Source organism: Hyperoodon ampullatus (assembly GCF_949752795.1).
Source record: "Hyperoodon ampullatus genome assembly, chromosome: 3".
Lineage (NCBI taxonomy): Eukaryota > Metazoa > Chordata > Mammalia > Artiodactyla > Ziphiidae > Hyperoodon > Hyperoodon ampullatus.
The window spans coordinates 8,872,503-8,929,898 of NC_136916.1; the positions used below are offsets into that span (position 1 = coordinate 8,872,503).

The 57,396-nt window shown below is 43.8% G+C and overlaps 2 protein-coding genes across 2 annotated transcripts; one reads left to right on the plus strand and one right to left on the minus strand.

The window, feature by feature from the left end:
* Positions 1-5,601: 5,601 nt before the first annotated feature.
* Positions 5,602-14,342, plus strand: UCMA (upper zone of growth plate and cartilage matrix associated; the record flags this gene model as incomplete). Its single annotated transcript, XM_079699410.1, has 5 exons — positions 5,602-5,659; positions 5,966-6,031; positions 6,116-6,211; positions 9,556-9,654; positions 14,245-14,342. The coding sequence occupies 5 exons, from the start codon at positions 5,602-5,604 to the stop codon at positions 14,340-14,342; spliced, it is 417 nt and encodes a 138-aa protein (XP_079555536.1).
* A 7,298-nt stretch (positions 14,343-21,640) lies between these two features.
* Positions 21,641-56,954, minus strand: MCM10 (minichromosome maintenance 10 replication initiation factor; the record flags this gene model as incomplete). The annotated part of the gene is made up of 20 exons (XM_079699046.1): positions 21,641-22,106; positions 26,584-26,683; positions 26,770-26,812; positions 30,490-30,635; positions 32,535-32,648; positions 33,700-33,818; positions 34,444-34,585; positions 35,733-35,961; positions 37,889-38,006; positions 38,094-38,204; positions 39,167-39,267; positions 40,696-40,895; positions 43,505-43,621; positions 45,077-45,244; positions 46,930-47,095; positions 49,116-49,287; positions 50,973-51,110; positions 51,255-51,359; positions 52,397-52,738; positions 56,888-56,954. The coding sequence occupies 19 exons, from the start codon at positions 56,952-56,954 to the stop codon at positions 26,600-26,602; spliced, it is 2,682 nt and encodes an 893-aa protein (XP_079555172.1). The 3' UTR covers positions 21,641-22,106; positions 26,584-26,599.
* Positions 56,955-57,396: the final 442 nt, after the last annotated feature.

The window sequence follows — 57,396 nt, forward strand, 5'->3', positions numbered from 1 at the left end:
TCCCTGGTGGATCAAATGAGATGTTGAGTCAGTGCCCTTGTCAAAGTTAAAACTGCACCAGACAAAGCAAGGGAGAATTTATCCAAGACTACTGCAATAGGGATTTCCCTGGTGGTCCAGTGGTTAAGAATCTGCCTTCCAATGCAGGGTGACGCGGGTTCGATCCCCGGTCGGGGAACTAAGATCCCACATGCTGAGGGGCAACTAAGCCTGCATGCCACAGCTACTGAGCCCACATGCTTGGGGGCGCCCTGTCCCCATGCCACAACTAGAGAGAAGCCTGCGTGCCGCAATGAAGAGCTCGCACACTGCAACGAAAGATCCCGCGTGCCGCAACAAAGATCCCATGTGCCGCAACTAAGACCCGACACAGCCAAATAAATTAAAAAATAAAACATAAAGAGACTATTGCAATAGAGGAGAGAGACTGATCTCAACTCTACTGAAACAAAGGGCTGGAGATTTTTTTTTCCAATTGAAGTATAGTTGACTTAGAATATTATATTAGTTTCAGGTGTACCACATAGTAATTTGATACTTTTATAGAATATACTCCATACAAAGTTATTATAAAATATTGACTATATTCCCTGCACTGTACATTACAGCCTTATACCTAGTAGTTTGTACCTCTTAATTTCCTTCCCCTATCTTGTTCCTCCCCCTATACCTCTCCCCTCTGGAAACCACTAGTTTGTTCTCCATATCAGTAAGTCCGTTTCTGTTTTGTTATATTTGTTCATTTGTTTTACTTTTCAGATTCTACATATTAGTGAAAACATACAGTATTTGTCTTTCTCTGCCTGACTTATTTCACTAAGCAGAATACCCTCCAGGTTCACCCATGTTGCTACCAATGGCAAAATTTCGTTCTTTTTTATGGCTAAGTAATATCCCATTATGTGTATATACCCCATCTTGTTTACCCATTCATCTGCTGATGGGCATTTCGGTTGTTTCCATATCTTGGCTATTGTAAATCATGCTGCTATGAACACTGGGGTGCATGTATCTTTTCGAATTAGTGTTTTTGTTTTCTTTGGATAAATAACCAGGAGCGGAATTGCTGGATGGTATGGTAATGTGGAGAGGTCTTAAGAGCTAGGGTAGAGGGAATCACAGGCCACCTGTGTTTGCTAATTGGCCGTCACAATTGGAATAAAGTGCCCATCAAAGTCAGGTGCCTACCCTCCTATAGAGGGCAAAAATGCTATTTCCTTTGGTGTGAGATAGAAGTGCTATCTCCTTTGGTGTTTTCATTTCAAAAACATGATTCACAGGTCCTTAAGAAAGACACTTCCTGGCTTGAATGTCTGGCAAGAGGTTAGAAGACTTGCATACATTTCATAGATGTAGGGTAAGAATTTACAAGCGCACGTTTTCTAAATTAAATGTTCTTACAAAAGGGAGGTCAGGGGCTTACAGTCAGAAAGAAACTTGTCTAAAGTTCAGTCAAACTGAGGGGAACATGAAGGCCATCCTGGTTGCCCTCTAAGACAATCCACAAATGAACCACAGAATTCATGTCTGCTGCTTGAGAAGGACCGTGAACCCAGTGATACATAAACTTGGAAGTTTCAGGTCCCTGTGTAGGTACCTTCTTATGAATAACCCATTGAAGTGAGCTCATAAATGTTTCCTTTTAATGTCCTCACCCCAGAGTATTTTCCTTGATTAATGTTTATTGAAACATTTATGCATCAGTTCGGTGCCAGAGACCATCTCAGGTATGAACAAGGTGGAAACTCCTCCCCAAAGAGACCTCACAGCATTGAAGGAGACAGGCAAGTAAATGAACATTTTAGTTATAATGTGAGAGTTCCTCAGAAGTTAAACATGGAGTTACCATATGTTCCAACAATTCTACACCCAGGTATCCACCCAACAGAAATGAAAACATATGCCCACACAAAAACATGCACAAGAATGTTCATAGCAGCATTATTTATAATAGCCAAAAGGTAGAAACAACCCAAATGTCCATCAACCAATGAATGGATAAATAAAATATGGTATATCTGTACATGACATTATTTAGCAATAAGAAGGAATGAAGTATGCATGCATGCTACAACATGGATGACCCTTGAACACTGTATTGGAAGTGAAAGAAGTCAGTCACAAAAGCCACATAGAGTATGATTCCATTTAGGTGAAATACCCAGAATAGGCAAATCCATAGAGACAGAAAGCAGATTAGTGGTGGCCCAGGGCTTTGAGGGTTGGGGAAAATGAGGAGTGACTGCTAATGCGTATGGAATTTCTTTTTGGGGGTGACGAAAGTGTTCTAAAATTGACTGTGGGGATGAGATAGTATATTCACAAAATTACGGTTGTGGGAAAATGGGAAGAACACTGGATTTGACATCAGAAGACCTGGTTTGTATCCACAGATCACTGGACTTGATTTGTCCAATGACACACCCCTTGAACGTTCTCTGTTTTCTCCACCTCACAGAATGATCTTACCATCCATGCACACAGTTATCCAAACTAAAAACTCAGGAGCCACCTGAAATGCACACCTCCCAATCTGTCACTCCCTTGAGCTAATTAGTCATCAAGTCTCACTGATTCTATTTCTTCAATCTTTTTAAATATCTGTCCTCTCCTTTCCTGAGCTTCCTGCCCGCTGCCGACATCATCCTTCACCTGGACGAATGCAAGAACCTTCTCTAAGTGTCTCCACTTTAGTCTAATCCCTCTCACCCTCCACATCACGGGTGTGGTGTTCCTAAAAAAAACCCTCATGTCACTTCCCTGCTCAAATCATTCAATGGTTCATTATTGTGTCATGAGATCAAACACATATACAATGGTCTGTGCATGCCAGGCACTGTTGTAAGAACCATGGATGCATTGTCTCCAAACCTCATACCAATCTGTGTGATAGAGGAGGGAATTGGGTGCAGAGAGATAAAATGACTTGCCCAAGGCCATGCAGCTGGTTCAGTCCAGAGCTGGGGCTGAACTGGGGGACTGGCCCCGGGATATGTGCTTACAGCTGTCGTACTAGTCTCACAAGGATGGAGGACAGACCCCTTACACCGTGACCTAGGCCGTGGCTACCTCCAGCCCCTCCGTGTGCTCCCGTGCTCTGCTGTTGCTCATTGCCTGCAATTTCTCAAAAGGGCTTCATTTCTCTGGGCCCTTTGACGATGCCTTCCGTCTAACCGGGTTCTGGAAACCCTCATCTTTCAAGCTTCATCTCAGCCATCAGTGCTTCTTTAGTCTTCCTGACCCTCCCCCAACCCCCATGACCCCTATAGATGAGTATCCTGAAACTGTTTCCATATTGTGTAATATATGTGTATATACACGTTTTTGATGTTGTTGTTTTTTAATATTTATTTATTTGGTTGCACTGGGTCTTAGTTACGGCAGGCGGGCTCCTTAGTAGTGGCATGCAAACTTGTAGTTGTGGCATGCGTGTAGGATCTAGTTCCCTGACCAGGGATCGAACCCGGGCCTCCTGCATTGGGAGCGCGGGGTCTCAACCACTGTGTCACCAGGGAAGTACCCTATGCACGTGTTTTTGTAATAGCTTTTTTGAGATGTTGATCACATACCATGCAATTCACCCACGTAAAGTGTACAATTCAATGGGTTTTAGTATATTCATAAAATTAGAGTTGCATTAGAATTATGCTTTTGCCTTGAGGTGGGTGGCTTGTTATACTCTGGGGGATGATGTCAAGATGAGGCCACCTCTGCAGCACAGCCAGGTGCAGTGATCAGCCCCAGAGGTGGGCGAGCTGAAGGTGGAAAATGAAAGAGGGTGGGAAGTGTAGACACCAAAGGGTCTAGAGGGAGAGAAATCTCTGGAAGAACTGAGAGATTATACTTGAGACCAGCCATGGCCAGACCATTCCTTGGAGCACATCAGTGTAGCTGATAGAAATCTCAGGCCACCAGCCTTGGTATGTAAGAAATGTAAGCTTGTTTTTCCAGAACAAAGCTTACATCCGATTGCAAGCCTCCATCCTCCATTCAGTGAATTCTGGAGCTCCTGCCCTTTTCTTCCGGGCTGGGTCCGAGAGAACTTCCTAGGGCTTGAGATTCTTCCCTAAGCCTTTCTGCATGGACAGTGGATGCACAGTGTCCGACCTGAGGCGTAAGGTACTTTGGAAACGTTGGGCAGATTTACTAAAAGCTGGTGAGCGTGTGACTAGCACAGGTGCCTGGCTTAGAGCAGGTATTCGATAAATATTCATGGTTGAAATGAACGGAACTAAAAAAGGCAGCAAGAAGAATTAGTGTATCAAGGATGTCACAGGTATTTCACACACCCACTTTCTCACCCACAAGTCCCATCCACATCGATCTGTCTCGTGGCCCTTCCCTCTTTCAAGTGACAGCTAGTCAACCTGACAGATGAATCCTTGCTGATGTGTCCTCATGGGTATTGCCCCTCCTGGGTTGATCACGCAGCAGCCACCCGCGCCTGGTTAAGTGAGGTCAGCCAGTGTTGAAGTGGAGCCCTCTGTGTGCTCACAGCCACCGAGTGCTGGCAGAGGTGCCAGCCGCACTTCCCTCCACTGGAAAACAACCCATTTATTTTGTTTGCTGTGCCTTGCTTATTTTTCTGCTATTAACATTCTTTTCCTGCCAATGGTCCAAGTACATGTGGGATGTTACTACATGTGTCTAATGAAAGGGGAGCTTCATGCAGGTGGCTCTAGGGATGGTCACTATTAGGACGATTCTAAACAATGCCCAAAGGCAACTCTCTGGGTGGTTCAAAATACATGACAGTGTCAAGAACAAAGCTCCTGAGGGACTGGGCTCTGACGGCCCCGTAGGGCTCGGATTCCACCAGCATTCCCATTTCTGGGAATGCATTTCCTCCCCTACGCGGGGTGTGCCGTGAGAAGCGTGCCCAGAGGAGGGGCTCTTTACACACTGTGCTCCGCTTCTCTCCCGTGGAAGGCTGACTGCCTCTCTTTCTCGATGTCTTGAAAGGGCTGTGGGGCCCCAGGCCAAGGGGTCTGTGCTTTGCTTGACAGTGAGCATCAGCTGGGGACATGTCAAGTCGGGGGCTACTGTCAGAATGGCCCACGTGTCCATGCCAGAGTCACACTAAGGGGGGCTCTTCCAGCCTTTACGGTCCCTCCTGGCCTGACAGCTGAGTCAAAGTCCCCCATTGAGCCCCCCACCGCCCCGACCCCGCATGCTTCAGCTTCCAGGACTAGAGTCCCCACCTCCCCTGAAGCAGATGCCAGGGGCTCTTTGAAATTTGCCCTTGGTCTTTGGAATCCTGACTCTGAGGCTGGGCATTCCAACAGCGACTCCTTGGGTGCGGATCTTGGAAAGGCCACTTCAGAACTGTCCTGGCTGAGGCTCCGATGACAGACTCTGCTTCTGTGTGGTTTGCAAGGTGCCGAAAACATCTCTGGTGCTCTGGCAGGCGCGGCCAATGGAAGTCACGGCCGGGACCCCTCCCACTCCCTCCCGCCCCGCCCCCCTCTGTGGCATCCCAGCCTCCTGCCTCTCTCTCTCTCTCCCTCCTGATCTGCCTGACACAGAAGTGAGGACCTGGCAGCCTCAGGCTCTGTAGAACCCTCTGTGTCTGTAGTTCCCAGAGGCTTGGTCTTTCCAAAGATGGCCTGGAGACAGCTGTTCCTCATCTCCTGTCTCTCGGCCGTTGTGCTCCTGTCCAGTGAGTATGCGGAGGCCCCAGGAGGGCCTTGGTGTTAGGTGAGGCTGCTCAGGTGGCCCAGGTAGAGGGGGTACCTACTGTTAAGAAGGCTGTACCTGGGTGTGCGTGTTTGTGTGTGTCTGTGTGTATAACACAACGCAGTACAGAGAAACCAGCATGCCTGGTGGTTTCTTGGGGAAGTTGGCTGTGTGGCTGGTATTTGAGGCATCCAGCCTCCAGGGCAAGTCAGGGCTGTCCTGGCCTGGCTCAGGGTGAGGGCTCCTGCTGCGGTGCGGCAGCCCTTCACGCTGTGCTCTCGTCCCACAGTCCTGCGGGAGGGGACTGCTGTGGCGGTGGACACCAGGCGGTTGGCAGGACAAGAGGTGCAGGAAGGTGAGTGCTGGGGCCACCCAGGGGGCTCTCGAGGTAGCCCTGGTGGGCATGTGCCAGTTGTGACCGGCTTCTCTCGGGTTTCAGGCGTGGAAGGGAAGATTTTCATGCAGGAATCAGATGCCTTGAATTTCCTCAAGAAGCGAGGCAAGCGGTCCCCCACAGCCCGAGAAGAGGTCAATGGTAAGGATGCTGGTGGCTCGCGTTCCTTCTCTCTCCCACAGTCAGCCGGGCTGCGGGGACCGCCCGGGACCAAGGGCTCAACCTAGGCCCTCGGGTCTCAGTGGCTGCAGCTCTGAATTGGAAGTTACATCACGTTCCCTCGACTGTAGGTCAGTCTTTGATTGGCTATGCTGTAGGGGTAAGAAACAAAGAGGATAGGGCCACACTGAATGCACTTAAGTGTGGAATTGCATCTCAATTTCTGAAAGTTAAAAATGTTAAGGTCGGAGACGGGCGGCACTTCCCTGGCGGTCCAGTGGTTAAGACTCCCTGCTTCCACTGCAGGGGGCACAGGTTCCATCCCTGGTCGGGGGACTAAGATCCTGCATGCCACGTAGCGAGGCCAAAAAAAAAAAAAAAAAAAATGTTAAGGGGAAAATCTATGTTCGGTGGAGAGGGGACACGATAGCTCAGTGTGTGCTTTCCGGGTAATTCATGGTGTACCCTACAGGCAGGAGAGCTGCACTCTCTGTAATCAGGGAAGAGGGCACGTGGGACCGGGAACTGGAAATGTGGGTTTGGTGAGAGCTTTGCTGCTAAGTGGCCTTGACCACTTCTCCCTGGGCCCATTTCCTTATTTATAAGCCCCTGAAAGAGTGGTGTTCAGCCAGCAGTTTTTTGGTTTTTTTTCCCCTAGGTTCTTTTTTTAAACATCTTTATTGGAGTATAATTGCTTTACAATGGTGTGTTAGTTTCTGCTTTAGAACAAAGTGAATCAGCTATACATATAAATATATCCCCATAACCCCTCCCTCTTGAGCCTCCCTCCCACCCTCCCTATCCCACCCCTCTAGGTGGTCACAAAGCACCAAGCAGGTCTCCCTGTGCTATGCGGCTGCTTCCCACTCGCTATCTGTTTTACGTTTGGTAGTGTATATATGTCCATGCCACTCTCTCACTTCGTCCCAGCTTACCCTTCCCCCTCCCCATGTCCTCAAGTCCATTCTCTACATCTGCCAGCAGTGTTTTTAAAAGTCTTCACTTCCAATGCATTTGGGAGGCTTTTGAGCTCAGAAGTGTCTCCTTCTCAGCCTGAAGTAGGCCCTGGTATCCCCTGCTTGGCAGACTCTCATTTCCATGACCTGCCGACCCTTGAAGGGATTTGAGCTCTCTGTCCTTAAACTAGATTCTTCCAAGGACTCAGCTCTGACAGACTCTGAGTCCAAGGCTCGATTCGTTACTTATGTGTCTGTCTGAATAAACTCTTTGTGCCTCTCAGCACACTCAGCAAGGTAACTTGCTCAGTGAAAATAACAGGACTGTTTGCAAATGATGGGCAAGAAGTGAGATGAAAATGCTTGGAGATGAAATCCCCTTTTTTTGTTTAAGTGGAGAAGTACAACCACACTGGGAAAATCTCCAGGCCTCACACAATTTGGGATTTAAAGGTTAGCAAATGTCAAGAAACACTGAAAAGACTGATGGAGTTTGGGCAGTTCTTGAGGGAAATGAGAGAAGCAACCTTCTGGCAGACTCCCAGCGGGGAACGTGCATGAATTTCAGAGGCAAATAGTTTCCATTCTCTAAGTGGATTCAGAACAATGAGATGCATGACTAAGCCAGAGGTCTGTCACCCGAGCTGGAAGCTCGGGGTTTCAGTCCTGGGAACCCAGGACAGCCCGGTGAACACCTAGGATGCACCTGAGTTAATCTGCTGTTACCTGGTCAACTCCGGTGATGGGTAGGACAATGCCCAATTATGTCTGAGGTTCAGTAAAGGCAGGCAACACTTTGATAAACTTGAATCTGGAACCAGAAAACAGGCAATTCCTATCTCTAAGCTTCTGCCAGACTAAAGATGTAAAGGTGTGAGGGCAGAAATGGATGAACCTAGAAACTTATTTTACGTTGGAAAATCTAAACTCTAGACAGGTTTTTTGAGGGGGCTACATTAGAGCAGATGAGGGACAGCTGCACCTGCTGGTGAGATGTGACCTGGTAGCTCAGGTAAGGTTCCCTCTGGTAAGCTTCATGTTCAACAGCCAAGGAATGTTTACGTGTTCTTAGTGACAGTTTTCAGTTATCACTGGGGGTATTTCTCCAACCAGAAGTGTACCTTCAGCTTTATAATGTGAAACTGGGACTCCTCATAAAAAAGTTTACAGCCAACTTTATTGGAATGCATTGCCTCACAAACTAAGGGATACCTGAGGTTGGTATTTTCATCATCAGGGAGTTTACCTGATCACCCCATATCCTGTACTAGTTATCTACTGCTGTGTAACAAATGAGCCCCAAATTTAGCAGCTTAAAACCACAAACATTTATTGTCTCAGTTTCTGGGATCTAGGCCCAGCTTAGCTGGTGGCCTCAGGCTCAGGGTCTCTATGGGCTGTAGTCAAGGTATTGGCTGGGGCTGCATTCATTTCAAGGCCTGATTGAGAGACGATTCGCTTTCAAGCTCATGCACATGGCTGTTGGCAAACCTCAAGTCCTGCAGACTACTGGTCAAGGACACCAGTTCCTGCCATGAGTGGGCCTCTACACAGGACAGCTTACAACATGGCAGCTGGCTTCCCTCCGAGCAAGAGCAAAAGTGAGAGATAGATAGACAGACCGTCGAACCCAAGACGGAAGCCAGTCTTGTTTGTAACCTAATCTCAGAAGTCATATCCCATCACTTCTGTCATATTTTGCCCATTAGAAGTGAGCCACTAGGCCAATCCACACAAGGGGAGAGAATCACCTAAGGGCATGAATATCAGGATCTTAGATTCCCTCGACCACAGCCATCATTATGCCCTGTGGCAATTTCTATCACAGCAGCCATAATGCTGGGTGTAATTTATTTTCATATCTTTCTCCTTAAGTGGATCACAGGCCTCTTAGGCAGAGGGACAGAATCTTTCTTACTCGACTTTTTAATCCCAGCGCTTAGCCTACATTCTGGCCATGATAGGAGCGCAAAGATGCTGAATGGACTTGCAGGTAAATTAATGTGAAATTAAGTTGGATTATTCCCTCATAGAATTCATTTCTATCATCAAATTCCTAGCTTCTAAGAGGCCCAGCATGCTTGGATACACCAATTCATTTTACACCTGGAGCTAAATGGCTTCACCTTTTGGGGGTCTGTCCTCTCACTCACAAAACGAGGCCGTTGGATGGGACGCTCCCCCAGGTCCCTCAGGTTTTAAAGTCTGTGTCAGGAGTGAACCATTTCAGTGAAGCCCTACTCTTAGCCCCTCACAAACAGCCCCTTTTGCACCTGATTAAGTTTCTCAGGCAGAATGATTAGTGTCCCCCTAAATGCGTGCGGCTGCCCCTATTCTTGGGGGCAACTCTCGCCTCTTCCTCTCCCCCAGCGGAGAACAGGCAGAAGCTGCAGGCGGATGAGCTACGGAGAGAACATTACGAGGAACAAAGGAACGAGTTTGAGAACTTCGTGGAGGAGCAAAACGATGGTAAGAGCTCGTCAGCCAGTGACTTCGGGGAAGTGGGGCTTTGCAGGAGAACCATGTGATTTGCCTGTACTTATCCCTAAATTTTAACTAGAGGAGGGAGGTAAGAGGAGGTCTACTTTCAACTCATATCTATGGGAGTCTCGGAAAAACAGGGAGAAAGTCACAAAAGTGGCTACAGAATTTGAGAAGAAATGGAAGAGGACACACCACCACTGGCTTGGAGACTGTGGGGCTGGGGGAGTTTTTGGTTGATCGTGTTTTCCTCTCCTACTTGGGTGTGTTCTGTCTTAGCACCTGCCCTCGTGGCTTAGTTCCGGTTAGAGGTGAGTTGGGAGGATTTCAAACTCACTTTCAAGGGCCTTGGATTTCCATCGGTGTCATGGCTCTAGGAACGGCCCATCCTGGAAAACCTAGGCCTTCGTTTACCTGGCTGTTATCATCAGCACCGGGTGACCGTGGAAGCAGACCAGGACACGTGAGCTCAGAGGGCTCTGGTCACGGGGTCCTGCTCTGTACCCTGCCCACGTCCAGCGTCAACATCTACAGCCCACGGGGCGGCTCCCCTCATCCAGGGGCCTCGAGAGAGTCTTGTTTGCAAAGCCTTGACCTTTGCCTCTGCGTCTCTCACCGGACAGTCAGCATAGCTCATCCCCACCCTCTGGCCTTGGGAGACAGGGCTCCAGCCTCCGCCCAGGAATGCTGGTTTCAACCAGGCCTCTGGGCGTGGGGGAGTGTGGAGGGGGAGGGAGGCTCTGCCTTTGAACCCCAGCCTCCCATGGGGGATGGGATTCGACTTGGTATCTATTAAGTGCCCTCAAGGGTCACCTATAGCAAAACATCCATAGAACAGGTAATTGGGATGAGACCAGGCAGGCCAATGTGTGTTTTTATTCCTTTCTTGGTCTCTTCCGAAACGTCAAGATCGAAATGCTTCCGGGTAAGTTCCTGGATGCAGGTGAGCTTGGACATAAGACCCCAGTTAAGGTGACCTTTGTTAGAGAGAGTCTGCAATTTCAGTTCCCAAGTTGTCAACCCCTCGCTTGCTTGCTCTGGTGGATTTGGGAGGTGATATGCCCTTAGGGCACCTCTTAGTGGAAAGGACACAATCACCAGGTATCAGGGGGCTGCAGGCCATGCCCATGGCCTTGCGGGTGGCACCTGGCTGAGCCCTACAGACAGGTGTTGGGCAGGATCCCAGCAAATCAAACATCCTGGGGAAAGCGCAGACTGTTGTAATTCAGAGGCAAATACTTCTGTTAAAGATGTGTTTACCTTGGTGGACAGCTTGGGGAGAAGCATTTAAAAAGTGAGAATGTGGCCTCTAAAATTCCTTCAGTGTGTTTTTTTTAAACTCATAGTATTAATAGCAGCATTTTATTTTGTGCATTTTTAAATGCTGCAGGTCCAAATCCCTAGCATCTGGATGAAAACCATTCCCTGTCTTCCCTCCCACGACGGATTAGGATGAGGGGTTAGGCACCTGGGGGGATGCCAGGTCCTCCACCAAAGCCAGAGGAGACCAAGGTCAGGGGCCTCAGGCCTCGCCCACAGAGGAGGATGCTGCAGGGCAGGGCCCGGGCCTTCGGGGACTGTAGTGACAGCAGCCGTTGTCACTGGCTGAGCACCTGCCCTACCAGACACTGTACTGAACCACGTAATCCTTACGACCAGCACCTCAGGTCTTACAATTTCCATTTCACAGTTTTAAAAACTCAGGCTTAGAAAGGATACATGAATAACCAAGGTGACGTAGGTAGAGAAGGATTTAAACGAAGGCGAGTTTGCCAGCAAAGCCCGTGTTTTTGTACCGAAGGAAGACCAAATGCATAGAGGTCTTGGACAGGTTCTTCAATGCAAGGACTGGCCCATGAGGATGGAGGGAGGGAGGGGGTAATGCAGAGCGGCTCAGCGGGGGTCGCCCCCAGCCTCCCCACCAGCTTGATGCAAGAAGGAGAGGCAAAGAGGTGCAGGGGGCCCAGCCTGGCCGAGCGTGAACGCTGACAAAGGTGAGACTCCCTTCAGCTTCCCCCCTTCCCTTGCCTCTGCCCCGGAACAGACCATGCACAGAGGCCAGGTTGCCGGAAACCTGCACCGTGCGCAGCGCTCAGAGCCCTTCTCTGAGGCGCCCACGTTCCCCGTCGGTCAGGACCCCGGGTTCGGTTAGCTCTCTTGATTGACAACGTCGCCTATTCTCAGAATACTGGAGAGCAGTGGGTGATCGCTCTCTCCCCAGGTACTTGCTCCACAAAAGCGAATGCTGAGATACCACGGGTGACGGGCAGGACTTGGGTTTCCAGTGGAGGAATTTTAGGCAGGCGGTCTGAAGGGAGATTTCTGGACACCAGTGACCTTGCTGGGGGCCTGGAAACCCCACCTTAGTCAAAGGCCCCTCTACCAACCCACCCAGGACACTGGCCCTTGTCTGGGGACGTGGGAGGGGGTGGCTAGAGTCTCACTCGGCTCTGTCATGGCTCCAGCTTGTAACTCTACTCAAAACCACCGACTTCAAGGCAAAAACAACTGAGTTCTGCCTCCAAAAGCTCAGGATAAACAGTGTTGAACTCCCACTTCCAAGGCCTACGTGGCAGCAGCCCAGGTCTGCTTCCACCTTCAAAGCCGGAAGCCCGGGTCAGGTCATCCCAGGCTGGCTGCATGACGCCTGGCCACAAGTGGTCCCTACACGAAGGCTACAGTGTCCAGGCCTTGGGTCTTTACCAGCGAGACCTTCCCTTTGTCTAAATGAAATGGTCTAAGAAAAGTTCGGCATGACCTGGGAAGAAAAAATCAACTTCTATGTCAAAATCATGCTCTCAAGATTGGCCAAGGGTAGCTGCTCTACGTGGCCTGAGAAAGGTCTGAATGGCCCAAGGCTAACAGCCTGGCCTAACTCTGAGCTCCAGGTTTCCTCTGAGGAACCAAGTCCCTACGAGGATTCTCAGCACCCAGGGTAGAGCTGACCCCAAGCTCACATAGAAGGAAACATACCCAGCAGACATGGCTCCTGAACACCCTGTGGTCACAAGGGCCCGTCCTGTTGCGGGCACCTGGCTCTCACAGGTGCTAAGGACCACAGGGACACCCACTTCCTCCACATCCTGAAGCCACCAGGCTGTCCTGTTTGCCCAGTGCCACAGAGGATGCGTGTCACTAGCACCAAGTCAGGGTCACAGGCTTTTTGGTGAAGCCCACATTTGAGAAAACAGGCAAGGAAGACATTTTGAGTTTTGAATCCTTGCTATTATCTTCTATTAACTTTCTATCCTCTCAACGTTTTCTCCAAATACTCAAAAAAAAATTGTGGTAAAATATCTAGAACGTAAAATTTGCCACCTATTTTTAAGTGTACAATTCAGTGGCATTTAGTACATCCACAACCATCACCATTATTTATTTCCAAACCCCTTTTATCACCTCAAACAAACTTTGTACCCATTATGCATTAACTCCCCTGTCCCCACAGCCCCTGGAAACCTCTAATATATTCTCTATCCATACGAATTTGCCTATACTACATATTTCATAGAAGAGAAATCACACAATACTTGTCCTTTTGTGTCTGGTGTATTTCACTTAGCACGTTTCAAGGCTCATTCATGTTATAGCACATATCAGAACTTCATTCCTTTTTATGGCTGAATAATACACAGACATATCTATACATTCCTGTCTATCTATCATCTCACATTTTATCTATTCATCTATTCTTGCTTTAAGAACGGTTGGGTTAATGGTAATTCTGTTTAACTTTCTGAGGATGCTTTTTAAACACCGATAGCCTTGGGATAGCTGCTCGCGCTTTAACGGTACCTAACAGTGAGTGACAGGCCGTCTTGAACTGGCATCAGGAGCCTCATTCTACAGCTTCACAAAGGCGTTATTCAGAAACATGTCTCATCAAAGACAGAAAAATCAGGACTTTCTTACTCATTAAAAACTCCCTTCTGCTCTTTTTAGCCTTTACTATGAAACATTTCAAACACATACAGAAGTATATAGTATAACAAACCCTCATATAACCATCACCCAGAATCAGGGATTATCAAGATCTTCCTGCACTGGCTTCATCCACCCCTTTCCCCAGTTAGCTTTGAAAACATAACTTTATTTTTAAAGCTAAGAAACAGTAAGAAGGAACACCTCACTCATAATCCCGTCACTCGAAATTGCCAATCATTTCCATGAGTTGTTCAACAGTATGGTTTGCGGTCTATTTTTCTGCTGCTGTGATTTTGGATTCTGTCTTAGTTGGTGTGCCTCTGGGCCAGTTGTGCACGCGGCTCTCCGCCCTTCGCTGGCTATACAGGGAAGGAGCGCTGAACTGAATGCAGGACCCCGGCCTCTGCTCTCTTGGCAATCAGCTCTGTGACGCTCACCGATCTGGGCCCGACCTGTATTAACACGAGGCCTTTAGATTCGGCATCCTCTCGGGCCCTTCCAGCTGGGACATTCTGTCTGTCATCCATGCACGCAGGCACAGTGGTTCATGTCACGTGTCACAGGCGGGGGGGGGGGGGCTTTGGGTGGACTCGGTGGCTGCCCCCAGATCAGAGCCCTCCATCCTCACACGATGACTTCATCTCTCATCCCCAGAACAGGAAGAGAGAAGCCGGGAGGCCATCGAGCAGTGGCGCCAGTGGCATGAAGACGGCCTGTACCCACCCTATCTCTACAATCGCCACCGTATCTGAGCTCAGCCCGATGCACCCAGAAGATGGCACTTGACACATCCGCCCACCCTCAATATTTGGGCACCTCTTTTGCATACAAACAGGCCCCTTTCCAGGGCCTCAGCCTGGGGCCTTCTGTTCTCGTGGATGGAAACGCCCTGGCTTCAGCTTCTGGGCAGGTGAATTTCTGAGGTGAGCCAAGGCCTGCGGGGCATCACCCCTATGGTGTTTTCCCACTGCTTCGCCATGGTTCCCACAGTGAGACTCCTGGCCCATAGAACAATGAAAGAATCACAGTAGAGAGAAAAGACCATGTGTCTGCTTACAGTTTATGAATAAAAACGCTGAGTCAACACTCTGTACCATCTTCTTGAATCTCACACTGAGCCGCAGCAGCTTGTCCCTCCCAGGTGACACTGGGCCTCTCACCGACTTGGGTGTCGGGAAGCTTGGACTCAGGAGCACTGCTCACTACTTCCGCAGCCTGTCTCAGCAGTCACGTGACTGGAAGGGACCTGCTAATGCAATTGTTTGGGAAAAACCATTCTCCAAGCCCAGGTGTTTCTCACGTCTCTGAAAAAAGTCTTAAGGTTCGACGGTGGTTTCTTGATGGCACCACTCAGTGGCCAGGGGAAGAGCAAGGCCAGCTGTGACCAGAACTGGACAGCAGATAAGGGTTAGTTTTAGTGTCATCTCCTTTTTCTTCATAGTATTAGTTTGCTCAAGCTGCCATAACAAAGTGCCAGAACTGGGAGGCTTAAAACAATGAACACCTATTCTCTCACAGTTCTGGAGGTTAGAAGTCTGAAATCAAGGTGTGGGCAGGGCCACGCTCCCTCCTAAGGCTCCAGGTGAGGGTCCTCCCTTGCCTCTTCCAGCTTCTGGGGGCTCAGCTGTTCCCTGGCTGGTGGCAGCGTCACTCCAGTCTCTGTCGTCACTGTCACTCGGCCTTTTCTCCCCATGTCTCCACACACTCTCCCCTCTGTGTTTCTGTGTCGCTTCTTATAAGGACAACAGTCATTGAGTTAAGGGCCCACCCTACCAGCCTCAGTAACTTGATTACATCCGCAAAGACCCTATTTCTAAATAAGGTCGACACTCACAGGTCTCAGGGGTTAGACTTCCGCATATCTTTTGGGGGAAACAATTCAGCCCATACCAGTGCCCTTTATTCCGTCCCAAGGGCTCTGCCTTCCTGCCCCAGGCTCTGCACTAGGCTGCTTCCAGCCTTGCTCCCAACTGCCTTCAGGAATGCCGCACTAAGAACGCAGAAAACTCAAGAACAGCCTAAGTGGGCACCTCTGTGGGGTCAGCTCTCGAAGACAAAGCGGACTCTGGGTGGAGAATGAGCACCCACTCCCGGCCACCTCCCCGCCCTGCTCCTGGGCCCTGTGCTTCCCCCTTGACTTGGGTCCCAGGCTGGCTGGTCCAGCCTGCTTTGGAGGCTGGGTTTCCACGACAGTAAAGGGCAACTTTGTTTTGAGGAAAAGCTGCTCAACTGTAGTAAAATCCCCCACCAGAGGTAGAACAATTAACTAGATCTGGACACTGTGCAATGAATGCAAAGTAATTTTTTTAAAAGACTGGGATAAAATCTTTAAAAACATTTAGTGATCAAGCGATTATGCACATTCCAAGCCACCTCATGTAGAGCCAGCACTTTATCTGAAACCAGGTTGTCAGCGAACACCCCACCTACACGATCCACGTTTTCCCACTGGCCACCCCCCGCCTTTGGGCCTGTCTTCAACAGACAGGCTCTTCAGGAAGCCCGCTGCCCCCCATGGCTCCCACTACAAGTACCAGGAGCTTCAGCTTAGAAGGGGATAGCAGTGGAAGAAACTGGCATGAAATAAAAACTCTGCAGGTGCCTCAATATTTCATTACTGTTTTTTCTTATTACCTGATGAGACTGAAATTATTTGGGAGGAATGAGTATTCCAAGGTTTTGGAGCGTAAAGCTGAACAGACCAAAAGGGAGTTCTGCTATTTGTCCTCCATCTCTGCAGTCTCTGGTCTACACTGGAGAAATCAGTCAGCTTGAGGGGAACCCAGGTCAGAGATGGTCCTCTCTGAACTACAGGGCAGGAGCCTCACACACGCATCCCACCTGCTTCCTACCGAACCCTTGAAAAGAGCAGGACAGGGAGCCTTAGCAAACGGGCCAGACGGACCCCCTGGTCCAGGGTCTGTGCTCTCGGGGGCGGGGCTCCTCATGGTACCCGGCCACACACACAGATGAGAACTTCTTGCTACAGGCATGTAGGAACCACAGGGCCTCTGCTCAGCTCGGTTACTCGGGGAAGCAAGAGACAGGGTTGTCATGGGCAGGTGCAAGTTCTGCTGACCGTTAGCTCAGGTCCTGAGTCAGGGCTGCCAGCTGCTGGGCCAGCGATCCAAGTGGGCCTGTGCTCTACCTGCATGAAATGCCCCCTTGGTTGACCAGGAGCCAGAGGCCAAGCCAGAAGATCCAGCCCCTGACGCTTTAGGTTGGTAACCCCAACTGACGAGGGTGTGCGTGCGTTTTCACACACGCAGATGTACAACAGAGAAAAGGCAAAGCACTGCTCTCTCACCTCAGCCAGGAAACAAAGGAGCCACAGTCTGGCTCATATGGTGACAATCACACACCCAGCGCCTTCTGACAGGAGGGCCAGGAACTAGGTGCACGGCAGCCGATGGAGTCTGACTCAAGGCCATACTCTGCAGCCACCTGGCTCAAAAAGCCTGCTGCTTACACAGGAGGGAACGCCGGGGCCATATACATGTCAAATACCAGGAATGGTCTCGGTGAGTGGCCAGTTTAAAAGAAGAACAGCCTTTCCTTGTTTGTTCAAGAGGCAGGCTTGGCATGGCAGCTCTAGATAAAGAGTTCTGGCAGAAAGAAGAATTCTATTACCTCGTTCTACTCCATCCTTAACAAGGGCCCCATTATACCTCAGGGTTTTAGAATTCCTTCTCTCAGAACCAACTGCAGCCATTTCCTGGGTAGGGAGAAGGATGCCAAAGGAAACATGACCGGAATCTGGGTAGCTGAATTTCATAGTAATGGAGGATCTATATTTTCAGAGACAGGCTTTGTCAAGAGGGTGGCCTTTGGGACATTCTTCTAACTAACTCTTCTCTGTTCTTTCCTCATCATCCCCAAGTCCTGTAGGGGTTCCAGGTAAGCGGTGGAAAACAAATTTTGTCAAACGATGAACTGGTTAAAACTCATTATTTTTTTCCACTAATTCTGTATGTTGTCATTTTATTTTCTTCTTCACCTTCTCCTTCTTCTTTTATTTTTTTGAGCGTGTGTGTGCTCCAGGGGAGATTTTGTAACTTATTATCATGTGCCTTTGTTTACTTAGATTTCTGGAAGGAGGTGGTAATTTTCCTAAGACCCAGAATGATTTAAAAATTTTTTTAAATAAAAGTGTCATATGCTTTTTAAAAAAATATAGTTGGGAAAATTCATTTCTAATTCCTTTTCAACCATTACGTTCTAATTCTTTGGCAAGTTTTTCATAATTTAAAAGTTCTTAAGGGATTTGTCCCAAAGCAAATTGGTTAAGTATGGAGATTCTAGTTCACAATTGTAACTGGTATACTCTGTGATCTTACAGTGTACTACCACTTTAAAAAAAGTTTTGTCCACTTTCCACGTTATTTTGATTCTTTTAATTAAAAATATTGTGCATAGGTAATGTATACACATGATTTAAATTTTTCACAGGACAAAAAATAATTCAATATTCTTTCCCTGTCTCCCAAAGAAAACCATCATCCCCAAGTCTTGAGCATCCTTCAAGAGACCTGTGCACATCGAAGTATCCAGCTATACTTCTTTTCCATTTTTATTTTTAAACTTTAAAATGCATTTTTGACCAGTGATGCCTACTTTACATATTAAACTAATTTTCTACCACTGAAAATCTGTATAGTAATTTACAGTTAAGCAGTTTTCATAAAGCCTTCTTAAAGAAAAAGCTTCCTATGGGAATGGCGATATTTGAGGGGACATGATTTAATACATAAAGCAAAAGGAAAAATATTTTTCTAGATAATTTCTCATTAATTTAGACCCTGTAATAATGAGTTTCAAATAGCACACTAGTGAGCCTGAACCATTTAGTGTGCAGGCTCCCAAATTAAAACTTTCTAAATAAAATGACAACGTCATTAATATGAGGCAGTGAGGTCCGGGAGCCTTCGAGTACGATTTTATTAGCTCTTGTTTGGTTGTTTATCATGTACCCAGCACAGAATTGTAGTAGCAAGGTGCAAGATATTTTCTATTTTGTAAGCCGATTTAGATGATAAAAAACCCAAATGTACCGTTAGATTGGTCCCTTGAAATCACTGCTGAAAACAAGAGAATAGTACATTCCTTTAGTAAGTCACTGAAGACAGCTTTTCTTGTACCTTTAACTCAAAGTGCCCGAATGACACACAACTGGACACTACTTTTGCTTTGGCATGATTAATAATTATGTAATAAAGTCAGCATCACCACCTGAAAATGGACTTAGCTCAGGACTTGAATCCACTTCCTCCTCTCAAGGTTGAGCCCACTAATGCTCAATTGATAACATCACTCCAGGGAATATGAGAGAAGACAAACAAAAAAACCCCACACCATTATTTAGAGATCTTGTCCAACCTTACTCAAAATACTTCCTTGATACTTAATGGTGAAGGAAAATGCTTTCCTCCTCAGACTGGGAACAAGAAAAAAAAGTCATACAAACAGGAAATGAAATGTTAAAACTTCTCAGGCAACAAGATCCCATATGAAAATCTTAAGGAATGTATAAAAAAGCTGCTATATATACTAGTAGGTAAGTTTGGCATGGTCCCAGAACACCAGGCCAATAGACAAATATGCATTGTATTTCTGTATACTAGCATGTATGCAAAATAATAATTGGAAATTAAAATGGAAAAAAATACTGTTTATGACACCATCAAAACTATTTAAAAATAAAGACAAAATATATATACGATCTGTACACTGAAACCACTAAACATTGCTGAGAAAATTAAAGAAGACCTAAATAAATGGAGAGGCATATTCATAGATACAAAATCTTAATATTAAAGATTAAACACAATCCTAATAAAAATTTCAGCAGGGTTTTTGGGGTAGAAATTGATAAGCTGATTCAAAAATCTACACTGAAACGCAAAGGACCTAGAGTTGCCAAAACAAATTTTAAAAAGAACAAAGCCGGAGAACTAACACTACCTGATTCCAAGACTTATTATATAGCTATGGTAATTAAGACAATGGTACTGGTGTAAGGCATGACATCCAGATTAATTTAACAGAACTAAGTCCAGAAGTGACCCCAAAATGTATGGTCAACTGATTTTTGACAAAGGAGTGAAAATAATCCAATGAGGAAATTATAATCTTTTCACTGAGTGGTGCCATAACAACTAAATGTCCATTTGGAAAACAAGGACCCACAACCCTTACCTCACAGCTTATACAGAAATTAACCTGAAACGGATCATAGACCTAACAGTAAAAGCTAAAACTATATTTAAAAATTCTATAAGAAAATCTTTGTGATCTTAAGGCAGGTAAAGATTTCTTAGCTAGAATACAAAACACATGAACCATAAAGTGATAAAACGGGCTCCACCAAAATGACAAAAATGCTCTTTGAAAGACACTGTTAAAAAAATGAACAGGCAAGCCACAAACTGGGAGAAAATATTCACCATACATATATCCACAAAAAGCACTTGTATCCAGAACATAGAAAGAATTCTTACAACTCAACCCAGTAAATAAGTAAACAGATACATCACCAAAAAAGATATACAAATGGCCAATTGCACAGGAAAATATGTCATGAGGGAAATGCAAATTAAAACCACAGTGAGATACCACCATACACCCATCAGAATGGCTAAAATTGAAAAGACTGACAATACCAAGTATTGGTGAGGATGTGGAGCAAATGGAACTCTCGTGCACCATTAGTGGGTATGTAAAAGGCCACTTTGGAAAACAGTTCAGCAGTTTCTTATAAAGCTAAACATACTTACCAGAAATCCCACTGCTAGATATTTACCTAAGAGAAACAAAAACATATCCATAGAAAGACTATACCTGAATATTGCTAATGGCTTTATTCATAATAGCCCCAAACTGGAAACAAGCCTACCCAAATGTCCATCTACAGGTGAATAAACAGTGACATATCCATACAGTTGAAATACTCAACAATAAGAAATGAACTATGGACACAGGCAATAACATGGATTTATTTCAAAATATGCTGAGTGAAGCATAAGAGTACATTCTGTATGATTCCATTTATATGAAACTCTAGGAAAGACAGATCTAAACAGATTGTAAACGGATCAGTGATGGATGGGACCAGGGCATGTGGCCTGACTGGGAAATGGCAGAGGCAACTTTTTGGGGGTGGTGGGAATGTTCTCTATCTTGCTTGTGGTGGTGGTCATGTGGATGTATAAATTCATCAAAATTTACCAAACTGTACACTTAAGATGTGTGCCTTTTGCTGTGTGAAATTTAGCCCTTAATAAAGTTGACTTAAAAAAATACCAATAGAGAAGTCTCTGCTCAAGCAACATTACCACAGACTTGATTGCAATCCTGGTTTCTTCCCATAGTTTCAAATCACTTAATTTTCTAATCTGCAAAATGGGGACACTCCCAATCTGGCCCTGTTTTGGGAAATAGTACACAGTTGCTCCTCGTTATTTGTGGATTCCATGTTTTTCCAAATTCACCTAATTGCTAAAATTTATAAAAGCAATAAATGTGGTGTTTTTGTGGTCACTTACGGACATGCACACGTGCAGACCGACGAGACATCTAAGTTGTTCTCAGCTGAGGGAGAACGACAACTTCTGCTGGTTTCAGCTCTGATGCTGTAAAAAGATGTCCTTTTCATGCCACATTCATCACATTTTTGTGCTTCTTTGGCGTACTTCTGCTGCTGAAAATGGACCACAGGCATAGTGCTTAAGTGTTCCCGAGGGCAAGAAGGCTGGAATGCACCCTCTGGAGAAAAAGCACGTGATGAGATCAGCTTTGTTCCATTAGGAGATACACTGCTGTCGGCTGCGAGTTCCATGTTAATGAATCGACGATACATATTAAAGTGTTTTTAAACAGAAACACACATAATACAAGGTTATGTATTGAGCCGGTGAAGAAGACGTGACCAGAGGCTCAAGGGAACCTAAGCCTATATTTCCTCTAGGAGCAGTGATTGGGTATCTGCTAGTTCAGCTGGTGACTTTATGAAACATAATTACTGTGAATAACAAAAATCCACTCTCTATATATTTCTAGTTCTTTCTTCCTTTCTTTGGTGAAATGGCTTTGAGTTTTCACCACCTCGATTACTGATGTCCTGCTTTTCTCCAAAATGCAGGTCAATTTTACTGGATACATGGTCTGACTGTGCAGGACATGGCAGGCCTCTTCCCCATTCTGATCTGGAGAGTTCAGCTGTGTGGCTATATTGTCTTTCTTTAATTTTCTAAAATTCCACAGCTTTTTCACAAACTGCTGTCAACTTATGCCAACTGATTTCTTCTACCTTGTGTGCCTGTTATTTTCTTTAGATATATCACCATTTCTTTCTTCAATATTGGCAAATACAGAATCTCGTTTTGGGGGTCAGTCATCCTTTAGAGCGGTGCTGTTTCCAAATCTCTCTTCATGGCAGCTGAGATGTCTGTTTTATCTGTAAGAGCAGAGGCTCTGATGGGCTGCTAGCAGTGACAACTTCGGCAAACAGACTTACTCTCCTGATTTTAAAAAATTAATGTTGTCAGACACATTTAATCTCTTATAAACATCAAGGTTTACTTCTATCATCAACTTTTACACAAGAACCCAATCGTTCAATCACTGCCTGTCAACTTAGCTATATATCAACTTGTAATGTTTTTAAAAGTTGAAAACTGGAAATTTTTTTTTTTTTTTTTTCCGGTACACGGGCCTCTCACTGTTGTGGCCTCTCCCGTCGTGGAGCACAGGCTCCGGACACGCAGGCTCAGCGGCCATGGCTCACAGGCCCAGCCGCTCCGCGGCATGTGGGATCTTCCCGGACCGGGGCATGAACCCATGTCCCCTGCATCGGCAGGCGGACTCTCAACCACTGCGCCACCAGGGAAGCCCTGGAAAATTTTTTAAAGTGGAAACTTTAAATGTTTTAAGTTCCCTTTGGGGACAATTCCACACCAATCATTCAGAAGCTTCTTAGTTGCTATTCTGGATCACTGTTATCTACATTAGTTCAGTTTTCCTTTTGTTGTTTGGAAAGGGGAAGTATGGTTTAACAAAACTCAAGAGAAAGATGATTTTCTTTAAAAAGCCACTTAATTCCTCTAAACAGAAAAAGGCATAGGGAATTCCCTGGTGGCCTACTGGTTAGGATTCCGGGCTTTCAGTGCCGTGGCCCAGTTTCAATCTCTGGTCGGGGAACTGAGATCCTGCAAGCCCTGTGGCCACGGCCAAATAAATAAATAAATAAATAAATAAAATAAAATAAACCAAAAAAGAAAAGAAAGGAAAAAGCCATAGAAAAATAAAACCTATTGTGAAGATCAGAACATTGTGATCAACCACGAAGGACATGGCCAGTTTTTGTGTACTAACTTAGACCACCGTGTGCTTACTCTCTTCTGATAGCCCGTGATTATACAATAATCTCTACATTGCCAAAGACAGCATAAGAAAAAAACACACATTTTGGATTTATATGAAAGCATTTAATACACATTGATAAAGAAGGTGGTAGGATTAAAGACTGGCCTCACGATGAATCATATTTTCAATGCAAACAAGTGCCCCCTCCAGCCCACCCATCCCTTCCCATCCCTGAATATTCTAACACACACACACACACACACACACACAGAGGCAACCCCAGTGGAAGCCCCCCAACACCTAGAGTAACTGAGAAGTAACTCAATTATATTTTTAATTATTTAAAATGTAAAAATCAAATTTAAAAACAGAGGGCATCTAGGTTCAGCTCACCCATGACTTATACACAATATACAAGTGAATCTGGACTCTGACAACACCCTTGGTTCAAACAAGAACAAGTTTCTTACACAGGAAGGGGCTCCTCAAAGAGCAACCTGGCGTTCGGTGTCCAGGCAGCTGCTCAGTTGTGACCTACTTCAGATCCATAGCTCTCTTTTAGGTTTATGGGACAAACGCATCTACTCAAAATGCGCCATCAAAAATATCAGAATTTCAAGTGCTTTTGGTTCTTTTTGAAGCTTAAACATTTTCTCTGTTAAGAATTAAAGAAAAAAACCACACACACACCTCCTGGAAAGTGAAATACTCCTAAAGATATAGCTGTAAGGATGTGACCTTAGGGGGAACACAAGGGTCAGACACAGCACCTTCTATGCATGGAGAGCAGACTTGGATGAAATCTAAGGCATGTGAAATTTATTTCTGGCTCTCGGAAACCTAAATCAACCATCTCTCACAACCACCTTATGTCCCTACTATAATACCATCTTGGGGGAAACCTAAACTATTCCGAGCTAGAGTTTAAATCCCAATATAATAATCCTACCAATTGACCCAATCTTTAAGTGGCATTCACTTGGGTCAAATGGTATTTGGAAAATCAGGTCGCCCAGGCAGAGGACTCTCCTAAATGGAATTTTCTGGTGGCAACCTGCGTGAGGTTTGACCTATACTTCTATTTTTTTGTTTGTTTGTTTTAACAATTCAGAAAACATTACGTTCCTTGTATTCACGGTTTGTAAAATCCGTCCACCCACCCAACACTCACTGAGCACCAGCAGGGCAGCACTGTGTTTGGCACCTGGGAATTGAACCACACTAAAATATACAAGCTAGCAGGTGACATGGATAAACAAACCCATTACAATAAGCTCCCTGCCAGAGCAACATTCAAAATACAGCAACAACCTGGAGGAAGGAGCGTCGACTGCTCCCCGGGACACGGGGCAGGCGTCACAGAGAAAGCAAAGCTCAAGCTGCTTATCTTGTTTCTTTCCTTTTCATCATGACATCTTACGACATAAGTGACAATACAGAGATGAGCACTAGTCTCCATGTACCCATGACCCGGCTTTAACAATTAGTAACTCAGCCACTTTTGGTTCACCGAAACCCCCGTCGCTGCCTTCCATCCCTTTAGTTTGCTTTGAAAGCCAATCCTCGACATTTTTATCATTTCACCCATAGATACTGAGCTGTGTTTGAGGAATGACCTGGAAAGGATCTTCCATGAGTAACATTCATCTCCCCATCTGTTCTTCTGCGGTCACTCTAACAGAGTCATATACCCTGATTCCTGACGGTGACTCCAAAGCCTGGGCTGGTTCAGGGCAAAGACCCAAGACATTATGGGTGCCTCTGAGTTGGCCGAAGGGCAAGACGGAGCTGACCCAGTGAAACCCCATCCTGCCTTATCTGGAATGCTGACTGCATTCTTCTGGCCCTTGGTCCTCATAAAATTGCTATTTCTTCAGAAGCATATTGAGCACCTAATGTTTGTACAAAATGGTAGCTACAGTCCACATTCCCATGTGCCCTTAGCAACCTCTGGGGGAACCTCAGACAGTACGGGTCTTGCCCTGTGGGCCAAGCTGCCCCAGAGTTGCTTCCTGTCACCGCCTTGATCTCCCTTGGGTGGGAAGCCTGGTGCATCTGAACGTCTGGGCTGTCTGTCTCCGACCTCTTCAGAGTTTCCCCTCAACATCCATGCAGTTAGTTACCTAACCCGGAACGCGACCCTGGACTCCCTCTCCAGCACAATCTGTCTGTTCCTTTAAGGCCATCCACCACTGTCCACCTCCATCATCACCCTTCCGTTCAGGCCGCCGTTCCTTTCCCTCAAGTGCTGCGATCTGCCAGCATCGTTCTGCCTCTAGCACCCCTGCCCCCACCTCATTCTCCACGCAGCAGCTGAGTGGTATGACAGAAACCCCTGCTGAAAACCCTCTCGTGGGTCCCAGCACACACAGGACCAAGACCTATGTCCTCACCACAGCCAAGGAGGCACTGCAAAGTTCCAGGTCTGCCACCACCTCCTTCTCCAGCCTCACCTGTGACACCGCCTCCCAACCTGCAACCAAACTCTCCTTTCAGGGCCTGCTTTCTCAGTCTCTGTGCTCTTACCTGGGAAGCGTAACAAAAGCCGCACCTACTGAGCCCTTGCGCATGTGCACCATCTCACGTGAGTCTGCGCCACCAAGACATCATCGCCTTCGTTTTGCAGACGGGGAAAGTGAGGATGGGCACCTCGGCTGAGGTCACAGAACTAGCGAGCGGAAGCGCTGAGACTCGGGCGTAACCACGAGTCCCAGGCTGCCCCTCACCCTGCATCATGCAGCGATCCCCGACCTATAATTCTTAACGTGTATGATAAAGCATATCTGCAAATCCCAAACTCCAGAAGATTCTCCTTGTGGGATGTTTCTGTTCTCCAAATGGGCTTCATGGCTTCTGAAATTTTATGTTTGTTTTGGCTAGAGGTTTCACTTTCTTTAAGCCACATTTAAATAAAGCCACATTTTAAAATGATGAGATTTTAGGCATTTCCATTACAGAGCTCCATGATATTGTAACAACAGCACAGAGACAATATAGATATGAATTGAAATGCCAAGTGGGTCAGTGACTTGATTTCCAAGAACAAAATAGAGGTAACAGTAGAATCAACAGAAGGAACCTGGCTTTTAATATCAATACAGCAAGACTATATCAAGGGCGGCGGTCATAATTTTCTAGATGGCAAAACATTATATTATTTTTAGACTCTGAGAGCTCAAAAAAACATTTCAAGACCATTTAGTCCAACCTTCCTCATTTTGCATATGAGGAAACTGAAGCCCAGAAGTTAGGCAGGTTACCTGAGCTAAATTCATTCTTTTGTCTCTGGGTGTCCCTATAAATACCAGAACCTTACTGTGATCAAGAAGCGACACTGCATTCTCTACAACCCAAGAGAGATAAACACAACTCTCTATCTACCTTCCAGTTTGGGGCATAAAAACTGTGTGAATTCTGCCATCAGTACTGAGAACAGGGAAGACAATGATACCTTGAATTTCCACTTAAAGGTCAATGTTAAATTTGATGTTAAACCAACACAACCGAGGAAGGAGGCAAAGTTGTAGGCTTAGCAAGTATTCGTTCTGACTGTGTCAATCAGGAACACGGGCAATTCAGAGCCAACACTCTTGCTTTTCCAGAACCACAAGAAGCAATGTAGGCTGTGGGTACCTGTTTGAAGTCGGGGCTATTTAAGGCTATTCAGGAATTTGGCATGTTCTTCTCCTCTTGGTAACAGGGTTTCTCCTCCTATCTTTGGACCTGTCTTTTCCTAGAAAAATAAAAATAGTTTAATAAGAAATGGGTCAATATTATTTGCATGGGTCACTAAAACCCATCACCTTGCAGATGACATACCTTTAACATTCCGTCCCGTTCCCACTTGAAGAGGCCACAATTACTGAAACAGAAAAGAGGCCACAATTACTGAAACAGAAAAGATGGGATTGACTCAGCAGTGAGGTTATGGGCCCATACACATGAAGGTAACAGTGCTCCCTGCACTTGGGGGGAGATCTCCCCCATTTAAGCAGAAGCTGATCAAGGTGACATTCATATTCCAGGCTATGCTCTATTGCTACTGAAAATACTCCAGTAATTTGAGAAACGGTTTTCAACTCTGCAGTAAGCTAGATACTTCAGAGAAGGAATTTCAAATGGTAGTATAACAGGGCTACACACGCTATAGGTGGTGAGTGCGAGCTTGGTTTCTAGTGCCGGTCACTGGGAAGACCCTTGGATTGAGGAAGCCAGCCTACAGGTACATGCAGCCTATGGCTTGCCCCTTTTTCTCCTGTTCTGGAACTAAAAGGCTGTGATAAGAAAGGATTACTCTTCCTTCTGGTTTGAACAATCCCCCCCCCACCTTTTTCAGCAGTAAGAACAGGGAAGACAGTGCTATCTTGATTTTCCACTCAGAGGTCAATGTTAAATTTGGTGTGAAACCAACACAACAGGAAGGAAATCTTTTCATAACCCAAAGATTTTTCACTCAAAGGGCCTGGAGACTCTCATTCTCACTTTTTAACATGGTAGGTGAGTCCAACCCTGAGGAGGCATTGGGATGCTATGGGGAAAGCTCATTGTCTATGAAGTTTACTCTGCAGGACAGAGAGAGAAACAGAAAAGAAATATAGTGAAGCCGTGGGACTATGTCTCCCAGCAGCTTTGGATCTGAGAGGGTCCGGGCTGTAGGGGTCACCCCACCAGCCTCATCCTTCCTCCCTATCTGGCTTAGACTCCACTCCCGCCCTGAGCATCAGCTGCCCGAGGACTTAGCCCCAAGCCTCTCCACCACCTTCTCCAGCTAGAGACCAGCTGAATGTCTACTGAGAGACTTTCGTGGCCTACGACCAGATCAGTGATGATATTACGCACAGCTTACTGTCAGGGGTGGGCAATTATAATACAAGGGCCAAATCCAGCCTGCCACAGTTTTCGTGAGGTTTTGCTGAACACGGCCAAGCCTCCTCGTTTGAGCATCACCTATGGCGGCCACAAGAGCGGTGAAACAAACCACAGTGCCTGCCTAATATATTTACTATCTGCCTTTCACAGAAACGGTTTGCCCATTTCTGCTCGAGATCAAGAACTGACAAGAGAGAGACCAGAGAAAGCAGATGTTAACAAAAATAACAGCACCCCCTGGAGGCTGAAAGGCATCGTGTTCTTCCATGTGAGTTGTACTTACTGCTTGTCCTTAATGCACACACATTTCTCTGATAATCAAATGTTTTACACAAGCTCTTGCTGTTACAATATTTTGGAGAGAAGTCAAATATCAATATACAAATAGCTACTTAGAACAATTCTAACCTAGACTGTAAAAAGATGCACAAACCAGCTCCTGACAAGGTGATGAACGAGCCCCCACCCTCATCCCAAATCAGCTTTGGAGAAACTGGAAATGAGAGTGGAGTTTGGGGTCCAGGAAATAAACAACAACCAAAACGAAATGAGCGAACAAAAAGGTAGTGAGAATATCCTGGTGAAAAGGTGACAGTGAGATTGCCTCAAATTCCAAAGAATCAACATCATACAAATTATGTCCTTCAAGAATAACGCAATAAAGTTAGAAATTAATAACAAAAAAGATAAAATCAATCCCATATATATTACTAACTCTTAGGTCAAAAAGGAAATCATCCAAGACATTAAGAAATAATTTTAACTAAGCATCAAACTTTGCAGGTGACTGCTAAAGCAGAACTACTTAGAGGGAAATAGGAGCTTTAAACTGATTTATGAGGGGACTTCCCTGGTGGCGCAGTGGTTAAGAATCCGCCTGCCAATGCAGAGGACACGGGTTCGAGCCCTGGTCTGGGAAGATCCCACATGCTGCGGAGCAACTAAGCCTGTGTGCCACAACTACTGAGCCTGCACTCTAGAGACTGTGAGCCACAACTACTGAAGCCCGCGCACCTAGAGCCCGTGCTCCGCAACAAGAGAAGCAACCACAGTGAGAAGCCCGTGCACCTCAACGAAGAGTAGTCCCCACTCACCGCAACTAGAGAAAGCCCATGCACAGCAACAAAGACCCAACGTGGCAATAAATAAATAAATAGATAAATAGATAGATAAATAAATAAATAAAACGCTGTTGGAAAAATGGTGCCAATAGACTTGCTCAACTCAGGGTTGCCACAAACCTTCAATTTATTTAAAAAATTTGATTTATGAGGCAACAAGAAAGGTTACAAACTAATAAGTTGAGTTTAAGCTTTTAACTGAAGAATGTACACAAAACGGTACAAAGCAAACCCAAAGAAACAAGAAGTACATAAAGATAAGGGTGGAAATCAGGAAAACAGAAAGAAAATCAATAAATGTTTAGAAAACTAAAAGATGGTTTTCTGAAAAGGTTAACAGAACGAAGAGACTTCTATCAAGGTTGACTTTGAAAAACAGAAGAAAAAAACAACAGAACAAAATATAGTAAATACCTATTTATAAAATATAGCAAGTAACAGACTGAAAAAAGTACATTAGGGACAACTAAATATTAATAAGTTTGAAAATTTAAATGAAATGGATTCCTAGAAAAATATAAAAAGCTGGAATTGGTAGAAAAGAGACCATGAAATTGAAATGGTAATCAAAGCCACCCCTTTCCTCCAAGAACAGGGCCTAAATAATTTTATAGCTGAGATTTACTAAACTTTCAAGAAATAATTGCTACTTGATATGTTATTTCAGGAAGCTGCCCAATTCATTTTATAAGGCTCACATAATCTTGGTTCGAAAACGAGATAGGTCTATATAAGAAAAGGAAAAAAAAGGTCTAATTCCCTTATGAATAGATATAAAAATCACATATAAAATATTAGCTAATTGATTATAACAGTGTGCTGAAATAAAAAAGTCATCAAGATAGGTCGTGTTTATCCAAGGAATAAAAAAGGAAAGTTCAACTTCAGAAAAACTTAACAGTGTAATGTAGCACATTGATAAATCAAAGGAAAATAAGATATCTAACGGCACTCATAGTGAGTGAGGAAGGGGACAGAGAAATACATATATTAGGAGAGCACTGAACGCACCAAGGACCATGTTCTACAAACTGCACCCCGAACTGCACAGGTATTACTCAGGCTGTTTTACATGAAGCATGCCCCCTGAGTAGTCAAACACAGCAGCTCTGCCTCTGTATCCAAAATTCCCCCCCCCAAGTAAAAGCAAAAAGTCCCTTAAAACACACATACTCACATATTATAAAAATTTAAACAAATAACTCTCTACAGCAGAGAAAAAAAATTCCCTATCCGAGCCCCCCACAAACACACATATTTCACCAACCCACCATCCATAGGCTCCATTTATTTATTCAACAAACATTTCTGATAACATACTATGCACCGGGCACTGTATTTAGTATTGGGGATACAGCTGTGAAAGGGGCAGGGTCCCTTCCCTCCAGCAGCATTTGGGGATACCCAGGAGCCGTAAGGTGGCACAGAGCAAGCGTGACCCTCCCAGGGTCAAGGACTGTCCACAGTTCCAAGGGAACAGCATCACATGGGAATTGGAAAAAGGTTCAGGAGGCCTGGATGAGACCAAGAACCCCAGCAATTCTCATACCTGCAGTGCTTTTGGGGGAGCCTGTCGAGGGAGACACTTCTGTTTCCACAGGCACACTTGAAAAACCTCTTCACACCGTCGTGCCAGTGGTAGTTATGCTGCTCGCTGACGCAGGTCTCCAGAGGCTTGAAGTGGGTGTAAGCGCACTGCACAGAACCAGCAGAAAGAAGGCACATGTCAGGTCAAGAGCTCTGAAGGAGAAATGAGCCAGCTGCCACAAGGGCAGACTGTCCTGAGAACTTCTGTTCTTTTGTCGCCACCAGGCAGGTGCCGGCGGAGCTATTATCTTCTGGCTGCAGTGATCATGTGATTTCTTGACTTTCCCCCTACTGATACCACTTTTTCTCATGTGTGCCCCAATTTTAGGTGTAAAATACACAATAACCTTCTGTGACATCAAGACGATGGCTAGGGCGAAGGAAGAAAAGGATTGGAAATCTCTAAGTAGCTCTGATTGGTCTGCTCTGTATTCACTGTAGTCCCTGATTGTAAGACAACAGATTACAACCATGGGGCCTGTTCGGGAAGGATGATGAGCTGCTCTTTCATTTTCTCTTACAAGGCCACTGAGAAGGATTATAAGCTTATGACTACTCCTATTTCATACACAGCAAAACCAAGACAGATATTAAGTAATTTACTTTTAATTTTGATCCTTCAAAGGACTGAAAAGAACAAGAAATGATGGGTGAAGGTTGAAACAGAGCCAGACAGTGCAATGTAATTTCGGGTAATCACACTGAGTCTAGATAAATAACTTTTGGCCTTGGCAGCCTCAAAGAGGGCAGAGTAGAGTGGTATGCCAATTGGGGCAGGCAAAATAATCCCCCCAAGATGTGCACACCCTATTCCCTGGAACTTACAAGCACGTTATGTTACATGGCAAAAGGGAATTCAGGTTACAGATGCAATTACAGTTGCTAATCAGTTGATTTGTGACGAGAGGACCCTGCCTCCCATTGCTGGTTTCGATGATGGAGGAAGAAGCCACGATCCAAGGGATGCAGGTGAGCTCTAGAAGCCGGGAAAGGCAAGGACATGGACTGTCCCCTAGAGCCTCCAGAAAGGAACGCACCCTACTGACAACTGGATTTTACCCCAGCGAGACCCATTTCTGACCTACAAAACTGTGAGATAATAAATTTGTGTTGTTCTAAGCCACCCAGTTGGTGGTCATTTGTTATAGCAGCAACAGGAAATGAATACACCAGCTCTGTCCTAATACAGCCACGCTGTCAGAGGAAAAGCTGTCCTAGGAAGTAAAAGCTTTACTGATTCTCCACGGTCTGAACTTTCTCAAGGAAGCTCCACCTTTTGGCCCACCCCCTAAATGTAAAGGAGAATCTAAGGTTTTAAAAAGAATAAAGATAGAGAAAATTGCACTGGGTAAGCTAAACCTCTTTCTCCTCTTACATGGGCTCACGAAGCAGATTAGCCATGCAGGCATATTTCAAAGAAATGGTAATGGAAGGAGTAGTATTCAGCAATAACTTTTTTTTTTTGGCCATTTTTGATTAATGTTGAGGAGTAGAGAATTTTGAATTTTCTAATAGACTCAGGGTAAAAATTCTGCAAACAATAATACAATTCACACTCTGCCCTGAGATTCAATCTAGTAGGTTAGGCCCTGAGCAGAAGGGAACAACGGTAGTTGATCATGACATGTGATGCCAAATCAAGTTGTTCAGCCAAGGCCCCAGGGACTTAGGAACTATGGACTGAGGGCGTGCTAAAACTTGAGGAGGAGAGAGAAGAATACTCGGTCCAGTGGTCAAACGGGAAGAGGCTCTTCCACAAAACCAGGGGCTGTGGCCAAATGAGGAACACCTCAATACAAAGGCTCTACCATCAGAGCTCAGTGGATGGGTCACGGGAAGCCTGGTGCTGGGCTATCGGACGCCATTTGGTTTGCAGCCTACTTAAATGACCCGGGCAGGACTCTGGTCATAAGATGTGGGCCCACACGCACCCAACAGACTCTCCACATCCTGCTGAGTCACAGCAACCCCAGACAGGTCGTGGGGAGAACTGTCTTCTGCACTCACCGTCCTGCACGTCACGACTCGACATTTCACTTCCCGGGTGTTTCTCAACTTTTCTTCTATTTGTTCTTTTTTCACCAGGGGCTCAAAATAGTGTTCCTGCAGCTCAGCCTCGGCCTGGAATGACAAGACACCCAGAAGACCTTGTACCAAATCTGATATAGACTCAGGCAGCTGCTTGATAATAATCAAATCTGAACTGAACAGACAAGCTAACTGTATGAGGACACGGATCAATGAACCGCAACCCCAAAGACGGTAAGTAGGAACAAGCCCTGAATGGGCAAAAAGAGGGTATGAAAGCATTTGGTGATGTGTAAGACACTAAACACAAATTTAAACTGCTGATGTGATTAACAGCATCATCAGGTCAAGTGCGCACCAGAAGGGAACTGTTTCCACTGTTCCAATATAGATTCAGTTATGGGAGGTGCTGGATGCTTCCCCAGTGATGACGCCCATTCTATTCGATACTATTCTCCAGACCAAGCACTTGGCAGGAACAATCCCTGCTTGTCTGGAACACAGGTAGGATATTATATTGGTATTTTTGAAATTACTAGCTAGGTAATTTACATTATCCACAAATATAATTTCAGGATAATAAGAGAACAATACAAAACACTTGTTATTTAAAAGGGGCATTGTGAGTGTTGGGTTGAGAACTACTGATTTAGAGCATTTGCAGGGTCCATATAAAACTGTATGAATGGAAAAATCCCTTCCCATACTGCAAGGCAGAAAATAGTAGATAGTGGAGAGCCATTAAAACATAACTTCACAGCCATAACTACAGGTAAACGTTTTAAAGAGTTAATTAGTCATTTAAAATTGAAGTATAGTTGACTTAACAATTTTATATTAGTTTTAGGTGTACAACACATTAATTCGACATTTTTGCAGAATATACTTCAAAGTTATAAAATATTGACTGAAACATTTTATAATACTGAACTCAATTTAAATAATGTTGAATGATATTCTTCAGTGCAACAAAGGCAAAGCTAAAATCTATTAGCAATATTCCTGTTCTTCAAAACAAACTCAAACAAACTGACATACAACTAACATTTCGGCTGAGGAAACAGGAAGAGATTCTTAGCCCACGACAGAGCGCCCGAGTCTGAGGACATCTCTGTCACCTTTGACCTTCTGGGCTCTTTTTTACCTCTTTTAGGATCCCCGTGTGCCTCGATTTTGCTTTTAGAATTTTCTGAAACTCCTCAGATTCCAGGTAGGCAAGCTGTTCTCTCCTTTTTTTCCTGGCAGGCTCCAATTCATCCTCAGCTAGAGCAGAAAGAAAAAGAGTGAACAGAGGAACCTCAGAGGGCCAGCGGGCCTCGCCGACTCAGCTGCGTCTCCCCCTACAAGACCCTTCAAACTGCATTTACCCCCACTTGGTATGAGCAAAGGATGGATCTTAGAAGAACTGAGTTGAGAAGTACAAACTAGAATATGTGGGAGGGGATGGCAGACTTGACCACTAAATTAGAATCGTTTTCACCTTAAAATAAGAGCCAATTATGAAAATAGGTAACAACAACAACAAAATTCCTATTTACAAACTCATGTTAAAAGGACACTGCCAGCTTCAGAGTTTTAAAAATAAAAATAGGGCAATTTAAAACAAAGGAATTCTACTTCTTTCAAAACAAATCTTTCTACTAATATGTATGTGCAACGATCCAATGAGTAATCTCAAGTTTTCAAATTGTGCATAATTTCATTTTAATTTAATGTGACCATAAAAAACAATCAGTTCCAACTGCAGAAATTCTACTTAGGTACTCTCCATAGAGGTAAATGGAAATAAAATAATGACTTTTGATGTCAGGGCGGCTGGTTATGTTTTGGAACATTTCCTTTATAAGCAGTGTCTCTTTCCTACTGCTAAGTTTCCCATTCGCAGTACCTTGAGGAGAAAATGTGTTGTTCTTTTCTACACGTTCCTTCACTTCCAGGACATCCTGGGGCTCCTTTAGCTTCTTAATGCTGTTTGGGTCTGTTTTTGTAAGAATCTGGCCTTTTACCCTTAATTTGGTTATAGCAGCCAACTAAAATAAAAGGAAAGAGAGGGAGGTAAAAATCTAAAAGATGAGATAGGCGTCTGTAGCTCTATACCCCTTTCCAGTGATTAACCAGTGAATTCTGGCTGTTCTCAAACATACATTAGCAAAATATATCTTCATATTACTTAGCATTATTAACACAATTATTAAAATTTCAAAGAATGGAAGACAGGTCTCTAAGTTAGTAAAACAAATCTCAGCTTATTTGAATATCAATAGTTAAACTTCAGCTAGTCCTTCAGCTAGTGTGTAGGCTTTTAGACCCACAAGAGGAACCACATAAACATTTTGGAAGTTTGTTTCAGAATAGACAGATTAGGATAGAATTCCAGCCCTGCCACTTACTACTAGTTTATAACCTGACTTAATTGTTCAGCTTCAGTTTCTACATTTACAAAATGGGGATGACAGCACTAACCTACCTTTTAGGGTTGTGGTTTTAAGGATAAAATGAGACAATGCAAGCCAAGCATGTACTTGTACATAGTAAACAGCATGTATGCACACATCACAGACACATAGTAACATACGTGCATATTGCTATTATTATTACTGTAGGTACGGCTTTGGCTTGCAGCTAGCCTTTGCCCTTCATGTGGTTCTAGCTGCTACCTAGAATAAAGAGAAGACAGGCTCAAGTCGGGGGCTCAGGGTGACTCAGGAAGAGGAGAGACAGAGCTTGCTGAGGAGGTGGGGTTCTGACCACCCCCAATTCCCACTTCAATCAGAGCAGCTTAGCTTTTATCTGTCTACAGACTGGGCTTCTGTGTAAGATTTCTTTTAAAGAAGGATTCTTTAAACCACTATTTGACAATTCAATTGCCTCAACAATTCCAAGAATGTTTCCCCCTAATACTAGGGTCTCCAGCTGTGAAACAGTATCTTCTTCTAGGTTATCTCCTGCAGCCTGACAAGAAATAGTGTGGAGACAGTAGCTAGTTCTCTTGGATTAAATAAATGGCATTATGTTGATACCCATTATCATTTAAAATTCCTTTGATTCTAATTATCATGATCAATAAATAGGTATGAGGGGACTGTCTTTCCTGGTCACAGGTATATAAAGTTTGAAATACCAGCTGTGTCTCACAGAATACAAATTCAAGTGGTGAAGAAAAGAGATGCCAGTTACCTTTTTGGCTTCTGCTAACGCACTCAGTTTTGGTCTTGGTGGTGGTGACTCATCAAAAAAGAGGACATCATCTCCTTCTGAGATGTTTCTTCCAAGCTTTGGCATCTGTATGGCTGGGGCTCCTTCCAGCTTGGGGAACTCAGCCCCCGTTGGAGGAGACCAAGAAGGGGGCTGCCGAGAAGAGGACGGCACAGCTGGGCTCTCAACTTCACTCGCACTTTGGAGAAATCTTTAAAGAAATAGGCAGTCACAAACTATGCACATGAGCACAAAACATGCAGACTGGGAGACCACAAGCAGGCCACCAGCTGATAAGCAGTCGTCAGTAAAATAATTTTCCCTTCTTGGTTATTAATTCAGATTAGTGCACAGTAAAAACAATATTAGCCTCACTAACTCTTAAGCTAACTTATTTTATTGAATAAGTGCTAATTGTTTCACCAGTTTAGAACTGATTACTATTTTTATCAACTAGCTTTCCAGTGGGTACAGACTATGGAGCACCTTCAGCCCTGAAGGCGAGCTGTGGACTGTATTCCTAGCCCTCTGGTTAGCTGAGATCCTTCAGGAACTCACCGAATCTCTCTGTATTTTGTTTCCTCTACTGGGAAGAGATAACACATTTGTTACATTTGGAAGTCCTAACAGAAAGGTGCTATAATTCACACAGTGATTATTTTATATATGGCTTTAAGGATTATTTAAAAACAACAAAGGTCAGAAATCATCTAGGCCAACCCTCTCATTGTAGGGATAAAGAAATTGAGGCCCAAGACCTCACTGCTCGTAAGTGAGAGGCTCAGGACTAGTACCAGATAATCCTGGGCCAGTCTTCTCTTCTCTACCACATCCCCACTCCTGTAAGCTCCAGGCTGAGTTTGCAAATTGCCTAGCAGATCCTGCCCAAAGGTATGTTTTGTTTGACCAGCGAAATTCTGAAAAACTTCAAACTAATGCCTTTAAACTGACGGGTGCTTTCTACTCCCTACAAGGTTCACAACTCCATATACATTTTTATGTCCATATATATACATTTACGTCACCTGTAGGCCCCTGATGAATACCTCTATAGATATCCCACCAGCACCTCAAACTAACCTGCCTGAGGCCAAATACATTCTCTTATTTTCCCAAAGCATTTCCTCTTGACTCATAATAGGCGTCCTTTTCCATGGAACTAGGTACCCTATAGGAGCCTAGATCTGGGACAGCATAATGGTTCAACACTGGAGTAGAACAGGTAGGTGTGAGTCCAAACTTGGCTCCACCACTTACTAACTCTCTGGTCTTCAGTTACATTAGCCATAAAACAAGGATAATAACACCTTGCAGATTATGGTAAGGACCGATGAGACGTGTGTACAGTGTAAAGCATGGTGGCTCAGCACATGCTAGGTGACTGTAAACAGTAGCTCTTACTATCATTGGATAACTTGAGTTCAAGAGTCTTTGATTTGTTTATCTTCCACACCCATTTCCACTTGATTCTGCCTCTGAAATGACTCTCCATTCTCAGTACCTCATTTTTATCACTGACCTGAACAAATGCAGAATCTACGCATTGGCCCAGCCTGTAATTAAAAACCTAACTGTGGGGCTTCCCTGGTGGCGCAGTGGTTGAGAGTCTGCCTGCTGATGCAGGGGACACGGGTTCGTGCCCCGGTCCGGGAGAATCCCACATGCCGCGGAGCGGCTGGGCCCGTGAGCCATGGCCGCTGAGCCTGCGCGTCCGGAGCCTGTGCTCCGCAACGGGAGAGACCACAACAGTGAGAGGCCTGCATACCGCAAAAAAAAAAAAAAAAAAAACCTAACTGTGGCAAAACTGAGAAATGGGCACCAAACAGCTCAACGCCTACTCTCCCTTTTCACAAAACTGTCTTTATATGTTACTCCTTTCTCATTTCCACAGTGATATTAATTACTGCAGCCTGTACCACCAGGTCTCAGGATTTACTAGCATAAGTCAGAAATACATAACTTTAAATGCTTTATAATTTTAAAGGTTATGTTAAAATTAATTTTTTAAAAACTTCCAAAGTTAAAAAGGTAGCCAACCACCCCAAATCCAAAGTCACACTTTTGAAATCTATTAAGACATCCTTAGAATTCCTGAGATGAGCTACCTAAACAGGGAACATTAAATCTGTGACTCCTACCGTTTCTGTCTTTCTTCTGATTTCTTTTTCCGCATCTCTAACATATGCTGCTTCTGTTGCTTCAAGAGGGCTGATGCCGAGATAGACTGGAAAGCAGGTTTCGCGCTCGCCATGATCCCTGAAACACAAGGCACAGGCTGCGGGGGTTCTGAGAGGCTGTGGGGACCCACGCGTAGACTCTAGAGCAGGTACAGTCTGACTCTACCTGATGACTTGACTTTGGCTAAATGATGTTTCAAGTTTCTGGCTCCAGATGTAGGCAAGTCCATCAGTTCCCTGAATTCCTCAGAGCAAGACAAGCTCTTCTGGGGTACTCCTGGAATACACAAATATCAGCATTAGAGGATTCAAAATTCAGAGTATTTTATGTCATGTGACATCCCTTTATAAACTCTGCTTTCATAACTTTAGTTATTTGTAAATGAAGTAGATGGAATATCAAGAGAAAAGAGAATCTTTCACCTCTAACCTCAGACAAGTAGGACTTCAAGGGTAAGACAAATGTATCTTATTTTTGAAAAATGATTAGAATACTAATACCTGCGGGGTCATTTCATACACTATTCCTGGAATATGCACTATGAATAAGGATCCATGCTAGACCTGGACCACTGTTATGAACAGAGCCCCAAGGACAGGGTGGAGGTGGCGTTCTTCGACCTAGACCTGTTTTAATGAAAGATAACCGAGTTTGACCAGGAACCTGATACTACTGATTCTAGTGCTGGACACTAAGAGTTAGACCCAGATACATCAAGACATTTTATTTTATTTTTTTGGCTGCGTTGGGTCTTCGTTGCATACTGGCTTTCTCTAGTTGCAGTGAGCGGGGGCTAATCTTTGTTGCAGTGTGCAGGCTTCTCATTGCGGTGGCTTTCTTGTTGTGGAACACAGGCTCTAGGTGTACGGGCTTCAGTAGTTGTGGTGCACGGGCTCTAGAGCACAGGCTCAGTAGTTGTGGCGCACGGGCTTAGTTGCTCCACGGCATGTGGGATATTCCTGGACCAGGGAACGAACCTGTGTCCCCTGCATTGGCAGGCAGATTCTTAACCACTGCACCACCAGGGAAGTCCCCATCAAGTCATTTTAAAAAGCTAGGACACAGCTAAGATTAATATGCTGTTTTTTCTTAAGATGCTGCCAACCAAGCTTGGTTCGTTCAGCTGAGGCCACATCACTCACCAAGTATAACTTAGTGTTAGGATCTAACCAGTTTCAATCCTGAAGACTTCATGTTTAAACTGGAGAAAGAAAAATAGTATCTAGAAACAAAGTTACCGTGTTTTTGTTGAGTTTCCTGAAGGATCAAGTCTGCGCCCTTAACCACCAGATTAGTCAGAGTGGTTTGAATCTTCTTTTTAGGTGCGACAGCAGCTGCACTGAAATGACAAGAGTCACGCCCTCAAAAAAGGAAAATCACTGAACTTCAACGCTCTGTGAGGTAAAGAAGGCGCAGAAGTAGTCATTTATTACAAACTGTCAACGTTTCTCAAATCACCATGTAAATAGACTTAATACTGTGGCCCTACAGCATAACTGGTGTGTGCATTATGTCACAGATATAAAACAACAGGCGACCTACAAATTTGACTGAAGGCTGTTCCAGAAGAGCACGTTGGCAAAAGAAATAAGAAATATGCCAACACTTTGATCAAGTAGACTAGGACTTACCAAGTAGTTAGGATTTACCTAAGACCTATGCAAAAATTTAGGATATGAATGGAAGCTTTGTTTGTATTGTTAAAAGTTGGAAATGCTATAAATGTTCATCCATGGAGAATTATTTAAATTATCACAGAGCCACATAAAACAACACCATGTAGCCACTAAAAATAATGCCATAAGTGAATGTTCCACAAAGAAAAATCCGTTATTTTATGTGGGAAAAAAGAACGCTGGCAAAGTATAGGTATATTATGATCTCATTTTATTCTATTAAAACTTTATACATTTGAGAAAAAAGGACCCCTAGAACCATATATACCAAAACTAACAGTTAACTAGGTGGTGGGATTATAGATGGTTTTTACTGTCTCCTTTTGGCTAAACTGTACATACATTTAAAAAAAATAACATATGTGTATTGCTTTTTGCAATTTGGTAAAATACAGAAATTATTTTAAATCTTAAAAATGTGCTTGATATCACAAAATATACAGGAAGTGAGAGTTCTCTAGCCCAATTTCTGTTGGATCGAGGACAAAATCTGTTTTGTTCTTGGACCAAGTGTGGCTCCCTTGAGTCAGGTCCCCACCTGCTGCATCCTCAGACGTACTTTCTAGAGAACAGGGACGAGGTCATCGATCATCTACTCAGGGACTCCAGGGAGAGAATGAGATCCCCAGAGGGGAGGCCAGGCATGCCAGCCTCAGCAGCACCCCCTCCCCTGTGAGGCTTCTCTGCATATTCATTCACTAAATTAAATGTGGGTTCCACGAGGTCAGCAACCTCACACTAACAGTCGTCAGGGAAATGATTTCAAGTATGTCAACACTATGATTAACACTTTTAACGGCCCATCAGCCCTGACAAAGCTGCACTATTCACATTAGAAGCCAAAGAGGAAGTGTGGGTTCCCTGTTAAAGATCATCATGACCTGACTTAGTTTCCCCGCCTTCTGAGTGTTTTCCTCTCTTCCCAGGAACGAAAGAGGCCCTCAGCCATCTTGTTCCAGGCAGCACGCTATGAAAGATAAAACCTGTACAAGTCTTCCAGGACCGGGACAGAAACGTACAACCACTGGGTTTACTCTTAAAAGAAGACAAGCAAGACCCCTGACACCAAAGAAGCTCTGAGAATGTCTCACATTGAGGCTGCATACGAGGCCGAAGAAACTCCTCCGTAGTAAAAACCATCCTGACACAGCCTTTCTTTCAGGCTGATGCCTTTGCGGGCAAACTTCTTTGGAATTCGGCCGCCGGAGAAGGTGGACTGCAGGTCTGCTCGCCTGGCGCTGAGCCTCTTGTACTGGGCCTGGATGTGATACTGACAGTATTCACAGTCATTCTGTAAAAAGGAAGAGCAGCTGCATCAGCGTTAGGGAGACAGGCCGGGGACAACGTTAAGAGACACAGCTCCTTTCTCCCAGTCTCACAGAGAGCTGTTCTGCGGGCAGAAGCCTCCCTGCTGACCTCCGAGACCATTCTCAATGCACAGCTAAGCAGCAACTTAGAAGTTCTTTTCCTAGGTAAGGATGTGGGGGCGGGGATAAATTGGGAGATTGGGATTGACATATACACACTACTACATATAAAATAGATAACTATAAGGACCTACTGTACAGCACAGGGAACTCTACTCAGTACTCTGTAATGGCCTATATAGGAAAAGAATCTAAAAAAGAGTGGATATATGTATTGATATATGTATAACTGATTCACTTTGCTGTACACCTGAAACCAACACAACACTGTAAATCAACTCTACGCCAATAAAAATTAAAAACAAAAAGCGGGGTTGTGGGGAGAAGTTCTTCCCCTAAACTCCTCTGAACACACTACTTGGGTGAAAGAAAAAGTGGCATCAATCACTGCCTTTGCCCTCTTTCTACAATGGAAGTAAAATCAGCTTCTAGGATGAACCTTGAAAAGGTTTTGCTAGCGACTTCCCTGGTGGCACAATGGTTAAGAATCCGTCTGCCAGTGCAGGAGACATGGATTCGAGCCCTGGTCCGGGAAGATCCCACATGTCACAGAGCAACTAAGCCCGTGCGCCACAACTACTGAGCCTGCACTCTAGAGCCTGAGAGCCACAAATACTGAGCCCGCGTGCTGCAACTACTGAAGCCACGTGCCTAGAGCCGGTGCTCCGCAACAAGAGAAGCCACCGCAACGAAGAGTAGCCCCCACTCGCTGCAACTAGAGAAAGCCTGCGGGCAGCAACAAAGACCCAATGCAGCCAAAAATAAAATAAATAAATAAATTTATTTAAAAAAAAAAGAAAAGGTTATGCTAAGTGACAGAAGTCAGACACCAAGGTCCCATGTTGTATGATTCCTTTTATGGCATATATCCAGAGACAGAAAGCAGATTACAGGTCACCAGGGAAGTTATTACTTAATAGGTAGGGGGTGTTTTTATGGGGTGATGAAAAGGTTTGGAAGTTAGAAGAAGCTGGTGGTTGCACAACAAAGCGAAAACACTAAATATTACTGATGTGTACATTTTTAAATCGTCAATTATAATGTGAATTTTACCTCAATAAAAGTTAAAAAATAAAACAAAATCAGTTTCTAGTGAGGTTTTCTGTTTCTCTGGTTGACTCTTGGACGAATGCTACCCTTTCAGTGAAAGGAACAAAGAGAAACTCTGAAGTATTATCCTACTGGGTGAACCTCAGAGATGGTGGCAGTGGCAGTTTAAGTGATTTGTCAAGTACTCCCCCGAGACCTCTTTTCCTAACTATCTCCCTCCTTCCTACGTCCTGTTCACTAGTTCATCTGTTAGACAAGAATGAGGGAAATAAAAAGAGATGAAACCAAAATCTGTCATTTAATCCTTTCAAAGAGCTCTAAGAAGTACCACTTAGATGGATAGTATCCACTGGGATGGCTGTAATCAAAGACAGACAATAACAAGTGTTGGCCGGGATGTGGAGAAACTAGAACACTTACATACTGCTGGGGAGAATGTAAAAGTCACTTTGGAAACCAGTTTGGTGGTTCCTCAAAAGCCTAAACATAGAGTTACCATAAGACCCAGCAATTCCATCCTAGGCATATATATACCCGAGGGAACTGAAAATGGACATCCACACAAAAACCTGTACATGAATGTTTACAGCAGCATTGCCCGTAGCAGTCAAATGCAAAACAACCCAAATGTCCATCAACCAATGAATGGATAAAAAGAGTGTGGTCATCAATGAACTATTATTCAACCATAAAAAGGAATGAAGTGCTAATAAATGGCTTTGTAGCATGGATATAGCACAGATGAATCTTAAAAGCATTATGCTAAGTGAAAGAAGCCAGACACAAAAGGCACATATTATACAATTCCATTGTATGAATTGTCCAGAATAGGCAAATCTATAGCGACAGAAAGTAGATTAGTGGTTGCCAGGACTTGGCGAGAGAGAAGAATGGGGAATGACTGCTAATGGATATGGGTTTTTTGGAAGGCTACTGAAAATGTTCTGAAATTACACAGTGGTAATGGTTGCACAACTCTCTGAATATATTAAAAGTTACTAAATTGTGCACTTCAGAATTGTGAATTGTCTGGCATGTGAATTCTATCTCAATAAAGCTTTTATTTATTTTTTTAAAAGAAAGCTCTAAGAAAAGGTATAATAGAGTTAAGTATTGACTAAAATAAGGTTTCAGTGTATTTCATCATTAGCGTTTAATCTCCAGCAAATTAAAATTCTATCTTTCTTATACCTCCTAGTCAGCTAGCAATAAAAGATCACTTTCCTAAGAGGTTAAATCTTTCCCCTACCCTCAGCTTTGTAAACTGGCCATTATTAACCACACATTCAATTTTCTCACTTTGATGCTTCCTGTTATGTAGGAAACTCAGTTCCAAACAGGTCATTACAGGTAAAGTACCTATAATTTATTCCTATTAGTTTCTGTCTTTAGCAAAAGCCATCCCAACAAAGCTGAAACCTACCAAATTCACAGTCTGTGTACACGGTTCTCCATTCTTCTTCTTTGCTTTACAGGTTCCCAGGTCAAGAGCTTCCCCCATAATTAAGACCTTTTGAGGATGGTCAATAGATAAGCACACCTGTAGAAAAAAGGGGGAGTTGGAGTTAAAAGCAGACAAAGGTATGGCCTTTCAACAGCAAGAATGGATATAACAACAGTTGGCTCAAGTTAAGGCGGCTTTTTATCCTTTTTATCAGTGCACTGGAATTTGAAGCCAGTGCTCCATAAGGCAGCTGTAGAAATGGGAGGTGTAGAAGACACATTTAGTTCTCCACCCACTATCTATTTTCTCCTGTGTCTTTGCTATCAGAATCCAAACGCTCAGCCTTCAATGATGGATCCAGTTCCCAGTTTTCCCAGCATTCTTTTTTTTTTTTTTTTTTTGCGGTACGCGGGCCTCTCACTGTTGGGGCCTCTCCCGTTGCGGAGCACAGGCTCCGGACGCGCAGGCTCAGCGGCCATGGCTCACGGGCCCAGCCGCTCCGCGGCACGTGGGATCTTCCCAGACCGGGGCACGAACCCGTATCCCCTGCATCGGCAGGCGGACTCTCAACCACTGCGCCACCAGGGAAGCCCCCCAGCATTCTTTGTAGCTAGTGATGGTCATGTGACTCCACTCAGCAGGAGTCAGCAGGGAAGGTAGCTGGGAAAGCTTCTGCTTTCCTTTAAAAGCAGAGCAAGGAGCCTGGCTCACTTCCTGCCTTGAATGGAAATATGATGGCTAGAGCTTCATGGCCATCTTGTGACTAAGAGGAAAAGGCTGAGAGACTCATGGACACCAGCCCTGGCATCACCACACTGCCCATGTCTGGATTTTTTATTATGTAAGAAAAACAAACCCCGGGGTTTACTATGAAGAAGAAACTGTAGCGAAGTTTTTCTGTTATTTGTAGCCAAACACCTTCTTAACCAATAAATGAAGACTTGCTGCCCCTCTATGTGAAAGCAAGGAATGAAATAACTTAGTCTCTCACTCCTGTGATACAATAATCTGTCTACAACAGAAGCAGTAGCTTCTCGCTGGCTTGAGTGGAGAAACTGTTGCTATTCATACTGTATCTAAGTTTGCAATTTACTAGAGAATCAGTAGGTAGTACCCAAACTCTAATGATGCTCGAGAAGACGAAAATTCACTTTAAAAATGAAAATTCACAAGCTGCAGCTACGATTGTACTAACAAATGGAACACAGTTCCCTCAACTATAAACCCCTGGCTTCTCGATGCCATCATGGAAATTCATGGGAGATCTAAGGGAACCTGAGCCCAAGAGTTGAAAGAATTACAGGAACCTTGGAACGAACTTGAAAAGATATAATGAGAGAAGCTGTTATGAAATACTCTAGAGTAGTTTGAAATTCAGAATATTGGTGGGTGAGGGGTAGATGAATAAACAAAAAACCAGTTTAATGGAGACAAAAGAATATAAAAGCTTGACTTATTACCTGGAGGTAGACCAATATAAATGTTTTTGATAGAACTCAGCTAATTTATAAAGACCAAAAAACAAAACAAAACATGGAAACAGAGTCTTACCTCCTCTGAACCATCCTTGGGCTTCATGGGGTTCGCGTTGAGCAGCCCTACGACGGTACCCTGCTCAGTCTTCCAGAGTTCTTTGTGAACCTCTCCAAACAGGAACAGTGACACGTACCGCGTCAGGTCACGAAGATCATTCAGTCGCCAGATGCTAAATGTTTTCCCCTGGAGCAAACATTTATTCTTATTTTTAATAAATTTTGAACAATGGGTTACAATGTCTCCATTTACTGTTCGAGTGTTCTGTGGAAAAATATCTAAGTATAACCCACCCTGAATATGTAATCATCAGAATGTCTGTGAATTATAAATTAATCCTTTCTCTAGGTTTTGGTATGACTCTTCTCATTTTAGAAATGAAGGTGAAGAAAGGCAAGCCAATAGCAAACTTGTTACTAGCAGATACAAACTATGATATATAAAATATTTAAACAACAAGGACTACTACTGTATAGCACAGGGAACTATAGCCAATATCCTGTAATAAACCATAATGGAAAAGAATATGAAAAAGAATATATATATGTATAACTGGATCACTTTGCTGTACACCAAAAACTAATACAACATTGTAAATCAACTATACTTCAATAAAAAAAAGAACTTACTGATTTAAATTTAGTAAATATTATTTATCACTGATTATGTTATTAATATTAATAAGGAGGTTTCAGCTTAATGTTTCTAAATCTTTCCTTAGCTTAGAAGAAAAAAGCATCATTTGAAGAAAACTAGTTGTATTTAACTGTAAAATTTTGGAAATACTATGACACATCAAGAAGTGCAACTCAAATGTTTACAGATTTTTTTTTTAAACAAAATAATTCACACAACATCGAATCAAGCTATTTCAGAGGCAGCCCAGAGTGGGTATGGTTACAGGTTACGGTGATCTATCGCCTAGACTCAAGTATTCTAATTATTCTCCCAAGGATTTGTACAGAGGAGTTCAGATAAAATTCACCCCTATTATTTCCATGTCATTATAGCCAGTAGTGATGCAATTAGGAACTTAACCAAATGAAAACCAGACTTGTTCACATTTAGCAAGATAGAACAGGGCTAGAGCAGGATTCAGAATCTGAAACTCAAGCCCTCATGTCAGAGCTCATAAAAAAATCTAAGGTTGGCCAAGATCTAAATTGGAGAATGAATTAGTTTTGAGCAAGATTATTTGCAGTATTTTAGAGAGAGCCTTTGAATCAAAAGCCAGTTCCTTCATTTTACACGTAAGGAAATGGAGGTCCTCAAAGAAAGATTCAGGGCCACCCTAAGGCCACAACTCCTGCTAAATGGAGAACGAGGCTTAGCATCCAGATTTTCTGACTTGTCAGGCCATAAAATAATTTTCCTGTTATGCCTCAGTCAACTGTTATTTTAAAACTTGCTAGATCTTTTGTAATATCAATCAAATTAAATATACTATACTGTACTTGCACAAGTCAGCAATTTCAGGACTTTTGCAATTGACATCTTACACCTAGTAAAGCTTTCCAAAGGATCTGTGAACTCGGCCTCTTTGAGGACCTGCTTCCCTTGCACAAAAGGGATTGCAGTGTCATAGGGGCATCTACACGCATCAACAAACAATGACAAGTGAAATAAGAAAGAATGACATGGACAGTAAAAAGCCCAAGAAGCCTGTACAACCAGATGTTCTTTAAGTAGGGCCCTCCTTACACATTTCCCCCTCGGGTACCAACCCAACGATGGTGTGGCAACTTGGGAACTTACTAGCAATGACTTCAAAATGAAATACTGATTGATAGGCTCTGGGTAACAAATCAAGAACATGAGTTCCCACTGTCAATCTGTGATGAAACAGCTGAGAAATCAATAAAATGGCTTACGCTGTTAGAACTCTGTGGAGTGATTTTCTTCAGTATAACCCCAAATGTCACCCAGTCTATTTCTTCCAACTTCTCCCTTGCCATCTTTTCCTTGAGCTGAGATAGTCTGATCAGTCTTCGGCCAGTCATTTTCTTGTTCATTTCTGTGGAGGATACTCGAGGCTTCCTGGGTCAAGAAACCAGCGACTGGTAGATTATTATTCTAAGAAGAGATTATCTGGCACTGTAGCAAATTGGTTAGCAGAGATGTAATTGGCAGAAATCTCTAAAGCACCTGTTTTCAGGGAGGTAGTTATGTAGTAATGGACAAGGCACATATTTTTACAGCAGATAAAAATGAGATAACTTGGGGATTTCCCTGGCGGTCCAGTGGTTAAGACTCTGTGCTTCCACTGCAGGGGGTACGGGTTTGATCTCTGGTCAGGGAACTAAGATCCCACATGGCACACAGTGCAGCAAAAAAAAAAAAAAAAGAGAGAGAGAGAGAGAGATAATTTGAAAAGCTAGGTTTGCTTTTCCTTGGATCTAGAACTGGGACCTCTGTAGAAAATAAAGATCACAAATTCTTTAAGTTCTTATGAATTCTAATATAAAGTTATAATATCCATTTAAAAATAATCTCTTGACTTTAATACAAAATCATGAATTGCTTAAGTAAATAAGATATTTCAATTCCATCAATTCTGTAAGAATTTCAGAAGTTCTACTATTTCTAATTAGTTTTCTTTAAGCCAACCTTTTCACATAATAAATAAAAGCTTTGAACCTAGCTTCAATTAATATATTCTTTCTCCTAATGAGTGGCTAAAAACTCATGAATTTGCAAATTGTTTTTCTCTAGTAGAATATTAACATCGGTTCCATGTTTGATCATATTACATATTCAAGGACGAGAGAAAACAGGAAAAAACATGCTTTCTGACTCTTTCAGAAGTCTTCTGGAATAGAAAGTCCAAGAGCTACCTCTGAACAATGAAGAATATTCAGGAGGGAAACACTGACGTAGGTGAAGAAATCCTTTCTTTGCCTGATTTCTGTAAGTTAATAGGTTACTATCAGGCAGTGATCCTTCGGAGTATTTTTAGGTTCTGTGGTTCAGGTAGAACAATTATAGAGACTCAAACAATTCTGCAATCCACTAAATTTGTAGGCCCCTCAGAAGCTTTGGCTGAGTGTTTCAACTTCATCTACTTCCATTCAGTTCAAACGCTCAGCACGCTCACATCAGCAACATCTTTCGTTATCTGTAGGGAGTTTCAACTGGGAAAGGCAGTATCATCTCAGGAGGGCCACGTTTACCTTGAAAAAGAACGCTGAGTCCCCTCAATGAGCTTCTACTGTATTCTGTCCCTCCGACTCTGTCTCAAATGTAATTAAGATACTGATTTTTCGCCCAATTTTGGAGAGTATGGAGTCTTTACAATCAACTTCTACTGCATGTTAGCAGTCACTTGTTCTCCCCCTGCTTCATAGTAAACTCTTTAAGAGCTTAGCAGTTTTATTTGAGATTGACAAGGCTCAGGTCTTCTAGAGGGGTTGCACCTGGCTACTCAGATAGACAGTGCTAAAGGCAATCGGGTTTCAGAGTAAGGGTTACTGCTCTGCCCTGGGCTTCAAGGGCAGTAATAATGGAGATGCAAGGCAGTAGTGATGCAGAGCACAGAAGATTTAAAAGTCCAGGCTTTTCCCTGAACTGATCCTGGGATTTATTCCTATTTTAACTGAATATCTTAATTTCTCCATGGAACACATACACAGAATATAAATTGGCCTTAAAAGTTATTAGGAAGAAAAAGAGTACAGCTAGTTCTCTTAACATCAACTATAAGAAGATACTACTATCCTGGTTAAACTGTATATACCTTTAGGTGTTTAAAAATAGTCTCTATCACTGTTTCCATCAGTTTCTGATTAAATACAGTACTTATTATTTACTGATCTCTTTTTTATGAACATATATCTTTTATTCTTTACACAAGCAAGAGAAAGTTTTCCTTATTCATATGTAAATATACTGAGTCAAACCCAGTGCTGATGGCCTAGCGTGGTCAAGTTCAAGAGCTGTAGGTCTTATGCGGATCTGCGGTACAAACACACGATTTCTGGAAGGCCAGGTCCCTAGGAAGGAGGAAGAGGCATCTAGAGGGGCCTATGAGCAGAGTTAGAGGCCCGTTACAGTTACTGACCTGAGCCTCAGGCCGGAGAAGGCTTCCACGGAGACAGTCTGAGTTGTTTCCCCAGAGCTCCTGGGGGTCCCTGCACTCTGAGCCCTCGTCATCCCACCAGGCTTGTTCCCAGGAGTTGCTCGGAGTGGTTGGGAGGGTGCACTTGTCATCCTGAAAGATGAGCTTTGAGGCTCTAAAAAATGAACATAAAAATTAAAAAGAAAACCACACGGATAACTAAACATTAAATGGAATTATTTCTTTTTTTAATCAACATATGCAATAACCAAATCTTGAGAGAACAAAGGAAGCCCACAGGATCATTTCTGTACTACCCCCAGATCTCTGCAGTGTGGTCCAAAGAGCTTGCTGTGTATGAAAATGTTTTATAGCACCACTGTCCAGTGTGGCGGCCACCAGCCACAGGTGGACATTGATCACTTGAAACTGACTGGTGTATCTAAGGAAATGAATGCCTAATTTAATCTACTTAGCCACATGTAGCCAGTGGCTGCTGTAGCAGTGCTGCTCTAAAACACTATTCCTCTGGGCAAAGCCATTTACTGAGTATTCACCATATACAGAGCACCACAGAAGATTCCATAAGGGAGTTAGAGACCTCCTATAGAAATCAGTAATGAGTGGAGATGTGTGCACAGGTCAAATGCTACCTGAAAAACATCCGAAGTTAGCTCCCCTTTGTTTTCTTATCTCTTGTTTCATTTCATTTCAATCCATTTCATTTTACTTGGGGGGGGGGTAATTAGGGGGTCCAGGGTATTCTGACATGGTTACTTTTCATATTTTAGAAGCATTTGATAATGCTCCTGAGGGTCAGAAAGCTTGGGTACTCTCCTTAATAAAATCTCTCTCTCTCTTAAGTAAGATTGTTGTTTACCTTCAAAGCGACTTTGGATCACTTCTCGCAAGCCAGGGGCCAGGAAAACCCTAGAACTTTGGAATCTCCAGAAACCATGCCCTTGCCCCATCCCTTCAAAACCCACCTTTGGACATTGCCTAATAAAACACCTTAGTAATATACCAAAGGTCCTAAGGGGATAAACACTATTAATAAGTGGAGACATGGAATATACAATTTGTTGTCAAATAAATACGAACACGAGGAGCCTACAGCTATTCAGTCCTATTGAGCCGTACGTATCATATACTGTAATGAAAAGGGCCTCTTTGAACATGTGTGATCAATAAAGTGTTGCTTACTCTAAACTATGTTATCTCCAGACCATTTTGTTTTAGACCTTCCAAAGAATAATCACTTTGGGCAAAAAGGCAGTACAACAAAACCAATACATAGAGCTTATAAATCCTCTTCATTTTATTTTGTGTGTATATATGTACGTGCTGAAATAGGATGCTGAGTACCATTCTATACTCCTGGCAAAGAAGCCTTTTTTAAAGAATGGACCTTCTGGTTTAAAACAACCTGGCTTCAAATAAAACTTGATCATTTTATAAGGGGATCAGTCTCACAGCCTGAAGATTAAATCTCTAGATTGCTAGCATAAGAACTCAACCTAGTGGTTATACTTGACTATAATTCAAGTCAACTACAGGACTATAAGAGCTAAAAAAATACTGAATCCACTAAGCATTTAGTTAAATACCTATTCTCTACCTAAGGATTTTCTAAGCACTTTGAGATGTAGAGAAAGATTAGGAAGTATAGCATATGGTTTCCATTCCCAGGAAACTTACTTTTCTCAATGGGCAGGGAAGATACACCAACACACACACACACACACACACACACACACACACACACACACACACACACACGCACGCGCGCGCGACATTGCCAAAATATATTGCAAACAGAACTGAGGCAGTGAGAAACCAGGGAGGCCTCAAGTACTACACCTGCAGGTGAAACCTTTGGTGTCCGAGCCACCCGCTTGGGTTTTGGTAGAGTAGGGACGTCGAGCTCCGCAGAAAAGCATGACGACTCCTGAATTCTCTGAACTTTCTTCTCCTTAAGAGGGGGACGTGGAGACTTATCTACTTGATTAAAAGTAAAAGAAATTATTAAAGAAAATTTAGAAAGGGGCTCAAAAACCGTTTTACCAGGAGTTGGATGCAGAAGTAATGTTATAATTTCTTCATAACAGAAATGTATACTATCCTTAAAATTAGTCTGATTACCTGGGGTTTTATGCAGACGGGCTGGACTTGCAGGCTGTTTAATTGTAGCTAGTTTCAGCTGTTCTTGTAAGGACTTCATTTGCTCTTGCAACTTCCTTAATTCATCTAGGGAAGAAAAATATATTGATTTAAGAACCAGACCAGAGGAAACATTATACATGATGAAAGTGCTGAAATGATTTTTGACGTCCACCCATCACCTCCACAACCTTGAGGCCCACAATAGAATCACATACTGAAAACTCACAATTAACTTTTGCACTTCGAAGGGGTCCCCTCAGAGAAAGAAACATAATTATTTCCAGTAATCAAATCTCTAATACCAAAGCTGGTTATGAATTTGTACTACTGACAGATAATCACAGATACATGTCCATGGGTGACAGGTTCTTAAGAGTCAAGAAATGATTATATTTATTTCGTAAATCAAGTGCCATATTTAATACAATAAATGCTGGCTCCTGTATTAGAATAGCCCATTGATTAGAGGAGAATTTTACTGTAATTTAAAAATATATAAGAAAGATGCCAGGGGGCTTCCCTGGTGGTGCAGTGGTTGAGAGTCCACCTGCCGATGCAGGGAACACGGGTTCGTGCCCTGGTCCGGGAAGATCCCACATGCCGCGGAGTGGCTGGGGCCATGAGCCATGGCTGCTGAGCCTGCGCGTCCGGAGCCTGTGCTCCGCAACGGGAGAGGCCACAACAGTGAGAGGTCCGCGTACCGCAAAAAAAAAAAAGAAAAAAGAAAAAAAAAAGAAAGATGCCAGGAATAAGAAAATGGCAGTCCTCAATGTGAGTGTTCAGAAATGGTCTTCTGCTGAAGTAGAATGTGTAGCTGCTTTGTAGTCCTGTCCCTGGCTCCCTTTGCTAAATCCTGAAGTATTATTTTTCTGTGATAAGCGTGAGAAATGTTAGAGCCATTCTGTGAAGGATCAGTCACACCTGGCTGACCCTGCTATAAGGGGGCCTCTGTCCTCTCAGATGCTGGCTTTAAATGCTCGCTCCACTAACTCGTACAATGTTCTTGGCAAAGTCATTTATCTCTACCCCTGACTCGGCAGCTATCTTGAGGAAAGCTGTCGGATGGGCGGTCTTCATCAGGGCTACTGTAAAGGAATTAGAGAAAGTAAGTGGTAGGGCACCTTGCAATTCCTGATTAGTTTTCCCTTGACTGGGGGCAGGAGCAGGGAGGACCCTGTTGTTCGCTGATTGTGATGTAGGAGCTTCTTCCTCATCTGTTAAGTCATCCATGTCTCCAAAGAGAGCATCCAAATTCTCCTTTTGGTCTTCAGCCTTTTCCACTTCTCCCTCATCATCCTCCTCTGTGTAAGATTCACCATCACCGTCAGCATCAAAGAGCTCATCGAATGCATCAGGTTCACCATCTTCCTGGGTCAAGGGCTGACTCTCTTCTGAATTACAGTCCAAGGCGGACTCATTCTCCTCCAGCAGTGCGGTCAGCAGAGACAAATCATCCTCCTCCCCTATGGGAAAAAGAAGAAAAAGGAAAGAAAGAAAGCCTACCTGTGAAAAACAGCCATTGACAAGCAGAGTTAAAACATTCAACATTCATAAGGCAGTTAAAATGACTCGGCAGATTCACCATTTTGCCTGGTATAATTATTGTTCTTGTTTCTACCTTTCCTCTCCCCAAGTGCTTCTTGGAGGGCACTGGGATAAGAAAGCAGGAGCCAGTATCTGCTTATTGACCACCGTGGGCCAGCCACTGGGCTAGATCTGTTTACCTGTGCTACTTCAGCTAATCAGACACTTCCTGCATACGAAGTTCAACCCACAAGGGAATAACTGAAAAACAGGCTAAGTATACATTTAGGTTCTAGATGGATATATTCCCTCACTTTTTAATCGTTTGAGCAATTTTTAAAAACTATAGAAAGTTACAAAGCATTATATTAAATGTATTCATATCCCGTCACCCAGAATTGGCCATCGTTAACATTCTATCATGTTTGCTTTTAGCTTTTACATGAAATGGGTGGGGGGAAAAAAGTTTCAGAGGTTTATCATGTCAAATCTTGTCCCAACTCCTTACCACTGGCTGGCTCCAGGCCCCATTGCAATCACTGTCATAATTTTGCTATATCACTCGAGGCCAGAATTCTTCATACTTTTAACATAAATATATAAGTATTCATTAACATAGTATTCGGTTGCTTTAAAAATATTTATATAGATTATTTCACACTGTACGTGTTACTCCTATCCTGGTTTCATTCAACATTGCATGTAAGATTGATCCAAATCAAAATATAGTTGTAGTTTATTTCTTTCAACTGCTGTATGGTATTCCATGGTAAGACTATCACGTTTTACTCACCCATTTTCCAATAAAGGCCATTTTCCGATAAACGGGCTAGTTCTAATTTTTTCCACTACAAACTAGGCTGCAAGCACGTATCTACCTTCCTGAACATCTGTGAGAGTTTCTCCCTACTACCTCACCAACATCTGGTACATCATCTAAGATGTTCTGTTAACCTGATGAATGATTTTAAAAGGTAGCTTGCTGCTTTGATTGGCATTTCCAGGATTACTGGTAAGGTAGAGAACTGCTTGTGTTTACTGGCCAGTTGGATTTCTTCTTTCTTGATTTATCTGTTTATTTTATTTGCTCATCTTCCCCCCCTATTTGGGCATGATTCCTTTATAATATCAGAGGCATTTAAAGCGAAAACATTAAGAATATGTGATGCACACCCTCGCTGGAAAGACAGGGGCTGAAACCTAGAGAGGTTAAGGGTCTGTTCAGGATCACATGGTGAAACAGGTCAGCACAGGAACCTGGGTTGGGATGGAGATCTCTAGATCAGTAAACCAATATCTTTTCCACTGCTCTATGCTCCCTTACCAGAAGGAAATGAGCCAATAGCCAAACTCAAGGCCTAGAATCTGATGAAAGAATCTAAAGCTTAAAGTCAGAGGTTGCATAACATTAGTCTGAATTGCTTAGTCAACAAAGACTCCAAGACTGCAGGGCGCAGCAAGAGAGAAGAGCCCGTCAGACTCCCTAGGCGCCCGTTGAGATCACCACACCCCCCAAACGGAGCCAAGAAGCCCTCCTCTCTCTCCCGTTCCAAGCTGCTGTAAAGGGCACACCCCGGAAGAGGCCTGGGCCCACACCACGGGGAGCCACAGGTGAAAAGGTTGCCTAGTGGCTCCACACTCTGGGCCCTGAACCCATCTTTTCATGAGAGAACCAGGGCCGATCCTGTGATGCCTTCCATCCCAGTTTACCTCGGTCACCACCCCAAATCATCTGTCTTCTCCATGTTATACTGACCCCATCTTCCACCCTCCTCGCTCCCAAACTCCTGGGATCTGCTCTCTGGACCCAACAGAATCTACTACCAGCCCATTTCCTATATCTTCAGCGGCTCTTACAACAAAAATCTGGCTGCCCTGTGACCCTCCTGAGTGGAAGTTCTTTAATCATCCACACTGTAAATGCTGGAACAGTGTCCAGCATGCACTAAGCATGCAAAGGATATCTGGCGATCAACTCCAGGGCTCTGACGTCTTCTTTGCTTATCCCTGTTCACTCTGGAACCTCTTAACTTTCTTTTTTTGCGGTACACGGGCCTCTCACTGTTGCAGCCTCTCCCGTTGAGGAGCACAGGCTCCGGACGCGCAGGCTCAGCGGCCATGGCTCACGGGCCCAGCTGCTCCGCGGCATGTGGGATCTTCCCGGACCGGGGCACGAACCCGTGTCCCCTGCATCGGCAGGCGGACTCTCCACCACTGCGCCACCAGGGAAGCCCCCTCTTAACTTTCTTCAAGCCACAGTTCATGACAGAAGATTTTTTTCATCAAGATCCCCTCCTGGTTGCTGTCACCGACTGATTTCCCTTTGGATGCCTCCCTCTTCCTCTCCATCTCTACTGCTGTCACCATTCTCAGTCACTACAACCTGCACAAGGCTGATCCAAGCCAATGCCTTCGTCTCTTGGTTTCCTGACCTCACCTTCAATGGTCCTGTCCTCCCCTCATCTTAGCCACTTACTCCCAAGGTCATTCCGTGTCATCAGAGCAAAGGTACAACCTACCTCTGAGATCCTGATTTCAAGCATCCCACTCTGATCCCCACATCCTATCCTTCCGCCAACTCACTCTAGTGCTCCCATTCGTCAGCTCCTCCACTTTATTAAGATGTCCAAATCAAAACTACAATGTGGTATCAACTCACACAGGTAAGAATGGCCATCATCAAAAAATCTACAAACAATAAATGCTGGAGAGGGTGTGGAGAAAAGGGAACCCTCTTGCACTGTTGGTGGGAATGTAAATTGATACAGTCACTATGGAGAACAGTACAGAGCTTCCTTAAAAAACTAAAAATAGAACTACCATACGACCCAGCAATCCCACTCCTGGCCATACACCCAGAGAAAACCATAATTCAAAAAGATATATGCACCCCAATGATCACTGCGGCACTATTTACAATAGCCAGGACATGGAAACAACCTAAATGTCCATTAACAGAGGAATGGATAAAGAAGATGTGGTACATATATATTCAATACAATGGAATATTACTCAGCAATAAAGAAGAACAAAATAATGCCATTTGCAGCAACATGGATGGACCTAGAGACTGTCATACTGAGTGAAGTAAATCAGACACAGAAAGACAAATATCATATGATATCACTTATACGTGGAATCTAAAAAACAAGGGTACAAATGAACTTACAAAACAGAAGTAGAGTCACGGATGGAGAAAACAAACTTATGGTTGCCAGGGATAATGGGGGTGGGTGGAGGGATAAATTGGGAGACTGGGACTGACATATACATGTTGCTATATATAAAACAGATAACTAATAAGAACTTGCTGTATAGTACAGGGAGCTCTACTCAATATTCTGTAATGGCCTATATGGGAAAAGAATCTTAAGAAAAAAAAATAAAAAGAGTGGATATATGTATAAGTATAACAGATTCACTTTGCAGTACACCTGAAACTAAACAACATTATAAATCAACTATACTCCAATTAAAAAAAAAAAAAAAGATGTCCGAATCCATCGACCCTCCTACAGTGTTTTTACCACCCTCATCCCCCATCTCCTCACTTTGGATCCATGTTCTATCATTAAAATCACTGCCTTCTAAAGCTTCTTAACTCCCCTGCTTGTCTCTCTTGCCCTCACAGTTCTTAACCCTGATGATATCCAACAGGCCACCACCTTCCTGCCTGCATTCCAGCTGGTGAACTTTCCTGGACAAAGACCCACCACCATGACTGGTTTAACTTTAAATATACACCCGCCAATAACAAACGGGCAGTCAATACTGCTTAAAAATCCTCACACTTCCCTGATACACTTGCTTTCCTATTCTCTAACTCCTTCACACGTCTCTCCTTAAACCTCTGATGCCCTCTCCTCCCACTTTAATCTTGGCTGATTGATCTTGTTTCGTATTTTATAGGAAAAAACATAGAAGTAATCAGACTTCATCATCTTTCACTACCAAACCTGAACCTGTATTCTCTGCTTTTCCTCCAGCGACGACAGATGAAGTGTCAAGTCCGATTTCTGGCCAATTCCTCCATTTAGACACTGGTTCCCACTACTTTCAGCTTCTCCAGGACTTCAGTTGACAATCACCAGCTCTCTCCCACATCACCGGTTCTTCCTTGTCTCCTGGCGCATTCCTCTCAGCATCCAAACTCATTCCGGCGTCTCCCATCTTACCAACTACCTGATATTTTCCTACTTGTTTTTTTATTATCTTGCTCTCTCTACTAGCATGTAAACATGGATGTTGTTCAACAGCACCTAGCACCAGGAAACTTTTTGATTTCGTCTATACTGGACCAAATTGTGAAGCCATGCCAACAAAATGAGACTTTTTTTAGATACAGTGATTTCCGAGAGAACATAGACCCATTCACCACTTCTTCTCATGACCACCTCATAGCAAAAAGTTACACTTTGTATTACATCAGTGGCTCTGTAGGTAATTTGGTGATTTTAAGAAATAGGAAACTATCATTATACCAATGGTACAATCAATCTCACATATTACCACAGTGCGATGAATTTCAACGTTTGGTTTTAATTTTTTTCAAAGGCAAAGTGTAACAAACTTGGGCTTTAAAATTACCAGCCAGAGC